The sequence below is a fragment of the Dendropsophus ebraccatus genome, chromosome 13, assembly GCF_027789765.1.
Source record: "Dendropsophus ebraccatus isolate aDenEbr1 chromosome 13, aDenEbr1.pat, whole genome shotgun sequence".
Classification (NCBI taxonomy): Eukaryota; Metazoa; Chordata; class Amphibia; order Anura; family Hylidae; genus Dendropsophus; species Dendropsophus ebraccatus.
Window position 1 is genome coordinate 5619085 of NC_091466.1, and position 60597 is coordinate 5679681.

At 50.7% G+C, this 60597-nt stretch overlaps 1 protein-coding gene and 1 long non-coding RNA gene across 3 annotated transcripts; one reads left to right on the plus strand and one right to left on the minus strand.

Moving 5' to 3' along the window:
- Nucleotides 1–10325: 10325 nt before the first annotated feature.
- LOC138770397 (uncharacterized) lies at nucleotides 10326–17442 on the plus strand. The gene is made up of 2 exons (XR_011359469.1): nucleotides 10326–11630; nucleotides 11686–17442. It is a non-coding gene; the product is annotated as an uncharacterized lncRNA (long non-coding RNA).
- A 5260-nt stretch (nucleotides 17443–22702) lies between these two features.
- On the minus strand, nucleotides 22703–56117 carry DENND4B (DENN domain containing 4B). Of its 2 annotated transcripts, none has more exons than XM_069951187.1 (29): nucleotides 55941–56117; nucleotides 50457–50604; nucleotides 45131–45444; nucleotides 43521–43773; nucleotides 42321–42390; nucleotides 41993–42162; nucleotides 41672–41913; nucleotides 41502–41568; nucleotides 41331–41389; nucleotides 32742–32886; nucleotides 32472–32647; nucleotides 32291–32391; nucleotides 31999–32214; nucleotides 31780–31925; nucleotides 31556–31695; nucleotides 31355–31478; nucleotides 31074–31280; nucleotides 29226–29354; nucleotides 28975–29146; nucleotides 27536–27721; nucleotides 26962–27425; nucleotides 25675–25791; nucleotides 25428–25603; nucleotides 25110–25245; nucleotides 24795–25037; nucleotides 24576–24675; nucleotides 24304–24472; nucleotides 24163–24227; nucleotides 22703–24001 (listed from the first exon to the last, which is right to left on the minus strand). In XM_069951187.1, the coding sequence occupies exons 3-29, from the start codon at nucleotides 45421–45423 to the stop codon at nucleotides 23856–23858; spliced, it is 4512 nt and encodes a 1503-aa protein (XP_069807288.1). In that variant the 5' UTR covers nucleotides 45424–45444; nucleotides 50457–50604; nucleotides 55941–56117; the 3' UTR covers nucleotides 22703–23855. The 2 variants fall into 2 exon arrangements, with proteins under 2 accessions (XP_069807288.1, XP_069807289.1); XM_069951188.1 differs by lacking the exon at nucleotides 55941–56117 and adding an exon at nucleotides 51449–51567.
- Between the last annotated feature and the right edge of the window lie 4480 nt (nucleotides 56118–60597).

Genomic DNA, 60597 nt, shown 5'->3' on the forward strand with positions numbered 1-60597 from the left:
CTGCATCCCCCCATATAGAATAGCCCCCCTGTGCATCCTCCCCTTATAGAATAGCCCCCCTGTGCATCCTCCCCTTATAGAATAGCCCCCCTGTGCATCCTCCCCATATAGAATAGCCCCCCTGTGCATCCTCCCCTTATAGAATAGCCCCCCTGTGCATCTCCCCATATAGAATAGCCCCGCTGGGCATCTCCCCATATAGAATAGCCCCCCCTGTGCATCCTCCCCTCATATAGAATAGCCCCCCTGTGCATCCTCCCCATATAGAATAGCCCCCCTGCATCCCCCCATATAGAATAGCCCCCCTGTGCATCCTCCCCTTATAGAATAGCCCCCCTGTGCATCCTCCCCTTATAGAATAGCCCCCCTGTGCATCCTCCCCATATAGAATAGCCCCCCTGTGCATCCTCCCCTTATAGAATAGCCCCCCTGTGCATCTCCCCATATAGAATAGCCCCGCTGGGCATCTCCCCATATAGAATAGCCCCCCTGTGCATCCTCCCCTTATAGAATAGCCCCCCTGTGCATCCTCCCCATATAGAATAGCCCCCCTGTGCATCCTCCCCTTATAGAATAGCCCCCCTGTGCATCCTCCCCTTATAGAATAGCCCCCCTGTGCATCCTCCCCTTATAGAATAGCCCCCCTGCATCCCCCCATATAGAATAGCCCCCCTGTGCATCCCCCCTATAGAATAGCCCCCCTGTGCATCCCCCCTTATAGAATAGTCCCCCTGTGCATCTCCCCTTATAGAATAGCCCCCCTGTGCATCTCCCCTTATAGAATAGCCCCCCCTGTGCATCTCCCCTTATAGAATAGCCCCCCCTGTGCATCCTCCCATATAGAATAGCCCCCCGTGCATCCCCCCATATAGAATAGCCCCCCGTGCATCCCCCCTTATAGAATAACCCCCCTGTGCATCCCCACTATGTAGAATAGCCCCCCTGTGCAGTCCCCCCCCCCCATATAGAATAGCCCCCCTGTGCAATCCCCCCCATATAGAATAGCCCCCCCCTGTGCATCCTCCCATATAAAATAGCCCCCCTGTGCATCCCCCTGGGCTCCTGGGGGATCACAGAGGCCCGGAAGAGACTGAGGGAATAGCGCGGCGGCCGGCCCACTATTCTCTCAGTCTCAACTACTGCAGAGGGTTGGCCGCGGGTCGCAGCCCACTAAATGGTGAGGAAGACCGGCCCGGGGGGCACATGCCCCCCGGCCCAGCCGCCCCTGGTCTTTCCCTTTCTGCAGGGTAGGCGACTGCCACTGGGGCCCCCCATGAGTCATAGGCCCCCGGGCAGCCGCCTACCCTGCCCAATGGGAAAGATGGCCCTGGACCTCCACCCTGCCGAGACAGTCATCCTGCCTCACTGCTGGGACCTCCACCCTGCCAGGACCTCCACCCTGCCAAGACAGTCATCCTGCCTCACTGCTGGGACCTCCACCCTGCCAGGACCTCCACCCTGCCAGGACCTCCACCCTGCCAAGACAGTCATCCTGCCTCACTGCTGGGACCTCCACCCTGCTAGGACCTCCACCCTGCCAAGACTGTCATCCTGCCTCACTGCTGGGACCTCCACCCCAGGGGCGTAGCTAATGTCTCTTGGGCCCAGGTACAAGAGGTCATTTTGGGCCCCCTTCCTCGACCGAGCGATGCTATTAGTGTATATATATATATACTGGGCTTCCTTCTCTGGAGAGAGGGATATCTGGCTATTCCCGTGTTTTGAGACTCGTAACTGAGGCTCCACGGACCCTTTTTTTGCATATTTAAATTTTGTATGGGGCAATCAACGGAGACTCGTAAATGAGTACTCCATTGGAATTTTTCACTGTTCTCCCTGAGTTCAGTGATTGTTGTGTTTTGTTTGTATATATATATATATATATATATATATATATATATATATATATACAGTAAAACCTTGGTTTCCGAACACCTCGGAGTTCGAACAATTCGGTTTTCGAACTAAATTTCCCCCTGAAGTTTTGCTCGGTATCCGAACAAAACCAGGGGGATAACTGTCAGCTGTACTGATGTTCAGCTGACAGTTAGAGGTGTTCGGAACAGTGAGAGGCGGGAGCGGGCGGCTATTTAAACTTGCCGCCGTGCTCCTGCTCCAATCAGCTGCGGGGGACACCCTGTAAAGAAGTGGGGAATCCCATCATTATGATGGGATTCCCCACTTCTTTACAGGGTGTCCCCCGCAGCTGATTGGAGCAGGAGCACGGCGGCAAGTTTAAATAGCCGCCCGCTCCCGCCTCTCACTGCGGGGACAGGCTGTAAAGAAGCCGTCTCCCAGCGCTGTCCTCCTGTCTCTCCCCACCAGCCCCTCCGCCCCCCCGCCGGCTCCCGCTGCTCCCCGCCGCCTCTGCAGACTCTCTCTTACCCTGCAGAGGCGGCGGTGAGCAGCGAAGCAAGAAGCTGGTGAGCGGGGCTGCGGGCGCGCCGCAGTCTATAGGGGTGTACAGCGCTCCCGGCCGGCGGGGGGGCGGAGGGGCTGGTGGGGAGAGACAGGAGGACAGCGCTGGGAGACGGCTTCTTTACAGCCTGTCCCCGCAGTGAGAGGCGGGAGCGGGCGGCTATTTAAACTTGCCGCCGTGCTCCTGCTCCTCTCAGCTGCCGGGGACACCCTGTAAAGAAGTGGGGAATCCCATCATAATGATGGGATTCCCCACTTCTTTACAGGGTGTCCCCCGCAGCTGATTGGAGCAGGAGCACGGCGGCAAGTTTAAATAGCCGCCCGCTCCTGCCTCTCACTGTTGCGGGGGATGTGGAGTGTTTTTGCACTCTGTGGGCCGGGTGCTCTGCACCTGACCCACGGAGTGTAAAAACCAATTAATCACATTTACATTGTTCCCTATGGGAACTTACAGCTCGGTTTTCAAACTGCTCGTTTATGGAACAGCCTTCCAGAACCAATTATGTTCGAAAACCGAGGTACCACTGTATATATATATATATATATATATATATATATCTCAAGACCGATATTCAGGGCTGTGGAGTCAGTAAGCCGCAGCTCCGACTCCTGAATTTTATCAGGACATACTCTGACTCCCGACTCCTGCTCCTTGATAAATGGCCGGTCATATACCAGGGGAGTTATCTATCACACTGGCTCAGCAGCTTCTCCCTAATGTATTACATGATCCTGGGGCGACTTCTGAGGGAATATATACTGTATATACAGCAGCTTCTCCTGTGTGTGCAGTGGGTGCAGCCAGTCTCCAGCCTCCATGTCCTGAACTACTCACAACTAGACTAGATGGAGCAGGTGGTCTTTTCCTACTGACATCTTCTATGTTTCTAACTAAATATTCACCAGACACACAGAAATACTAACACTGCCAGATAGCTGTAATATAGAGGTCAGCCATAGTGATATACAGGGGGTCACACACAGTGATATAGAGAGGGGTCACACATAGTGATATAGAGAGAGGTCACACACAGTGATATAGAGAGGGGTCAGACATAGTGATATAGAGAGAGGTCACACATAGTGATATAGAGGGGTCACACATAGTGATATAGAGGGGTCACACATAGTGATATAGAGAGGGGTCACACATAGTGATATAGAGAGGGGTCACACATAGTGATATAGAGAGAGGGGTCACACATAGTGATATAGAGAGGGGTCACACATAGTGATATAGAGAGGGGTCACACATAGTGATATAGAGAGGGGTCACACATAGTGATATAGAGAGAGGGGTCACACATAGTGATATACAGGGGGGTCACACATAGTGATATATAGAGAGGGGTCACACATAGTGATATAGAGAGGGGTCACACATAGTGATATAGAGAGGGGTCACACATAGTGATATACAGGGGGGTCACACATAGTGATATAGAGAGAGGGGTCACACATAGTGATATAGAGGGGGGTCACACATAGTGATATAGAGGTCACACATAGTGATATAGAGAGGGGTCACACATAGTGATATAGAGAGGGGTCACACATAGTGATATAGAGAGGGGTCACACATAGTGATATAGAGAGGGGTCACACATAGTGATATAGAGAGGGGTCACACATAGTGATATAGAGAGAGGTCACACATAGTGATATAGAGGGGGGTCACACATAGTGATATAGAGAGGTCACACATAGTGATATAGAGAGGTCACACATAGTGATATAGAGAGGGGTCACACATAGTGATATAGAGAGGGGTCACACATAGTGATATAGAGAGGGGTCACACACAGTGATATAGAGAGGGGTCACACATAGTGATATAGAGAGGGGTCACACATAGTGATATAGAGTGGGGTCACACATAGTGATATAGAGGGGTCGCAATAGCACACACACACAGCTTGCTGCACACACACACACACACACACACACACACACACTTGGCTTGTTGCAGCCATAGCACACACACAGCTGCAGCCATAGAACACTGAAGAAAAACACACAATCTTCTTCCAGAGAGAAAACCCCGCACCAGCATCCAGGAAGAAACCAACACAGATCTCCCCCCGCACAATGGACTCTTCCAGCTCAGAAACAAGCTGCCAAATAGTGACCGACAACCTCTCCCCGACCACCCTTATGTAATAGGGCGAGTGTCCTATTACTGATATATTCCCTGACCACCTTTATGTAATAGGACCAGTGTCCTATTACTGATATATTCCCCGACCACCCTTATGTAATAGGGCCAGTGTCCTATTACTGATATATCCCCCGACCACCCTTATGTAATAGGGCCAGTGTCCTATTACTGATATATTCCTCGACCACCCTTATGTAATAGGGCCAGTGTCCTATTACTAGTATACTCCTCGACCACCCTTATGTAATAGGGCCAGTGTCCTATTACTGATATATTCCTCGACCACCCTTATGTAATAGGGCCAGTGTCCTATTACTGATATATTCCCCCGACCACCCTTATGTAATAGGGCCAGTGTCCTATTACTGATATATTCCCCCGACCACCCTTATGTAATAGGGCCAGTGTCCTATTACTGATATATTCCCCCGACCACCCTTATCTAATAGGGCCAGTGTCCTATTACTGATATATCCCCCGACCACCCTTATCTAATAGGGCCAGTGTCCTATTACTGATATATTCCCCGACCACCCTTATGTAATAGGGCCAGTGTCCTATTACTGATATATCCCCCGACCACCCTTATGTAATAGGGCCAGTGTCCTATTACTGATATATTCCTCGACCAACCTTATGTAATAGGGCCAGTGTCCTATTACTGATATATTCCCCCGACCACCCTTATCTAATAGGGCCAGTGTCCTATTACTGATATATCCCCCGACCACCCTTATCTAATAAGGCCAGTGTCCTATTACTGATATATATTCCCCGACCCCCCTTATGTAATAGGGCCAGTGTCCTATTACTGATATATCCCCCGACCACCCTTATGTAATAGGGCCAGTGTCCTATTACTGATATATTCCCCGACCACCCTTATGTAATAGGGCCAGTGTCCTATTACTGATATATTCCCCGACCACCCTTATGTAATAGGGCCAGTGTCCTATTACTGATATATTCCCCGACCACCCTTATGTAATAGGGCCAGTGTCCTATTACTGATATATTCCTCGACCACCCTTATGTAATAGGGCCAGTGTCCTATTACTGATATATTCCTCGACCACCCTTATGTACTAGGGCCAGTGTCCTATTACTGATATATTCCCCGACCACCCTTATGTAATAGGGCCCGTGTCCTATTACTAGTATACTCCCCGACCACCCTTATGTAATAGGGCCAGTGTCCTATTACTGATATATTCCCCGACCACCCTTATGTAATAGGGCCAGTGTCCTGTTACTGATATATTCCCCGACCACCCTTATGTAATAGGGCCAGTGTCCTATTACTGATATATTCCCCGACCACCCTTATCTAATAGGGCCAGTGTCCTATTACTGATATATTCCCCGACCACCCTTATGTAATAGGGCCAGTGTCCTATTACTGATATATTCCCCGACCACCCTTATGTAATAGGGCCAGTGTCCTATTACTGATATATTCCCCGACCACCCTTATGTAATAGGGACAGTGTCCTATTACTGGTATTTTCCCCGACCACCCTTATGTAATAGGGACAGTGTCCTATTAGAATGTTGCTCCTAATATATATTCATTAGCAAAACTTGTAAAATTCATATCAAAATTCAGTTCTACATTTTTAAAGATTTCTTTTAAAGCTGGAGTCGGAGTTGGTACACTTTTTTCCGACTCCAGCCAAAACTCAAAACTAGCTCCAAATCCGACTCCAGCCAAAACAGCTCCGACTCCACAGCCCTGCCGATATTACCAATAATACCAGTATATAGGAAATATTATCACCATACATATTACCGCCACACTGATACTGACCAAATCCTGTATACCGAGACCAATATTACCAATACCAGTATACAAGGGGCAAATATTACCGCCACACCATGACCACCATATTGTTACTGACCAAATCAAGTACACTAAATCCAATAAAACAAAGTACCAGATTACAAGTAACAAATACCATCACATACTGACTAACACCACCGCTGCTACTGACTAATACTACCACATACTATCACCATCGCTGCTACTAACACAACCGCTGCTACTGATTAACATCCACTGTACAAAGACCAATATCACCTCATCCAGTCATATAGAGGTAGCCTCAGCTCTACACAGGTTCTTTACACCATATACATTACAGTGCAGTTACATCAGGTGACTCACAGGCGACGTCTTCTCTGATCAGAGTTCTTCCCTTTTCATCTTCTTCTTTTTCTGCCCTGGGCCGTTATGAGAATTTATCCGTGCCACGAATCCACCTGACAGACATATTAGGCTCCTCACTCTGGCACCATCCTCATCTTTCTACAAACTGCACATCTGTCTTGTCCCCTTTGTGCCCTCATTAGGTGGGTAGGCTGGCGCTATGTGATCCCCCTTATAGTATATACCCCCTCTGTGTAGTCCACTATAGTACATGCCCTATTGCATACACCCTCTGTATAGTCCACCTTATAGATGCCCCCCTATGTTATCCCCCTTATAGATGCCCCCCCCCATGTTATCTCCCTTAAAGATGCTTCCCCCATGTTATCTTCCTTATAGATGCCACTTATGTTATCCCCCTTATAGAGATGACTCCCCATGTTATGCCCCTTATAGAGATGGCCCCCCATGTTATCCCCTTTTTAGAGATGCCCCCTGGTTATCCCCCCTATGGATGTCCCCTAGTCTGTGCAAAGCAGATTAAAAAAAAACAAAAAAATCAACAGCTCACCTGACAACTCACTCCCCCGTTGTTGCTCTTCTCTCCTGCAGGCTGATACTGGCCCCCAGCTGCCGCGCGGCTCCCCGGCTCTGTCCTGTCCCAGCCCCGTCCCCGGCAGCATACGCACAAGGGAGCTCTGTGTGTGCGCCGAGGCTGTTACTTCCGGAACAGTTGATCGTTTAATAAGACCTGGACCTATTTTGATTGTTGCTCGTTCGCAAATTGTTCGCATTGAATAAGATGTCGTTCGGTCGTTCCCAGTAATGAGAACGCAATAGCGACGACAAGACGACCGCAAGAACGATCAAAAGTAACGATTATCGTTCCATGTAAATGGGTGAACGATTTCAGGTCCTTCACAATAGCGGTCGTTTGGATCGTTTATCATTAACGATTTTGCGAACGATAATCGTCCCGCGGAATAGGGCCCTCAGAGGCATCTGCGTGGGCGGACACTCAGGGGATTGGCTGATGCCAGGCGGAATGTCTGCCAATAAAGGGTGACAATCTACTGTGAGTTTGACAAGCAGTGGTGAGCGCTACTCCAGCAGAGAGAGAAAGCAGCACCCCCCCCCCCCCCCAAGTGTCAGGCCAGGGCTGCACTATGGCTCCTATGAAAACCTGAAGAAGTGACTATAGTCCTAATAGGATAATCCTCTCTCTGTGCTAAGATAACAGTAGATAATAGCCGGGGCCTTCCTGTAGGGTTACACCAGAGATGGCTGCAGGGCCTAAGGTGGCATAGAGTGCAGCGACTGGAGCTCCAGAATGACACTCATTCCTGTAGACGAGAAAAAGCCACACTGCATTACTCCACCCCACCCCCCCAAACACTGAATCACTCTCCCCAATACCACCACTCCCACCCACTGCACCCTCCCCCAACACTGCATCACTCCCATAAACTGCATAACTCCCACCCACTGCACCCCAACACTGCCCCACTCTCCCCGCCCTCCTCAACACTGCACAACTCTCCCCCCAACACTGCATCACTCCCCCCGCCCCCAACACTGCATCACTCCCACCAGCTGCACCCTCCCCCCAACACTGCATCACTCCCCCACCTCCCAACAGTGCATCACTCCTTCACTCTGCCCTCTACCCCCAAAGCTGCATCACTTCCCCTCAACACTACATTACTCCCCCCGCTCCTGTCCTCCCCAACACTCCATCCCTCCCCCGCCCCAACACTGCACCCCTCACCCACCCAACACTGCACCACTTCCCTGCCGCCCGACCCAATATAACAATGCACATTTACTCCAAACCTGAATCCTATCCATGAATGCATTCTGCCCCTCCCTGCACTGATAACCAGACAATCGGTCCCGTGCACACATCTAGTACAGGTTCTGTTCAGTCAATCAGGTCCAAACAATCCAGTGAGCAATATAAAAGGGACTTTAGACCCGTACACATAACACGCAGCCGTAAGGAGGATTGGACCGCTGCCAGTTATCAACCTATCAGGAGGTGTCCCTGTTCTCATTCACTGACAGCAAGCAGAGATGGGAAAAGAAACCCAAAGTGTGCTATAACAATACAGAATATGGCACCAAACAATGGTTAAGCTTAAACAAAGCCAAGCAGACAAGATCATTCAGCAATAGACGCCTGCAGATAACCTCGCCTTCTCTGGTGTCCTCTCCTTTCCTGCAGCTTTCATTCTTGTTTTTATTTTTAGACTCCTCCACTGTTGCGGCATCTTTTGCTTCTCTTGGTCTCACTAATGTTGAAATTTGGACTCCTTGGTGGTAGACCTTCACCTCCCTCTCTGCTTCACTGATGCTTGTAGACCTTTACCTTATGTCTATGCTCCTCCACCAGCCGGGACTGATGCTTGAAGATCTTCACCTCCCTCTCTGCTTCTCCACCAGCCAGGACTGATGCTTGTAGGCCTTGACCCCAGCTCTGCTCCTCCACCAGCCTGGACTGATGCTTGTAGACCTTCACCTCATGTCTCTGCTCCTCCACCAACCAGGACTGATGCTTGTAGACCTTGACCCCAGCTCTGTTTCTCCACCAGCAAGGACTGATGCTTGTAGACCTTCACCTCCCTCTCTGCTTCTGCACCAGCCAGAACTGATGCTTGTAGACCTTCACCCTAGCTCTGCTTCTCCACCACCCAGGACTGATGCTTGTAGACCTTCACCTCATGTCTCTGCTCCTCCACCAGCCGGGACTAACGCTTATAGACCTTGACCCCGGCTCTGCTCCTCCACATGCCAGGACTGATGCTTGTAGACCTTCACCCTGGCTCTGCTTCTCCACCACCCAGGACTTTACTTGTAGACCTTCACCTCATGTCTCTGCTCCTCCACCAGCCGGGACTGATGCTTGTAGACCTTTACCTTATGTCTATGCTCCTCCACCAGCCGGGACTGATGCTTGAAGATCTTCACCTCCCTCTCTGCTTCTCCACCAGCCAGGACTGATGCTTGTAGACCTTGACCCCAGCTCTGCTCCTCCACCAGCCTGGACTGATGCTTGTAGACCTTCACCTCATGTCTCTGCTCCTCCACCAACCAGGACTGATGCTTGTAGACCTTCACCTCATGTCTCTGCTCCTCCACCAACCAGGACTGATGCTTGTAGACCTTCACCCCAGCTCTGTTTCTCCACCAGCAAGGACTGATGCTTGTAGACCTTCACCTCCCTCTCTGCTTCTGCACCAGCCAGAACTGATGCTTGTAGACCTTCACCCTAGCTCTGCTTCTCCACCACCCAACTAGCCAGAATCCTACCCCACACTGACGAGGGGCAAAAACCCCGAAACGGCTGTCTGTGGGTGGAAGCCTGCCTTTGCAAGCCCTTGTCATGATCGCAATACTCGCACCTTGAGTTAGACATTGACAAAAGGGGCCACCCTGTTGTTTCCCTGTCTATGTTCCAATACTCGCAACCGAGTGGGACTTAAGGGGTTATTTATCAGGGTGGTGTGGTGCTCTCCCCATCATGGAGGCACCCCGTTGGCAACAGGCTAGAGATATCTGGCTATCCCGTGTTTTGAGACTCGTAACTGAGGCTCCACGGACTCTTGTTTTGCATATTTAAATTTTTGGGGGCATCAGTGGAGACTCTTGATTGAGTACTTCTGATAAGGCCAGCGATACGATTTTACCTACCTGCACCGTACCTGTATTACTACATATATATATAGGCCTCTTGCTCAGAAGCTCCAGCATATTAGAGAGTCCCTGATAGGGTTAACTTATAGTTGGACCATTTCTTACCTTGGAAAACTTCTGATATGACACTAGAAAGAATGTTTTGTCTCAAGAACTATTTCCCTCAGAGACATGTTTATCAGCGTCCAAGGCCGTTCTCAGAGGAAAGTTGCCTGTCTGTTACAGTGGGAATAATGTGAAAGTATCATTGCACAGAATGTATTGTTCTAACCTTTTTGAATAATAATAATGAATACTAATATAGATGCCATTGCGCATGACTGAATATCTAAATCACTAGCACCGCCTCATCTATGTCTTATTAGCATTTGTTACCACCCTATATTTTATCTGTCTATAAAATGTGATTACCATAATAAAACTTGGGCCATTTTCTCCAGGCTTATAATCATGATACATTGTCTTATCTGTGTCAGTGACGTATAAGTAACGAGCTGGTAATACTGCAGGATTCCAACTCTAGATATAATTAAAAAACCATCCTTTACCTGGGTTTTTGGCTTCTCTCCATAGAGAGAGGTCAACATATAAATTTAACCTTAACATTTGGCGTCCAAACTGGGACTCAGCCTCTTGCAAACTAGAACGCAGACAGACGGGATGTGGTGATTTATCCGTCATCGGACGCGCAGATATAACTGGCCAGGTAAGAAAGACTTTCCCTTCTTACGTACTATCTGCGCCTCAGGGGAACGGATCTAATGAGATTCCCGTCACCTGTGTTCTCTATATGTTTGTAAAGCTGAGTCTAATTGTTAGACAAAGAACTCTGTAACCCAGGATAGGACAAGGTTAAAGTGCTGCATTGCCGTCGCAAACTGTTGTGTGATTGAGATAAGCTGTTGCTGTATTTATGCTGAATTAAGGAAAGGGATTGCCGAACTTATTCACTTCTGCGTCCTTACGGGGAGGCTGTGATTAATGCTTAACCCTTGTAATACAGCATGGCATCGAGAACACCTGCGAGGTCACAGACAGTAGGCACATAACTTTTGGAGTGAACGGGTTCCTGATAAGTGATATCTGTCTCGAGCAGCGGGAACAATACTTGTATTGATCCCATTACTTGTGCTTGTACTGTGGTAGAGAGCAGGTCAGAAGATCTGTGACTTACCCCCTTGCCCCCTAGGAGGAATTAGCAACGAGGGACAGTAGGTTGCTGTAGTGCGTCGCCATAGTGTGTCACTGTGACGGCTGGGCCTATAGCAAGGTTGCTGTAGTGCGTCGCCATAGTGTGTCACTGTGACGGCTGGGCCTATAGCGGCTGTGCTTGTTAAAACCTAAGGTTTAGGTTTCGTTCCCCAATACGCTACCTAGGGATTAGCTGAGCAAGGATGAGACAGTTATTCTCTAAAAAAAAAGGGATCACCAGTCTCCACAAGAAGTTTATGTGAAGCTGATGTGAAGCTAAGAAAGATATAGTTAGCGATGGGCATGTAAAGATGCAGTGCAAGATCTAGAACAGATCTTTAGGAGGCTTGATATGAAGGCAGATACATGCCTTAGCCCCACCAACCTCTGGCTCTCTGACCAACACTTGGGAAACCCCTTACACTCCTGTGCACACTTATTTTTGCCTTGTGGGTAGGTAACCAGACCTACATGTAACATGCAGGGCAAATGGGTCCTTGGAATTTCCAGGAATCTTAGGGGTTAATCGAAGTACTATCCCTAAGGGGGAATCAAGGATTAGAGTTCTAAGAGGGGAGGGTGGGAAGTAGATAGAGAGATGAGAGCCAGAGGGTCAGACAGAAGGAAAACATTTAGGATAATGGGTGGGAAGCACAGGTCCAGCTGGGTGGACATGTCATGTGCCGGTGACCAACAATATCTAGATAAGACAGAATATTGTAGTGTGTGTGGCAGACCCAAGCCACATCATTATGTTACACCATTGTACCCAGTTTATATCTGTATACAAACCCCAGATCCTGCGAAAAGCCAACCTATCTCCAATGGTGGCGTATAGACCCTTTGTTCTGCAGGAATCTTACCCTTGGTCAGCTGTTGAAGTAGTTACTTTGATTTTAAGTGCCCCTTACCTGATAGTAAGACCAATGCCTTTGTGGAGGTGGGCAGCCTAACCTCAAATAGTGTACATTGCCATGTAAGTGTCTAAGTACAAAGCCACGTACTCAGACAAGGAGAACAGTCCAGCTCATTGCTAGATACAGTACTGAGAGAGCTGAAGAGGTTAATTAATGCTGCGTAGTGAAGCAGCATACAAAGTTTTTTTTGTGTGTTATTTGTTATGTTTTGTACAAGGCCATCAACCAGCTCTGAGGGCTGCAGATCACATGCAAGCAGCATTAGGGAAAAAAAAGAATCAGAGCTGTTAGTGTAATGTAATGTAAGCTCCTACATTATACTGTATTTCAGCCAGTCTTACTAAGCTGGTGTTCCCCTTTAGAAGTATGTTACGTGTTAAAAAATGTTGATCATTTTCTGTTGTCCCGACCGTGGAACATTTGCTTATTTGTGTACGCCACTTTTCTGTAATCAGCCCTCAAAGATGGCGACTGAAAGCCAACCACTCCCCATATCATCCACGTCTGTATTATAATTGTGACGTCTCAAAACCATGCCCTAAGCCAACACCCCTATATCCGGTTATCTAGTCCGGAGGCCATTTTAACTCCTGGCATTTCTGTCCTCCGCCCATACTGCTTAGTGTCACTGAGGGGGCGGGCACAGGACTCTCCGATAGAGTCTAACAACTGTTTTGCACATTTATTAATGAATATTATTACCTGATGGTGAAGAAAGTTAGACAAAGGTTTGTTGAAAGGAAAAGTATAGAGACTGTTTGAAGGAGCTGGGTCTATTAGACCTATTAGTGTATAAGATTGTTATACGGAAGTGTCAGTAGGAGGAGTCAGAGAGAAAAAGTACGTTTTATTAGGAATGTCAAGAGAAAAGTGATAATTGGTAAAGATCAAACGCAGAATTTTGTGCACTTATTAAGAACCCAATGGTATAAGGAGCCTGTAGTAACTTATTACTGTAACTTACACATTTATTTAAAAAGTATATATATGTATCCCAATATATATTGTAAGCAGATTTTCTTTAAGTGTGTGTCCCCAACGTATGATATTTCAAAGAAGAAGTAGTTTACTATAGTAAAATATATATACTTCTAAGGAGTAGTAACTTACTACTGTAATATATATTTCTATGTAACTTTATTTAACAAGTCTTTATATATATATATGTGTATATATATATATATATATATATATATATATATATATGTGTATATATGTGTACACATCTATCCTAATAAGTTCTACGCAAATTGTTTTTTTTCCTACTAAGTTATAAGTATGTGTGTCACTGTCCAAGGTTACAGTCTGGTGTATAGGAGCACATCTGATATCTTCTGTAACTTCAAGGATGATTAGAAAAAAAATAAATAAATAAATAAACTTCCAAGAAGTTTTAACTCTTGTATCTATGATTTTACTGCTCACTGCTCAAGGTTAGAAGTGAAGCTCAGAGCGTTCTGCTTACTGATAAGAGCAGCGTATTGAAGGAATATTCATTTCAGCGAATTCATTAAATTTTTTTAATGTTTTTATTTTTAGGGGTAACAGTTTTGTGATGATTATAGCAAACTTAGCTCATGAATATATATATGTACTTTTATCCCTAGTAAAAACCAAACCCATGTCCATGGCTCCAGTCTGCACTCCTTATGCCCCCCCAATATATATATATTTTGTGTTAAGTGCATTGAATCCAGCATCTCTGTTGCCTCTTGATGTAGATTCAAATGGGGGAGGGGATAGAGGTGAATGGAAATGGGAGCAGCCCATTTTGATGGAGTAGCCAATTTTGATGTTTTAAATTTTTTTAAACACCGTACAAATTTTTTATTTTTGAATAAGGATGTTTTTGTTACTTATTGTGTTTGATATTTTAAATTGTGAAAGATGAAAATGTAATTGAAAGCCCAAATATTAATGAAAGTTTAAAAGTTTTCATTGTAGATTATCCCAGACTTTTCAAAGATGGATGACACAAGACGCAAGGATATATGGTGACCGCCATGCAGTGTGACGTTCCACTGCAGAAACCGCTCCTGCTATAAGCTGGAGGTGAGGACAATCACTGAGACATGTAGGATGGTTGAAGGTAACTGTGCAGATGTCTATATGAAGCCCACCATTATGGGTTAATTGGCAAATTAGAGATTTGTTTGGTCCCTGGGCTTACCAAAAACACTTGTAAAAAAAAAAAAAAAAAAAACTGTTCAAAGAAGAAGAAAAGCTGCCATAAGAGCGGCTGACGCAACGTTCACGCAGACAAACCCTGATGCCAAAAAGGGTGATGGATGATGGATAAAGCTGGTGATGCGGTGGTTTCTGTGCTCTTCCTGAGGTAACTGTACAAAGCGTACAAGGGAACGGGGAGATGTTTCCGGTCTCTTCCTGAGGTAACCGTACATAGTGTACAGGTGGAGGGGGAGATGTGGATCTGTTTGTTTTTAAGTCTTTTCCAGAGACAATCAGCAACAAGCTGTGAGACCAGCGGATGGAGAAGAGGTACAGGGTAAAGATGGCATCCAATAACTATTTGCCGACAGCCTTGTATCCCACTGTAAGTTATCTGACAAAACCAGCAGAAGGAAGCCATGTGCAATGTGATGTAGTATCCTCACATTGGGCGGCCCAGGGGACAACAAATATAGCAGAGAGGGTTGTGTACGGCTGTATTATCTACACCTGTCATAACCTACTGTAAGTAACACCATAAAGTGCCTGTCTGCATAGTCTGTCATCTTCCTGCCTGTTTTAGGGAATGTAAGTGGACGTCATCCACCTGCCACAGGTGGCCTATATAGGTATGTCCTTGTCTGTATTGGTGTCTTCTTTACAGGTCAGCCAAAACTATGGGAGACGACAAAGCCAATGTCTGAGGTGATACTAGTGGCCTTAAAAGAAGCGATATAACTGAGGCCAAGAGTCCAAGTGTCTGTAAAGAGGCCTGTCAGTCAGAAGATAGGTTTAAGGATAAAGGATCCATACCAATGCTACTATTACAAAAAGGATCATATGATATATATTATTCTCATAATAAGGTCTTTGAAACCTTAGGTGATGTATGGTTTACACTTTGCTTTTATTTCTATGGTGGTTATTTTATGTGTAATATGTGATGATCTCAGTCAGACAAGAGACAATTCAGTAGGATCCAAATATTATATCGGTAATAAACGCCCAGTCACTTCATATTATTGGTGTATGTATTATACTATATGATTATGTACAGGAAGAGATGTGACCATGCGACCAGTCATTAGTCCTGTGGGATCTAATCATAAAGACGTTTTCTAGGTACAAAATGAAGTAAAAAGACTAAAAAGAAGTGGAAATTTTTAGAATCCGGTACTGAAGATTGTGAATTCACTAATTGGTTATTATAAGTGAATCTAATGGTTACATAGTAGGTCACATTGTGGAGATTTATTGCATTTATCTGTTGTGCTGTTTTTGGTTTATGTATCAATGAATTTTTATTTTTTGCTTTTGCCATGAGATAAGATTTGTTCACATCTTAACTTTTCTTTTTCAGAAATTTTTTAAAGTTAGTTTTTGTGACTTTCCAATACCCACATGATACCAAAGTGGTAGAGTCCTTGTGATAGAGTCACATCTGTTATATACAGTGAAGAACTTATTGTCTGATCACTCAGTGTCACAGGGAGACGTAGGAGTGACAGGAGACTAGTTAGGTTCGGGACGGAGGATTGTCTTACCTTTAAAGCAGTCCTACGGTAAAGGGACCTAGAGAAGGGGGCTACATCTGTAGTCAGGATTAGGGACAAATCTTAGGGACAGGAGTGATGAGACAATAAGGTTTGGTTATTTTGATAAAATCCGGAGAGGTATTTGTCATATATATATGATTGTTTGAGTATTGATAATAAGCTTTTATTTGTCTTGTTGTAACTAAGCTGTATATTGATGTATACTATACAGACTCACCCATTGTTTAGTATTTTCTTTCGGTTATTGCAGATCTTCCTACCTCATCTGCTGTAAGTTTGTTCCGCCATCTATAACTTTCAATAAAACGTATGGTACTATTTTTGTCTATCCTATGGTGATGCCCATAAACTAATGGGAGTCCTTCAGGGTCTCATCCAGGTGGTCTTATGCACAATACTGATCTGTTTTTCAGTAAAAGTGTTCATGTGTATTTTCTCTCGTATAAAACCTCGACAAACAGGAAGAAGCTTCACCCTCATATAAGAGACTAACGTTACTATGCTTTCTTTCTCTTGTCGGTTCTCTTGAATCTGTGCCGCCTGGACATTTCTGGAGGTTGGATGCTGTACTAGTACTTGGAGGATGTTTTCACCTGTGGTCCCTTGATCAACCTGCGGCTGAGGGTGGAGTCCTTAAAACCTCCGGCTACGACCCAACCACCAGTGATGACCCATATCCATGCTTCACGGATGTCAAATGGGGGAATGATAAGGCCAGCGATACGATTTTACCTACCTGCACCGTACCTGTATTACTACATATATATATAGGCCTCTTGCTCAGAAGCTCCAGCATATTAGAGAGTCCCTGATAGGGTTAACTTATAGTTGGACCATTTCTTACCTTGGAAAACTTCTGATATGGACACTAGAAAGAATGTTTTGTCTCAAGAACTATTTCCCTCAGAGACATGTTTATCAGCGTTCAAGGCCATTCTCAGAGGAAAGTTGCCTGTCTGTTACAGTGGGAATAATGTGAAAGTATCATTGCACAGAATGTATTGTTCTAACCTTTTTGAATAATAATAATGAATACTAATATAGGTGCCATTGCGCATGACTGAATATCTAAATCACTAGCACCGCCTCATCTATGTCTTATTAGCATTTGTTACCGCCCTATATTTTATCTGTCTATAAAATGTGATGACCATAATAAAACTTGGGCCATTTTCTCCAGGCTTATAATCATGATACATTGTCTTATCTGTGTCAGTGACGTATAAGTAACGAGCTGGTAATACTGCAGGATTCCAACTCTAGATATAATTAAAAAACCATCCTTTACCTGGGTTTTTGGCTTCTCTCCATAGAGAGAGGTCAACATATAAATTTAACCTTAACAACTTCATTGGAATTTTTTTCGCTGTTCTCCTTGAGTTCAGTGATTACTGTGTTTTGTTGGTTGATTTTTCATTGCCCCAACTAGCCAGAATCCTACCCCACACTGACGAGGGGCAAAAACCCCGAAACGGCTGTCTGTGGGTGGAAGCCTGCCTTTGCAAGCCCTTGTCATGATCGCAATACTCGCACCTTGAGTTAGACATTGACAAAAGGGGCCACCCTGTTGTTTCCCTGTCTATGTTCCAATACTCGCAACCGAGTGGGACTTAAGGGGTTATTTATCAGGGTGGTGTGGTGCTCTCCCCATCATGGAGGCACCCCGTTGGCAACAGGCTAGAGATATCTGGCTATCCCGTGTTTTGAGACTCGTAACTGAGGCTCCACGGACTCTTGTTTTGCATATTTAAATTTTTGGGGGCATCAGTGGAGACTCTTGATTGAGTACTTCATTGGAATTTTTTTCGCTGTTCTCCTTGAGTTCAGTGATTACTGTGTTTTGTTGGTTGATTTTTCATTGCCCCAACTAGCCAGAATCCTACCCCACACTGACGAGGGGCAAAAACCCCGAAACGGCTGTCTGTGGGTGGAAGCCTGCCTTTGCAAGCCCTTGTCATGATCGCAATACTCGCACCTTGAGTTAGACATTGACAAAAGGGGCCACCCTGTTGTTTCCCTGTCTATGTTCCAATACTCGCAACCGAGTGGGACTTAAGGGGTTATTTATCAGGGTGGTGTGGTGCTCTCCCCATCATGGAGGCACCCCGTTGGCAACAGGCTAGAGATATCTGGCTATCCCGTGTTTTGAGACTCGTAACTGAGGCTCCACGGACTCTTGTTTTGCATATTTAAATTTTTGGGGGCATCAGTGGAGACTCTTGATTGAGTACTTCATTGGAATTTTTTTCGCTGTTCTCCTTGAGTTCAGTGATTACTGTGTTTTGTTGGTTGATTTTTCATTGCCCCAACTAGCCAGAATCCTACCCCACACTGACGAGGGGCAAAAACCCCGAAACGGCTGTCTGTGGGTGGAAGCCTGCCTTTGCAAGCCCTTGTCATGATCGCAATACTCGCACCTTGAGTTAGACATTGACAAAAGGGGCCACCCTGTTGTTTCCCTGTCTATGTTCCAATACTCGCAACCGAGTGGGACTTAAGGGGTTATTTATCAGGGTGGTGTGGTGCTCTCCCCATCATGGAGGCACCCCGTTGGCAACAGGCTAGAGATATCTGGCTATCCCGTGTTTTGAGACTCGTAACTGAGGCTCCACGGACTCTTGTTTTGCATATTTAAATTTTTGGGGGCATCAGTGGAGACTCTTGATTGAGTACTTCATTGGAATTTTTTTCGCTGTTCTCCTTGAGTTCAGTGATTACTGTGTTTTGTTGGTTGATTTTTCATTGCCCCAACTAGCCAGAATCCTACCCCACACTGACGAGGGGCAAAAACCCCGAAACGGCTGTCTGTGGGTGGAAGCCTGCCTTTGCAAGCCCTTGTCATGATCGCAATACTCGCACCTTGAGTTAGACATTGACAAAAGGGGCCACCCTGTTGTTTCCCTGTCTATGTTCCAATACTCGCAACCGAGTGGGACTTAAGGGGTTATTTATCAGGGTGGTGTGGTGCTCTCCCCATCATGGAGGCACCCCGTTGGCAACAGGCTAGAGATATCTGGCTATCCCGTGTTTTGAGACTCGTAACTGAGGCTCCACGGACTCTTGTTTTGCATATTTAAATTTTTGGGGGCATCAGTGGAGACTCTTGATTGAGTACTTCATTGGAATTTTTTTCGCTGTTCTCCTTGAGTTCAGTGATTACTGTGTTTTGTTGGTTGATTTTTCATTGCCCCAACTAGCCAGAATCCTACCCCACACTGACGAGGGGCAAAAACCCCGAAACGGCTGTCTGTGGGTGGAAGCCTGCCTTTGCAAGCCCTTGTCATGATCGCAATACTCGCACCTTGAGTTAGACATTGACAAAAGGGGCCACCCTGTTGTTTCCCTGTCTATGTTCCAATACTCGCAACCGAGTGGGACTTAAGGGGTTATTTATCAGGGTGGTGTGGTGCTCTCCCCATCATGGAGGCACCCCGTTGGCAACAGGCTAGAGATATCTGGCTATCCCGTGTTTTGAGACTCGTAACTGAGGCTCCACGGACTCTTGTTTTGCATATTTAAATTTTTGGGGGCATCAGTGGAGACTCTTGATTGAGTACTTCATTGGAATTTTTTTCGCTGTTCTCCTTGAGTTCAGTGATTACTGTGTTTTGTTGGTTGATTTTTCATTGCCCCAACTAGCCAGAATCCTACCCCACACTGACGAGGGGCAAAAACCCCGAAACGGCTGTCTGTGGGTGGAAGCCTACCTTTGCAAGCCCTTGTCATGATCGCAATACTCGCACCTGGAGTTAGACATTGACAAAAGGGGCCACCCTGTTGTTTCCCTGTCTATGTTCCAATACTCGCAACCGAGTGGGACTTAAGGGGTTATTTATCAGGGTGGTGTGGTGCTCTCCCCATCATGGAGGCACCCCGTTGGCAACAGGCTAGAGATATCTGGCTATCCCGTGTTTTGAGACTCGTAACTGAGGCTCCACGGACTCTTGTTTTGCATATTTAAATTTTTGGGGGCATCAGTGGAGACTCTTGATTGAGTACTTCATTGGAATTTTTTTCGCTGTTCTCCTTGAGTTCAGTGATTACTGTGTTTTGTTGGTTGATTTTTCATTGCCCCAACTAGCCAGAATCCTACCCCACACTGACGAGGGGCAAAAACCCCGAAACGGCTGTCTGTGGGTGGAAGCCTGCCTTTGCAAGCCCTTGTCATGATCGCAATACTCGCACCTTGAGTTAGACATTGACAAAAGGGGCCACCCTGTTGTTTCCCTGTCTATGTTCCAATACTCGCAACCGAGTGGGACTTAAGGGGTTATTTATCAGGGTGGTGTGGTGCTCTCCCCATCATGGAGGCACCCCGTTGGCAACAGGCTAGAGATATCTGGCTATCCCGTGTTTTGAGACTCGTAACTGAGGCTCCACGGACTCTTGTTTTGCATATTTAAATTTTTGGGGGCATCAGTGGAGACTCTTGATTGAGTACTTCATTGGAATTTTTTTCGCTGTTCTCCTTGAGTTCAGTGATTACTGTGTTTTGTTGGTTGATTTTTCATTGCCCCAACTAGCCAGAATCCTACCCCACACTGACGAGGGGCAAAAACCCCGAAACGGCTGTCTGTGGGTGGAAGCCTACCTTTGCAAGCCCTTGTCATGATCGCAATACTCGCACCTGGAGTTAGACATTGACAAAAGGGGCCACCCTGTTGTTTCCCTGTCTATGTTCCAATACTCGCAACCGAGTGGGACTTAAGGGGTTATTTATCAGGGTGGTGTGGTGCTCTCCCCATCATGGAGGCACCCCGTTGGCAACAGGCTAGAGATATCTGGCTATCCCGTGTTTTGAGACTCGTAACTGAGGCTCCACGGACTCTTGTTTTGCATATTTAAATTTTTGGGGGCATCAGTGGAGACTCTTGATTGAGTACTTCATTGGAATTTTTTTCGCTGTTCTCCTTGAGTTCAGTGATTACTGTGTTTTGTTGCTCCACCACCCAAGACTGATGCTTGTAGACCTTCACCTCATGTCTCTGCTCCTCCACCAGCCGGGACTAACGCTTATAGACCTTGACCCCGGCTCTGCTCCTCCACATGCCAGGACTGATGCTTGTAGACCTTCACCCTGGCTCTGCTTCTCCACCACCCAGGACTGATGCTTGTAGATCTTCCTCATGTCTCTGCTCCTCCACCAGCCGGGACTGATGCTTGTAGACCTTTACCTTATGTCTATTCTCCTCCACCAGCCGGGACTGATGCTTGAAGATCTTCACCTCCCTCTCTGCTTCTCCACCAGCCAGGACTGATGCTTGTAGACCTTTACCTCCCTCTCTGCTTCTCCACCAGCCAGGACTGATGCTTGTAGACCTTCACCCTAGCTCTGCTTCTCCACCACCCAGGACTGATGCTTGTAGACCTTCACCTCATGTCTTTGCTCCTCCACCAACCGGGACTGATGCTTGTAGACCTTGACCCCAGCTCTGCTCCTCCACCAGCCTGGACTGATGCTTGTAGACCTTCACCTCCCTCTCTGCTTCTCCACCACCCAGGACTGATGCTTGTAGATCTTCACCTCATGTCTCTGCTCCTCCACCAGCCGGGACTGATGCTTGTAGACCTTCACCCTGGCTCTGCTTCTCCACCAGCCAGGACTGATGCTTGTAGACCTTCACCCTGGCTCTGCTTCTCCACCAGCCAGGACTGATGCTTGTAGACCTTCACCCTGGCTCTGCTTCTCCACCAGCCAGGACTGATGCTCGTAGACCTTCACCTCATGTTTCTGCTCCTCCACCAGCCAGGACTGATGCTTATAGACCTTGACCCCGGCTCTGCTTCTCTACCAGCCAGGACTGATGCTCGTAGACTTTTACCTCATGTCTCTGCTCCTCCACCAGCCCAGACTGATGCTTTTAGACATTGACCCCGGCTCTGCTCCTCCACCAGCTAGGACTGATGCTTGTAGATCTTCACCTCCCTCTCTGCTTCTCCACCAGCCAGGACTGATGCTTGTAGACCTTCATCCTAGTTCTGCTTCTCCACCAGCCAGGACTGATGCTTGTAGACCTTCACCTCATGTCTCTGCTCCTCCACCAGCCGGGACTGATGCTTATAGACCTTGACCCCGGCTCTGCTCTTCCACCAGCCAGGACTGATGCTTGTAGACCTTGACCCCGGCTCTGCTCCTAGACATGCCAGGAATGATCCTTGTAGACCTGCACCTGGTGTCCCCACTCCTCCGCCAGCCAGGACTGATGCTTGGTGACCTTTATCTGCACTCTGGTGACCAGCAGATGTACTGCAGGTTAGCTTATTATTTATACACAACACTTAGCCATAGAGAAGATCCTTTCCCTTACACAATCCCTTGGAGGTAGGAGGGTGAACACAAGTATAGAGCTGCGCAACAAATTTACTTATTAATTATAACTAAGGTATTTCTACAGTGATTTGTCATTAACCCTTCATTTAGCCATTGAGGAGATATAAACACCACAAAGCTTCATCAGTGACCAAAGCAAACACTTTTATTCCCAGCACCCTCCTCATATCACAGATGTCTGACCCCTTTCTTTATATATGTATATGGGGCACTATGGGTGACAGTAATGAGGCAGGACAACCTTCCAACATGTACAAAGGGGTTAAAAATTGCAAAAAACATAAAATTATGGCAGCCAATAAAAAATGGTAACATCTATACACCAACAAGGTTAAAAAATGATACATGGAAATTAGAAAAATGCTACAGGTGACGCCAGTGACGCCGCCACAGCTCACAGTCTGATGTGACTTGGGGTCCCAGATATGACCCCCTGCCTTACAACACTACACGGTAAACACATGGACCCCGGGGGGCTGAACACCAGGGGAAATGCCCCAAAAATAAATAAGAAAACATACACATCTGTTAATACTGACAAGGCGGCAGCTTGGGGGCGCGTGATGCCCCTCTCTCATTCCAGTTAAAACAAACAACACAGAGCTGGGTACGAGAACCGGGCTACATAGAGGCATCAGTCTCCGCTCAGGGCTCCAACAATATGGCTGCAGGGACCCCCTAGGGACTGATGATGTGCACGGCTCACATAGGGTTGGACACGGCTTTGGCAACCGGTGGTGGTGACTATAGAATGTAAACGTGGCAGCCGCCATCTTTGGAAGACGAAACCTTGGCTCATGGTGACGAGAAAATAGGCAGCAAAAGTTAGGTCTGTTCCGGTGCCAAAAGAAAGGAAACAAAAGTAAAAGCAATGTCTTTGGCGCCTGTGATTAACCCTTCCTCATCCTAAGCAGCTGAAAACTTCTGGGTCGACATAATGTCAATGTAAACCAAGTGTTAAAACGGTGAAACTGGTGGAACAGAACGGTGTGGCTGAGTATCCCGCTTCCTAGCGTTGGGCGCTGGTTGGCATGCATCTGAAGAGATGCAAGAAGTGCTGGCTCTCGTCGCTCCCCTCAGTCTTATAGTCTCCAGCCGGTGAGAGGGTGGAAAGCGAGGACAGGAGGGGGTGTTTGCACATAACACATCAATGTCGCCCATCCTGGGAGAGAACAGTGCTGCCACCCTCCCCCCTGCTGTATGTGCACAGTCTCTGACTACAACGGAGACTGTGCTCCATATTGCACTTTCTATATATCGGCCGTCAGGGCGAGGCCTAGCATTCCAGTGTTGCACCAAATGTCTTGCGGCAGTCCAGAGCTTTGGGGCTGGGGAGCTGAGCCCGCCGCTTGCGCAGTTCTTCTTTTCCCAGAGAGCTCCCCAGTTTCTTACACGCCGTCCTGTATCTGCTGTCGAATGCAGCTGTGTGGAGAGGGGAGAGAGGGGGGTTAGTATCTGACGGTCTACAGCGATACACCCACCTGTGACAAGACTAAAACTCCCATCCAGCCCTGACAGCTGAACAGTGGTCTATAGGATGATATTCGGTCAGCAGGCTGGGCTGTCATGTGTCTATTACTCACCTACATCCATATGCTCTCTCCCCAGGGCGGCCATTGTCAAAAGCAGCATCTCTCTGTAGATCCCTCTGAAGGAGAACAGAGTGGAGTGAGCAACATACAGAACATTTTCTCAGAGATCCCCTTAAAGATATGATATGCTACCTCTGGATGATCTGCGGAGGGGAGTTCTGCTCCTGCAGGACATTAAGCAGCAGCGAGATTGCTTTATGGACCTCAAAGAGTCCGATAAAATTTAGGATCTTCTCCAGGAACTCCAAGGTGAAGGGGTGGGAGTGGGAGCGCCAGCCGTGCAGGTGGTTTGGGAGGTTTCCTATGTATTACACAGAAGAGACGGATGTTTATGGTGACCTGACCACCAGGTGGCAGAACTAAATTGTGTATGGCTGCGCTCTAAGAAGAACACCTCCACTTACGGTGCAGTTTCCACAGGGCATACATAGGCGGCCATCGGTCAGGATCCTGCTCCAGCACATCCCATAACAAGCGGACTCTGACCTGGGGATTGTCTGTGACCTGTGGGGCGGGAAGATCTGTACAATGAGGTCTCGGCCATGTGTTGCTGCAGTCAGACCCTCACTGATCAGGAATACCCATCAAGACATATCAAATGTTTTGGCCCGGCCTGTGCCCACCTGTACAGATTGCTGGACATGCTGGGAAGCCAATACGAGCTGCAGAAGGTTACTGGGCAGCGCCAGGCGTTGGAAGTACCAGACAAGGTTCCAGTAGATGATAGGATGGTTGTCCACCAGTTCTGGTTGGGACAGGAAGTCGCCACCTTCGTTCTCCAGCAGACTCTCCATCTCCTTGCGGAGGACCAACGGGCAGAGATAGGCAACAGTCACCATCTCCGAGTCCAGGTCATGGGCGCTGTGCTGATGGAGAGAAGAAGAATAGAGAAAACGGAACCCAATAGACTGAGGCAACATTGTGACCCTATACTGTACCTGAACGTCAGGGAAGCCATTGTGAGGAGCACGAGAGCCGTCTTCATCGAGCACCAAACACTGGTAGCGGTCACTTAGTACAGGTCCGTGGCTCCCGGTACCTCCATCTGTGGATGCCTCCGAGGGGCCATCAGTGCTACAAACACAACAGGCCAGGCCCATGAACAAAGGGGACTTATATTTTATTACATCCAACCCTAACACAGGGAAGTCATAGCTCACATATGCAGAATTATGTTCTCTTCCAGTAAGGATTACAACCGACGTGAGGCCCTTGTAAGAACCAGAACCCCCATATCAGGGTATGCCCGCCCTCACCTATGCAGTCTCTGCAGGTCAGTGATCTTGATGTTCAGGAACGGTACAAAGTGTTGTCCGCAAAACGTACATACAGTCTTCAGGTTGGAGTCGTCAGACGTCCAGCCAGCCATGATGTCCTCATCGTAGATTAGGGAGTGACAAGCTGGACACAGGGAGCAGCTGGAGAGCAGGACCTAAGGAGCAGGACAATGCTGGGAGTACTGGGAGCAGCAATGTCGTATACCCTGACAGGCCGAATACTCACCTCCACAGCAGGAGCCTCCTCGCCTCTGTCTAATAGACGCTCAGTTGATTTGTGAATTGCAAAGTTGCAGGTGGAAGTATCCGAAGAGTCGGCTTCACTTCCCAGGGACACCGAGCTCTGAAAGAAAGAGGGAGAAGCCTTGAGGACAGCGCTCTGCAGGTCAGTGCAGGGGGTTATGAATCTCCTCTATCAGGGTGAACCCCAAAAACAGTCAGGGTTCCCCCCACCATAATAAGACACTGTCAGGGTGACCCCCCACCACCATCATGAGACACTGTCAGGGTGACCCCCTACCACCATCATGAGACACTGTCAGGGTGACCCCCCCACCACCATAATAAGACACTGTCAGGGTGACCCCCTACCACCATCATGAGACACTGTCAGGGTGACCCCCCCACCACCATCATAAGACACTGTCAGGGTGCCCCCCACCATCATAAAACACTGTCAGGGTGCCCCCCACCATCATAAGACACTGTCAGGGTGCCCCCCACCATCATAAGACACTGTCAGGGTGCCCCCCACCATCATAAGACACTTTTAGGGTGTTCCCCACCATCATAAGACACTGTCAGTGTGCCCCCCACTTCATAAGACACTTTTAGGATGCCCCCCACCATCATAAGACACTGTCAGGGTGCTCCCCACCATCATAAGACACTGTCAGGGTGCTCCCCACCATCATAAGACACTGTCAGGGTGCCCCCCACCATCATAAGACACTGTCAGGGTGCTCCCCACCATCATAAGACACTGTCAGGGTGCCCCCCACCATCATAAGACACTGTCAGAGTGCTCCCCACCATCATAAGACACTGTCAGGGTGCTCCCCACCATCATAAGACACTGTCAGGGTGCTCCCCACCATCATAAGACACTGTCAGGGTGCCCCCCACCATCATAAGACACTGTCAGAGTGCTCCCCACCATCATAAGACACTGTCAGGGTGCCCCCCACCATCATAAGACACTGTCAGGGTGCCCCCCACCATCATAAGACACTGTCAGGGTGCCCCCCACCATCATAAGACACTGTCAGGGTGCTCCCCACCATCATAAGACACTGTCAGGGTGCCCCCCACCATCATAAGACACTGTCAGGGTGCCCCCCACCATCATAAGACACTTTTAGGGTGCCCCCCACCATCATAAGACACTGTCAGAGTGCTCCCCACCATCATAAGACACTGTCAGGGTGCCCCCCACCATCATAAGACACTGTCAGGGTACCAGGGTCACTGTTATGGAAGCAGCTACATCTGGTAATGTGTGGAGGGGTCTGACCTCGGAGGCAGTGGACTCGGGCCTTCTTTCCCTGTGACCCCTCCAGCCATGATGCTGCTCCAGCATGAGAGAAGACGGTGTGTCAGACATACTCCCGGCCTTCCTGAGCAGTGAGGTCCTGGACGGTTTTCGGGAGGGGGTGAGCAGCTGCTGGATCTTCCCTGCGAGGCTCCGTCTCCGCACCCCATCCCTGGAGCTGCTGCCGCTGCTGCTGCCTCCAGCCTCGTCCCGGTTCTTGCCGGTTAGGGCTTCGGTGGAGCTCTCGGTCAGGACCAGCTCAGAGTCTTCTGATGTGACTGTCCCGCTGCCGGTGCAGTCTGTGACAAAGCTGACATTGGATAAGCTTCCGTTTTCTGAGTGCCCAAGAATAAGTGGGGTCCCACAAGCTCTTCTAAGAGACCCGCTAAGAGATGGGCTGGTGTCCGGCCCCCTGGTCACCCCTTCAGCTTCCATATCCTCTATCACTAAGGAGGAAAATACAGGACATGTCAGGAACGCCTTCATGAAACCTCCCATAATGCATTGTGCCCGATGCGGCCTACATTCCCTCTCTGGCGGAATCCCTGTTACTTACAGTGCGTCACTCCCATCTCCAGCATACGGGCGTCACTCTGGGTACAGCTAACACTCCAGCTCTTCACCAGCTTCCCCGGAGCGGCATCCTCGGGGCCGCGGCTGGTGTGGCCAGCCCATGTGGTCTGTCGCAGCAGGTTCAGTCGTGGAGGCAGGTCCCCCGAGCAGCTATTATGTTTCCAACGTTCTGTAGAACAAGGCGAGAGAGTGAGGAGAAGCCAGACATGTCATCGGTGTATAAGTGTATCTATAGGGTAGTGATGTCACTGCTGTTCATTATACTCTATAACAGGACGAGTGAGAAGACACCTGACAGGGGTCATGGAAGCAGCCGTGTCATCCTAGTCATGTGTGAGGACCACCAATGCCTGAGCAATAATCCTGCACTCCCTTCTGTTTCCCCCATTTGTTTTCATTTCCTTCTATCACCATTGTCTCTATACTTGTCCTGTATGTTCTATCACCATTGTCTCTATACTTGTCCTGTATGTTCTCCTATCACCATTGTCTCTATACTTGTCCTGTATGTTCTCCTATCACCATTGTCTCTATACTTGTCCTGTATGTTCTTCTATCACCATTGTCTCTATACTTGTCCTGTATGTTCTCCTATCACCATTGTCTCTATACTTGTCCTGTATGTTCTCCTATCACCATTGTCTCTATACTTGTCCTGTATGTTCTCCTATCACCATTGTCTCTATACTTGTCCTGTATGTTCTCCTTCTATCACCATTGTCTCTATACTTGTCCTGTATGTTCTCCTTCTATCACCACTGTCTCTATACTTGTCCTGTATGTTCTATCACCATTGTCTCTATACTTGTCCTGTATGTTCTCCTATCACCATTGTCTCTATACTTGTCCTGTATGTTCTCCTATCACCATTGTCTCTATACTTGTCCTGTATGTCCTATCACCATTGTCTCTATACTTGTCCTGTATGTTCTCCTATCACCATTGTCTCTATACTTGTCCTGTATGTTCTCCTATCACCATTGTCTCTATACTTGTCCTGTATGTTCTATCACCATTGTCTCTATACTTGTCCTGTATGTTCTCCTATCACCATTGTCTCTATACTTGTCCTGTATGTTCTCCTATCACCATTGTCTCTATACTTGTCCTGTATGTTCTCCTATCACCATTGTCTCTATACTTGTCCTGTATGTTCTCCTATCACCATTGTCTCTATACTTGTCCTGTATGTTCTCCTATCACCATTGTCTCTATACTTGTCCTGTATGTTCTCCTATCACCATTGTCTCTATACTTGTCCTGTATGTTCTCCTATCACCATTGTCTCTATACTTGTCCTGTATGTTCTCCTATCACCATTGTCTCTATACTTGTCCTGTATGTTCTCCTATCACCATTGTCTCTATACTTGTCCTGTATGTTCTCCTATCACCATTGTCTCTACACAGGGGTGTCCCTTACCTCTTGCCCTGTTTTTTGACATGTCCTCACTTGGCGGAGGAGTCTCAGACCCCTGCTGTTTATAGCGGAGGGGCTGACGGAACTGGGCGGCCCCGAGGACCACGTTTCTTAGTTTTGCCCAGCGAAGCCTTCCACTCTGACTACTGGACGGCCACTTGCTCTCCAGTACAGCCTGTAGATGATACAAAGCAGAGTAAGAGCAACATCTCAGGTGCACCCCTCCCCCATCACACAGTTTCCCTAGAACCCACCTTATTATAATACCCATATGTGATGGCATTTGGGACAATCCCAGCTTTTCTCATCTCCAGCATGACACGCACAGCCAGCACCGGCTCTCCATACTGACCACACAGCTGCATCAGGACACGGTAACAAACCTGAGCCAAGAGATGGAAAAAGAGACTGGACCAAGGAACAGACGAGACCTGACACTACATTATAGGTTACCTATATGAGAAGTGGAACCGCCATAAAGTCTCACTGCACTCATTACATTATAGGTTACCTATATGAGAAGTGGAACCGCCATAAAGTCTCACTGCACTCATTACATTATAGGTGACCTATATGAGAAGTGGCAACGCCATAAAGTCTCACTGCACTCATTACATTATAGGTGACCTATATGAGAAGTGGAACCGCCATAGGGTCTCACTGCACTCATTACATTATAGGTTACCTATATGAGAAGTGGAACCGCCATAAAGTATCACTGCACTAATTACATTATAGGTTACCTATATGAGAAGTGGAACCGCCATAGAGTCTCACTGCACTCATTACATTATAGGTGACCTATATGAGAAGTGGAACCGCTATAGAGTCTCACTGCACTCATTACATTATAGGTTACCTATATGAGAAGTGGAACCGCTATAGAGTCTCACTGCACTCATTACATTATAGGTGACCTATATGAGAAGTGGAACCGCCATAGGGTCTCACTGCACTCATTACATTATAGGTGACCTATATGAGAAGTGGAACCGCCATAGAGTCTCACTGCACTCATTACATTATAGGTTACCTATATGAGTAGTGGCAACGCCATAGAGTCTCACTGCACTCATTACATTATAGGTGACCTATATGAGAAGTGGAACCGCCATAGAGTCTCACTGCACTCATTACATTATAGGTGACCTATATGAGAAGTGGAACCGCTATAGAGTCTCACTGCACTCATTACATTATAGGTGACCTATATGAGAAGTGGAACCGCTATAGAGTCTCACTGCACTCATTACATTATAGGTGACCTATATGAGAAGTGGAACCGCCATAGAGTCTCACTGCACTCATTACATTATAGGTTACCTATATGAGAAGTGGAACCGCTATAGAGTCTCACTGCACTCATTACATTATAGGTGACCTATATGAGAAGTGGAACCGCTATAGAGTCTCACTGCACTCATTACATTATAGGTGACCTATATGAGAAGTGGAACCGCCATAGAGTCTCACTGCACTCATTACATTATAGGTTACCTATATGAGAAGTGGAACCGCTATAGAGTCTCACTGCACTAATTACATTATAGGTTACCTATATGAGAAGTGGCACCACCATGGGGTCTCACTGCACTCATTACATTATAGGTGACCTATATGAGAAGTGGAACCGCTATAGAGTCTCACTGCACTCATTACATTATAGGTGACCTATATGAGAAGTGGAACCGCTATAGAGTCTCACTGAACTCATTACATTATAGGTTACCTATATGAGAAGTGGAACCGCTATAGTCTCACTGCACTCATTACATTATAGGTGACCTATATGAGAAGTGGCACCACCATGGGGTCTCACTGCACTCATTACATAATAGGTTACCTAGATGAGAAATGGCACCACCATGGGGTCTCACTGCACTCATTACATTATAGGTAACCTATGAGAGCAGTTTACGGGGTTTCAGTGCACTCACTGTATTATAAGTGACCTATAATACAAGTGGCACCGCCATGGTTTTTTTTTGCACCCACTAAATTAAAGGTGACTGTTTTTTTTTGCACCCACTAAATTAAAGGTGACTGTATTATAAGTGACCTATAATACAAGTGGCACCGCTATGGGGTCTCACTGCACTCACCTCATCGGGTAACACCACATTCTTGGTCTCCATCTGTTTCAGGGCATCATATGCTGTCTGCAGTGCTCGCACCTTAGAGGCTGTAGCCCTGACAAATGTGGGCAGGTAGATGAACCACAATCCGAAGCAGTGCCCCAGGAGGCATTTAGACCACATCTCTGGCATGGAAGAATAGATATGGGCCACACGTTGTGCAGATTTGATTTCCTGAGACACAGAAGGAGGAAAGTTTGAGAGATAGCAATGAGCCCCATGCAGCTGATGTTTAACCTTTTCCTTACTTGTTTGGTCCGCCGCGGTGCCGGACTGCTGGGGGCGCTGGTTTTTAACTGGCTCTGTGGTGCCAAAAGAAAGTCCTGTGGCAGCTCAAACAGCTCTCTCTGAAGTACAGGGAAGCTTTCATACCTGAGGTGGGAGAAATATAAAGGTGAGCACATATCTCATGAAAGAACCAAGTAAATGGTCCAAAAACAAGGTCTCACTTGTACTGAGCTGGCGGTTCTGTCCCGTTTGGGTCCATGGGTTCTTCAGCTGGCATGATAAACACTGTGTGCTCACTGCGGTGAGACTCATCAAGCTCCACTAAGTGCAGGTCCTCCATCTTTTCCCCATCCACTTGTACCTAGAAAGCAGAGTATAGGATGTCCATGCAGCAGACTAAGGTGGGGGTACAAATATGGTGGACAATGGGGGAAGGGGCACATACCTTCTCTACACAGTTGTCAAAAAACTCTAGTGAGGCATGCCGGTCGCTGACAAAGGAGCAGTCCTCAATAAACTGCGTGAACATCTGCGTCTTCACCATCTGCGAGTAGAACTTCTGGTGAGTGCGCTCTCTGGATTTCTTGAATCCTGCAGTAACAAGTTAGGTCTCATTCACCGCTAACACCGCGGCTTGGGTCACGGCTGCTCCCTGGTCACCTACCCTCCAGGTTGAAGAGGTTGCTCGAGTCCCGCGTCCTCTCTGAAGGCGCCTGCGTGATCGGTAACAGGAAGGAGCGATAGCCTTTGAAGAGACAGGCCATGAAGCGCAGGAAGGAGGCGCGCACGTCCAGCTCTAGCTGCGTCCGGCGTCCATAGATCAGGTCGTAATCTTTCAGCAGAAATTCTAAGGATGCCTCTTCCATGGGTTTATTATACACTGGAGGAAGAAAGGCCAGAAGCTAAGTTTGATGCCAGTGGCGAGGCACCGATGTGGGGGATGGAGGCATCCTTACTCTCGTCCAGCTGCTTGTGCAGGTCGCTCAGGCAGGTCCGCAGGACTTTGCAAGGTCTACGTGGCAGCGTCTGGTACGATGGGATTTTCTTTTCTTCACTCCTGGAGACAGAGCAGTGGCATTCAGTGACTACCTGTCTGTACAGTGTAATGACCCTTCCCCATCCTACAGGAACACTTACTGGAACAGAGTGTTGGTGTCCAGGTCCACGCATAAGACGTCTTGAGGAGGATCATGGAGGTCAAAGTAGCTGGAATGGATCCCCACAATGAATGGTACAGGAGCAGAGAGGACGTCAGAGAGAGAGAGGGGGCACAGGGGGATGTACGGGCACTGCCAGCGAAGCGGAAAGATGATCTGCGGAGACAAGGGGGAAGACCGATGAGGATCTGCATTGCACAGCATGATGTGACTGTAAGGACCAGCGGATGGGACTGTAAGGGCGACTCACTGACACCAAGGCTTCTCCAACGCTGGTAAGCACGTCCGGCCTCTGCGAGTGGATCAGAAGCTTCTGCTCAGTGAGGATGGCCAGGAGTAAGGTGACTGCGTTCTCAGGGCCAAGGTTCTGCAAGAACGTCACATAACTCGCTCCACTGAAAAGTGATGACAGGAGGATATATGTATGACTGTATATACAACCTGACCTATCACACATCACAGGAGGATATATGTATAACTGTATATACAACCTGACCTATCACACGCCACAGGAGGATATATGTATGACTGTATATACAAACTGACCTATCACACATCACAGGAAGATGTATGTATGACTGTATATACAACCTGATCACACATCACAGGAGGATATATGTATGACTGTATATACAAACTGATCACACATCACAGGAGGATATATGTATGACTTGTAGGGAGGCACGAGGCACCATCATAGATGGGAGATATGTCTCACCAAGGATCCTGGCCTTAGTGAGGTGAAAGACAATGATTGCTGGTGTCTGTGGCAATAGGCCACTGGCACATGTCAAAAATTTAGTATGGCTGCAATGCAGCTTAGTCCAGGATGGTTTTTCATGGGAGCATGCCAGAGAGGGTGGGTGGGTGTTTGCTCCCACACTCCAGGTCCAGGTTTTGGTGTGGCCTATGTAAGCCTGGGAGAATCAGCTGTGACTGGGTGTGGGTGCCTCCAGTCTCAGTGTGCAGCTGTGGAGAAGGAGCTGTGTGTGGCTGTGCTGAGGCTACAGGAGACTTCCAGGAGCTGTTTGGTGTCTGGCAGCGCCTGTCTGGGTGAGAGCCCTATGTCAACCAATTGACTGTTTTGCATAACTGCCAATGACTGTTTCCACGTCTTGAATACCCGGGTGTTGGCTGAAGAAAGATGTATGTTTTGTTGTTCTGTTGTGGACAATAAACCACTTAGTTTCCTTTAAACCTGTTGCTGGTCTCATATCAAAAGACTGCGTGTGAGACTGACCCCCACAAATTGGTGCTTCGGATGCGGGCAGATCCCTGCTAGTGGATCGTATGTCCTGGGTTAAGACTGCAGCTCAGATACAGACCCAGGCAGAGACTATGGAGGACATTATCAAACAACTTGTGCAGGCCAACACCCAGCAGCAACAAGCTCATGCTGAAGCTGTACGAGTCCAGCAGGAGACTAACCAGCTCCTCATCAGGCAGATGGCTATAATGAAAGAAGCCATTCAGGTCAAGGAGACCCCACCTCCTACCAGCACGGAGCACGGTTAGCGAGCCCGAAAATCTGTACGAGAAGCCCTGCAAAAGATGAGCCGTTTTTGAGCGGGTCGCTGAAAGGGAGAAGCTGCCAACTGAGTAATGGGCTGAAGTTGTAGCTCCATTCCTTACAGGCGAGCCTCAGAAGGCTTGTTATGAATTGTCTTTGCAGGAGTATGGCAAGCTCAAAGCAGAAATCCTGGCACGTTTGGGCGTAACCGTTGCTGTCCGGGCTCAGAGAGTGCACCACTGGGGCCACAAAAGGGATAAGCCCCCAAGATCCCAAATGTTTGATCTCCAGCATCTTGTCCAAAAATGGCTGCAGCCTGATGTTTGTTCTCCAGCAGAAATGGTTAAACGGGTGGTGATGGACCGGTTTGTGCACACCCTCCCCAAGCCAGTGCAGTGCTGGTTCCCCAGGGAAATTCCCAGAATGCGGATGACTTAGTGGGCTTGGTGGAGAGATATCATGCTGTTATCCAGGCTGATCCAGGACCCCTTCCCTCTCCATACTGGCGTACTGAGTGTCTCTGCAAGCCAAAGGAAGGGTATTCAAACCCCACGCGATGGACGTTGCAAGGCCAAGAGTATGCCTGAGCCAACCAGACAAACCCTTAGAGAGATCATCTGCTGTAGATGCCAGGCCCTAGGTCATAACGCGCCTCAGTGCCCCCTTAGCTCAGAAGCCATGGACTGTTGCGTGGGGCGGCAGACTTCCATGTTTGCCCATGTGGCCTGCAGTGCCATTCCAAATATGGCACCCCTGTCTCTGGACTCCTGGACTCGGGAAGCTTGGTCACCCTTCTGACAGCCCATGTCCCTCATAAATTAATCCCTGGGAAAACTCTAGGGGTCACTTGTATTCATGTGGATACCAAGGTGTACCCCATGGCCAAAGTCCTCCTAAAAACAGATGGTTGTACAGTGTCACACCCTGTGGGAATCATGCAGGGACTGATGCACAAAATGATTGTTGGTCAAGACTGTCCTCTCTTCTGGGGTCTGTGGGAAAGTGTGGTACTGGAAGAAGGTCCCAGGTACCAAACAGCCTCGGGAACACTGGTCATGATGTATTCCCTGCTTTCCCTTTCTCAGTCATGGTAGGGGAGGGGGAGGAGGACTTGACCCTGGAGGAGGTCCCAGACCTAGAGGTGTCCCGAGGAGACTTTGGGACCACCCAAATACAGGATGAAACCCTAAAAGTGCCTTTAATACAATAGTGGTACTTAATGGCTTAACCCAAGAGCTAGGGGCAGATGAAAGGTTTCCCCACTTTGCAATGAATGGTAACCAAAATCCGTGAGGAAGTGGTGGAACAACTTCTAGTTCCTAAACCTTATAGACGGATGGTAATGGACCTGGCCCACAGTCATATGTTGGGAGGACACCGAGGGGCGGATAAGACCATTGAGAGAATTCTGTCCCGGTTCTATTGGCCAGGGTGTTACCGGGAAGTGAGGGATTACTGCCAGTCCTGTCCTGTATGTCCGGTAACCTCCCCGGTCACAAACTTCCGCAGCCCTCTAATACCACTACCCACTATCGAGGTCCCTTTTCAGAGAATTGCTATGGATCTGGTAGGGCCCCTGGTGAAGTCTGCGAGCGGTCACCAATATATTCTGGTTGTCCTAGATTATGCCACCAGGTACCCAGAGGCAATGCCCCTAAGAAATTCCTCCTCCAAAGTCATTGCTAGAGAGTTATGGCACATATTTTCCCGAACAGGGCTGCCGAAGGAAATCCTGACAGACCAGGGGACGCCATTCATGTCAAAGGTAATGCAGGATCTTTGCAAGGTATTAAAGGTCACCCAACTCTGCACCTCTGTATATCACTCACAGACAGACGGCCTTGTGGAGCGTTTCAACAAAACCTTAAAGCGACTCTGTACCCACAATCTGACCCCCCCCCCCAAACCACATGTACCTTCAGATAGCGGCTTTTAATCCAAGATCTGTCCTGGGGTCCGTTCGGCAGGTGATGCAGTTATCGTGGTTTAGTTTGTGTATGCATTAGGCTGGCACAACCTCTCTGTCCCTCCTCAGCATTAGGAATGCGCCAGGCAGATTGCCTCCTATTCCTCACCTGTGAGAACACAGCACATGGGCTGGATCATTAAGACACCTGTGCAATGTTCAAACAGGAGTAAATGTTCCAGTGGCATTCCTAATGGTGAAGAGGGAGGGGAGGAGGGATGGAGGGGTGGTGCAAAGTTAGGGCAAAGATACTCCCGTTTGGCACGGGGCTGCAAGTTTAAAAGTTGTTTTTTATGAGAATAACTGCATCACCTGGCAAACGGACCACAGGACAGATCTGGGATTAAAAGCAGCTATCCGAAGGTACAAGTGGTTTGAGGGGGGGGGGGGGGAGGGGGGGTCAGAATATGGGTACAGAGTCGCTTTAAAGGCCATGTAGAAAAAAAGTAGTTGAGAAGGATGGACGAGACTGGAATTACCTAGTCTTCTGTTTGCTATCAGAGAGGTCCCCCAAGCTTCTACAGGTTTCTCACCTTTTGAGTTGCTATATGGCAGACTACAAATCCGAACTGCAAGATCGGATAGCTGGGAGGCGTGGCCTGAGCGGAGATGTAAGCAGTCGCAAGGCCCCGAGCTCCTGCCGCCCAACCTGTAAAACATCCAAAACAGCCCTTGTTACCTGCCACAAATTGTGCCACCCGGTCTCTGAAGTGCCCAGGACGGTACCAGATCTCCTTACAGCCACGGTGTACACCAAACAGACATCACAAACAGATGCCACAAAAACAAGATGGCATCTCGGCATCTGAATGGCTGCGTGACGTGGCGGCAAGACTTGGCAAATATGCCCATGTACCCTCTGAAGACAACCCTGAAGAGCAGCCTGAGGTTAGTCACAGCGACATTGAGCAGGATAATATCTCTCCAGGGACACAGCAAGTCCAGAAAGTCATGTGGAGGAGGCGGAAGAAGGAGGGAGTAGAGCAGCTACCTGAGATCCTGCCCCAGTCACTGAGCCCACCATGTGTACACTGCTGCTCAACAACTCACTGGGCTCACTGAGGGAAGAGATGTTGTTGATTAGACAGGACTTGAGAGTGACTAATGAACGTATCAAGGCTGTGGAAAGTAGAGTGAGTGACATAGAAGATCAAATGCCTCCAGTCACCAGAGATCTAAAAAGAGTTATAAATAATGTCTCCCTGCTTATTGCCAAAACTGATGATTTGGAGAATAGACTCCGCAGGAGTAATGTCAGGCTCGTAGGAGTCCCTGAACGTGCTGAAGGAATGGATGCAGTGGCATTTTCTGAGACCTGGTTCAAAGAGAAAATTGCCAAAGACAGACTGTCACCATTGTTTGCAATAGAAAGGGCGCACAGAGCCGCCACCAGGAGCGCCGCCTCGACCAGTCCTGATCAAAATTTTGCATTTCCATGATAGGGATGTCATTTTGAGGGTGGCCAGGGATTGTTGAGACCTGATTATTAATGGAGGGAAAATCTCTATCTTTCCGCATTTTTCTGCAGAAGTCCAACTTCGCTGTGCCCAGTTCATGGATATCAAAAAGTGATTGTGTGCACTCAACGTGATGTACTCTAAGCTGTATCCTGCTAAACTCTAAGTGGTGGCACTGGGATCAGTGCATATGTTCGACACTCCGAAGCAGGATACAAGGAATCGCTAATTCCCGCTAACTGCTAGCTACTAGCTTGAGCTGTAACCCTTACCGGGGCGCTCACTGTTTGGGTTCTGATATGTTGAATTCCTATGTTCTTTGTTTTATACTGTGTACTGTATGTTGGGCTGATTCTTATCTCCTACAGTAGTGGGTGGTGGGAGAGCGGGAGGAAGAATCTGTTTTTCTTTTCCCCTGTTTTCCTGCTTCTACTGTGTACTGCTTGCTATAGTGCGATTTCACACTGGGAATGAACCTCAGGTGCCTCACAGTCTCCAAAAAAAGAGACACTGCCTACACATTTTGTTTTTTGTTTAGTTAGTTGTTAAGATGTTTTACCGCATTCTACCACTAGAGGTCATAATGCACCATGCTATGATTATTGTCCATTGTTTTTCCCTGGACTAGGGTTAATATTACCACAGTAGGGACATGGCTTATAAAGTGCATAGAACTGCATGGAACGTAGGGGGACTGGGGGACGCCAATAAGCGGTGTGCTATTTTTAGTGCCCTAAAGGATTACCATCCTGGAATTATTTGCTGATCTGAAATCCATCTCTCTCGTGACACAGTGTCCATACTCAGACGCAAATGGCCTTCCCATGCCTATCATTCCGTGCACACTACGTACTCTCAGGGTGTGTCTATTTTGATCCACAATAAATTGCCATTTATCTGCCATTCTTCCTTTGTGGATACAGAGGGCAGATATGTATGTATTCATTGCATGATCTATAGAGTGTCTTTTATATTGGTTGCACTGTATATCCCCCCCCCCTTATAACAAGAGCGGATAGCTCAGGTTCTTCCCATTGTCAGAGAACACCTCCTACAGGCACAAGAGGCACAAGCTAGAGTATATACTAGGTCAGCCAGGGTGAGACAGTTCAGTCCAGGGAAGCAGGTTCTAGCACTAGTACCCACGGTAGAAAGCAAGTTCCTGGCAAAGTGGCAAGGGCCGTATGAGATAGTTGGGAAGGAAGCTGGGGGAAGTCAACTATCGGGTACACCAGCCAGGTAGGAGGAAACCCTATCACAGGGGTACTCAACAACTTTTAGTGAAGGTCCGCTTACCGGGGTCTATTGTCAGGTGAAGGTCCGAGCTGAACATCAGTAGGAAACGTGTTTTGTTACTTTTCACAAACGTTCAACTATTTACATACAGAAGTGATGCTTATTAGCAGGAAAACTGGCATTTTTTTCGCTCTCACCAGCACTTTGATATTAGGTACAAAGGGGGTGACTGCCCTAGTACTATATAGCCCCCTTGTGCGCTCTCACCCCCAGTAGTATATAGCCCCCTGTGTACTCTCCCCCTGTAGTATATAGCCCCCCTGTGCGCTCTCCCCCCAGTGGTATATAGCCCCCTGTGTACTCTCCCCTTGTAGTATATAGCCCCCTTGTGCGCTCTCACCCCCAGTAGTATATAGCCCCCTGTGTACTCTCCCCCTGTAGTATATAGCCCCCCTGTGCGCTCTCCCCCAGTGGTATATAGCCCCCTGTGTACTCTCCCCTTGTAGTATATAGCCCCCTGTGCGCTCTCCCCCTCCATACAGCCCCCCTGTGCGCTCTCCCCCTCCATACAGCCCCCCTGTGCGCTCTCCCCTCCATACAGCCCCCCTGTGCGCTCTCCCCCTCCATACAGCCCCCCTGTGCACTCTCCCCCTCCATACAGCCCCCCTGTGCGCTCTCCCCCTCCCAAAAACATCAGTGCAGGCAACTGTTGCCGCAAAATAGGGACTTATTTACTGATGCACCAGGGCTAACAGATGTGGTGGAACACGAAATCATTACAGAACCTCATGTGAGGGTAAATTTAAAGCCATACAGGATTCCCGAGGCCCGTAGGCAAATTGTGGCAGGGGAAGTGCAGAGAACGTTAAACCTAGGGGTTATTGAGGAATCTAAAAGCGGCTGGTCCAGTCCCATTGTGCTTGTCCCTAAACCCAATGGAGAGCGGCGCTTCTGAAATGATTATCGCAAACTAAATGAAGTGTCTAAGGTGGATGCTTACCGCAGGCCTCGGGTAGATGAGCTTATTGAGAGGCTAGGTCCGGCTCATTACATCACTACCCTAGACCTAACAGAAGGATATTGGAGATCCCATTGTCTAATGAGGCTAGAGAAAAGACGGCCTTCTCTACACCTGAGGGTTCTTTCCAATATGTTAGAATGCCATTTGGTTTGCAAGGGGCCCCCGCCACATTTCAGAGGGCCACGGATTGGGTCCTACGTCCCCACAGAAAATATGCCGCTGCTTACTTGGATGATATAGTAATATTTAGTCACGATTGGGATAGTCACCTAGGTAAAGTTCAAACCATCCTGAACTCATTAAGGAAGTCCGGTTTTACCATTAATCTAAGTAAGTGTGCCATGGGGATGGAAGAGGCCCGATACCTGGGGTACATTGTGGGAAGAGGGGAAATAAAATAGAGGCGCTTCAAAACTGGCCCCGCCCACTTAACAAAAAACAGATCAGGGCATTCCGAGGAATTGTGGGGTATTATAGAAGATTCATCCCCAAGTTTGCAGAGATAGCGGTTCCCCTAACTGACCTAACAAAAGGGGGGAAGTCAGCCATGGTTAAGTGGTCTCCAGAGGCTGAAAAGGCCTTCCAGAATCTTAAGTCGGCCCTCTGTAAACAGCCGGCGTCGGTCGCCCTCTGTAAACAGCCGGCGTCGGTCGCCCTCTGTAAACAGCCGGTTCTGGTAGCCCCAGAATTCGAAAGAGAATTTGTCATCCAGGTTGATGCATCAGATGTAGGTCTAGGGGCTGTGTTATCCCAAGTGATAAACGGAGAAGAACATCCGGTGAGTTATTTGAGCAGGAAGCTGTCCCCCGCAGAACAGGACTACTCAATTATTGAGAAAGAGTGCCTAGCCATCAAGTGGGCCCTAGATTCCCTGCGATACTATTTGTTAGGGCGCAAGTTTAGGCTGGTGTCACCTGCTGGTTCCTGGCACTACAGGACTTCAATTTCAGGGTAATGCTGCCGTTTTGTCAAGGGTACATTGCATGGTTGCTAAAGGTGCCCAGAACCCGGGCATTGGGTAGGGGGGGGTATCTGAGAAGGCGCAAGGCATCGTCATAGGTGGGAGATATGTCTCACCAAGGATCCTGGCCTTAGTGAGGTGAAAGACAATGATTGCTGGTGTCTGTGGCAATAGGCCACAGGCACGTTTAAAATTTAGTATGGCTGCAATGCAGCTTAGTCCAGGACGGTCTTTCATGGGTGGGTGGGTGTTTGCTACCACACTCCAGGTCCAGGTTTTGGTGTGGCCTATGTAAGCCTGGGAGAATCAGCTGTGACTGGGTGTGGGTGCCTCCAGTCTCAGTGTGCAGCTGGGGAGAAGGAGCTGTGTGTGGCTGTGCTGAGGCTACAGGAGACTTCCAGGAGCTGTTTGGTGTCTGGCAGCGCCTGTCTGGGTGAGAGCCCTATGTCAACCAATTGACTGTTTTGCATAACTGCCAATGACTGTTTCCACGTCTTCAATACCCGGGTGTTGGCTGAAGAAAGATGTATGTTTTGTTGTTCTGTTGTGGACAATAAACCATTTAGTTTTCTTTAAACCTGTTGCTGGTCTCATATCAAAAGACTGCTTGTGAGACTGACCCCCACAGACTGTATATACAACCTGATCACACGAGGATAGAGATATATATATACCATTGCACACTGACCTGAGGGGCAGAGGGGAGGACACGGGCTGGCATAGGAGAACGTTGTCGTATGGAGACATCTGCATAGGGAAGATGAGTGTTAGATGGTGGCACACACACCAGAATATAGGAATCCTACTGAAACAAACACAATATATGACACGTCCTGTGGTAACAATGAGGGGCGCCCACCTGGATCAGGATGCGGGGTCTCTGCGGGGAGGGGAAGGGAACATTGAACATGAAGTTTGAGATGTGTCTGTGAAAAGAAGAGACATGAGATGTAAATCCTCCCAAAACCTGCAGTATTCTATGTTAGGTGAGTGACGGCAGCCATGTTGACTACTGTCTGGAGGACTCACTTCTCTATGGGAAGCACATGGGGTCCGGAGATCGAGTATCGATAGATAAAAGTCAGAAACTTCTGAAACACGTCAAAGAAAGGCCATCGGGACAGGACACAGATGCTCTTCTTGGTCTGGACGGACTTACTGCTCACCGGACGCTTGTCCACCACGCTGAGGAGGCCGAGCCGCTGGCACTGCTTCTCGGTCAGCTCCTCTCGGGGGTACTGCTCATAGAACTGAATGGCAGCACCATAAACCTGTGAGAAGGAGAAGTCATCGTCTCAAAGCCGCTCCTGTAAGTGACGCTCATCACCTACGTGGTCAGGAATCCCTCACCTTGTCTCCGGAAGCATCGGTCAGGACGAAGGTGGAGAAGATGGGCAGGTGGTACTTGGTGTTCAAGGACCAGCTCTCAATGGTGGCTCCCATCGGCAGACAGAAGATCGAAACCATTTCCGGAAAAGGGAACAATTCATTGTCCGTCTCAGGAAATCGGCTGATCACTCCTAGTGAAAAGAAAGGGTTACACCAAAGGGCATGGGCTTCAAAGGAGCCGTATAAGAGGAGAAGAGACGCCCCAATCCCAGACCCCCCGCTGAGTACTCCGACCACTGCAATGGATGGTCACTGGGGCCACAATCCACCAGGTATAGGGTGGACTAACCTGCTTCATAGACCAGGCTGTGCATCTTGGCCATCGCTTTCTTGTAGCAGAGGAACAAGGCCGGACCGAACTGAGCGGAAGAGAAGAGCAAAGATTACCTTTACTATACATACACCAATCCAGAGAGGAGACAACACCTACTGTACATACACCAATCCAGAAAGGAGACAACACCAACTGTACATACACCAATACAGAAAGAAGACAACACATACTGTACATACACCAATACAGAGAGAAGACAACACATACTGTACATACACCAATACAGAGAGAAGACAACACATACTGTACATAAACCAATACAAAGAAAAGACAACACCTACTGTACATACACCAATCCAGAGAGGAGACAACACCTACTGTACAAACACCAATCCAGAGAGGAGACAACACCTACTGTACAAACACCAATCCAGAGAGGAGACAACACCTACTGTACATACACCAATCCAGAGAGAAGACAACACCAACTGTACATACACCAATCCAGAGGGGAGACAAAACCTACTGTACATACACCAATTTAGGGAGGAGACAACACCTACTGTACATACACCAATCCAAAGAGATCACACCTACTGTACATACACCAATCCAGAGAGGAGGCAACACCTACTGTACATAAACCAATCCAGAGAGGAGACAACACCTACTGTACATACACAAATCCAGAGAGGAGACAACACCTACTGTACATACACCAATTTAGGGAGGAGACAACACCAACTGTACATACACCAATCCAGAGAGGACACAACACCTACTGTACATACACCAATCCAAAGAGATCACACCTACTTTACATACACCAATCCAAAGACAGAAGTGGGTAGTGGGTACACAGTATGGTGGGTATAGGGGGAGAGGATAGTGGGTACACGGTATGGTGGGTATAAGGGGAGAGGATAGTAGGTGCACGGTATGGTGGGTATAGCGGCAGGGGATATCGGATACACGGAATAGTGGGAATAGGAGGAGAGGATAGCCTGTACGGTGTGTGGGTACAGAGGGAGGGGATAGCGTAAACACGGTATGGTCGGAATAGGGGTTGGGGATAGCGGCACAAGGTATGGTGGGCACAGTGGAAGGTAATAGTGTGTACAAGGTACGGTGAGTATAGGGGAAGGCGATAGCAGGTACTCAGTACAATGGGTATAGTGGGAGGGGTAGAAGACAATTATCGGTTAGACGTCTCACCATGCTGGTGTTGAGGTTTCGGTCCACCCTGCAGAAGGTGTGCGGGGTGCTGTCCCCTTTGCTGGGATTGATGATACAGATGTCCATCACACCCAGGGTGTTCAGCCCCAGTGATTCAGGTGCTCGCTTGTAGGTGAGGAAGGTCTTGGGGTGGCCGGGGACACCAGAGCTCAGGTTGGCAGAGTGACTGTATGGCGTGGTGTCAATGACCTGGAAGCCGGGGCGCAGAGTTTCCTTCCCCTCATAATGGACACTGGCAAGAGAAGAAGAATAGGAGACCCCTCATTTGCCATCACTAACATGGTGAAACATGTGCTGCCCCAGGCCCGCTCCTAACCCTGTACCACATGTGCTGCCCCAGGCCCCCTCCTCACCCTGTACCACATGTGCTGCCCCAGGCACCCTGTACCACATGTGCTGCCCCAGGCCCGCTCCTAACCCTGTACCACATGTGCTGCCCCAGGCCCCCTCCTCACCCTGTACCACATGTGCTGCCCCAGGCCCGCTCCTCACCCTGTACCACATGTGCTGCCCCAGGCCCGCTCCTTACCCTGTACCACATGTGCTGCTCCAGGCCCCCTCCTCACCTGTACCACATGTGCTGCCCCAGGCCCCCTCCTCACCCTGTACCACATGTGCTGCCCCAGGCACCCTGTACCACATGTGCTGCTCCAGGCCCGCTCCTAACCCTGTACCACATGTGCTGCCCCAGGCCCCCTCCTCACCCTGTACCACATGTGCTGCCCCAGGCCCGCTCCTCACCCTGTACCACATGTGCTGCCCCAGGCCCGCTCCTCACCCTGTACCACATGTGCTGCCCCAGGCCCGCTCCTCACCCTGTACCACATGTGCTGTCCCAGGCCCGCTCCTCACCCTGTACCACATGTGCTGTCCCAGGCCCGCTCCTCACCCTGTACCACATGTGCTGCCCCAGGCCCGCTCCTCACCCTGTACCACATGTGCTGCCCCAGGCCCCCTCCTCACCCTGTACCACATGTGCTGCCCCTGGCCCGCTCCTCACCCTGTACCACATGTGCTGCCCCAGGCCCCCTCCTCACCCTGTACCACATGTGCTGCCCCAGGCCCCCTCCTCACCCTGTACCACATGTGCTGCCCCTGGCCCGCTCCTCACCCTGTACCACATGTGCTGCCCCTGGCCCGCTCCTCACCCTGTACCACATGTGCTGCCCCAGGCCTGCTCCTCACCCTGTACCACATGTGCTGCCACAGGCACCCAGTACCACATGTGCTGCCCCAGGCCCCCTCCTCACCCTGTACCACATATGCTGCCCCAGGCCCGCTCCTCACCCTGTACCACATGTGCTGCCCCAGGCCCGCTCCTCACCCTGTACCACATGTGCTGCCCCAGGCCCCCTCCTCACCCTGTACCACATGTGCTGTCCCAGGCCCCCTCCTCACCCTGTACCACATGTGCTGCCCCAGGCCCCCTCCTCACCCTGTACCACATGTGCTGTCCCTGGCCCTCTCCCTGGCCCTCTCCTTACCCTGTACCACATGTGGTAGCCCGCTCCTTACCCTGTACCACATGTGCTGCCCCAGGCCCGTTCCTTACCCTGTACCACATGTGCTGCCCCAGGCCCGTTCCTTACCCCAGCTCTGTGATGGGCGTCTTGTCACGGCCCCGGCGGTAGCACAGATACATCTGCTGGTTGTTGATGAAACTGGAGCTAAGGTCGGCCGAGTGGCCCCCTGGGGTCTTCTCGATGCAAGTAAATCCATGAGGTACCTCCTCGGACTGGGACCGGATGATGACGGCCACATCGGTCACCGGTTCTGCTGGCCGCGTCGGTCTCTGGCGGCTCTCTTCCTCCAAGGGTCGGGATATCGGGGTCAATCCTGCGACCACAAAGTAATCCACCAGCTTTGGGGGTCCCTCCTCCATTATGAATGCATTTCAAAGACGCTGCAAAAATGTAAGGGAGGGGGGAATAAAGTCCATGACAAAGACAGACCCGTCCCACAAGGGCACCCCAACACAGCGAAAGCGGGGGATCCCACAGAATGGAGATCAGCAGGTGAGGCCGCCCCTCATCTCCCCCTCTATTACAGCCGCCCCTCATCTCCCCCTCTATTACAGCCGCCCCTCATCTCCCCCTCTATTACAGCTGCCCCTCATCTCCCCCTCTATTACAGCCGCCCCTCATCTCCCCCTCTATTACAGCCACCCCTCATCTCCCCCTCTATTACAGCCGCCCCTCATCTCCCCCTCTATTACAGCCGCCCCTCATCTATCTCTGTATAACAGCCGCCCCTCATCTATCTCTGTATAACAGCCGCCCCTCATCTATCTCTGTATAACAGCCGCCCCTCATCTATCTCTGTATAACAGCCGCCCCTCATCTATCTCTGTATTACAGCCGCCCCTCATCTCCCCCTCTATTACAGCCGCCCCTCATCTATCTCTGTATTACAGCCGCCCCTCATCTCCCTCTCTATTACAGCCGCCCCTCAGCTCCCTCTCTATTACAGCCGCCCCTCATCTATCTCTGTATTACAGCCGCCCCTCATCTCCCTCTCTATTACAGCCGCCCCTCATCTATCTCTGTATTACAGCCGCCCCTTATCTATCTCTGTATAACAGCCGCCCCTCATCTCTGTATTACAGCCGCCCCTCATCTATCTCTGTATTAGAGCCGCCCCTCATCTCCCCCTCTATTACAGCCGCCCCTCATCTATCTCTGTATTGCAGCTGCCCTTCATCTCCCCCTCTATTACAGCCGCCCCTCATCTATCTCTGTATTGCAGCTGCCCTTCATCTCCCCCTCTATTACAGCCGCCCCTCATCTCCCCTCTATTACAGCCGCCCCTCATCTCCCCCTCTATTACAGCCGCCCCTCATCTATCTCTGTATTACAGCCGCCCCTCATCTCCCCCTCTATTACAGCCGCCCCTCATCTCCCCCTCTATTACAGCCGCCCCTCATCTCCCCTCTATTACAGCCGCCCCTCATCTCCCCCTCTATTACAGCCACCCCTCATCTATCTCTGTATAACAGCCGCCCCTCATCTATCTCTGTATTACAGCCGCCCCTCATCTATCTCTGTATTACAGCCGCCCCTCATCTATCTCTGTATTGCAGCTGCCCTTCATCTCCCCCTCTATTACAGCCGCCCCTCATCTCCCCCTCTATTACAGCCGCCCCTCATCTCCCCTCTATTACAGCCGCCCCTCATCTCCCCCTCTATTACAGCCGCCCCTCATCTATCTCTGTATAACAGCCGCCCCTCATCTATCTCTGTATTACAGCCGCCCCTCATCTATCTCTGTATTACAGCCGCCCCTCATCTATCTCTGTATAACAGCCGCCCCTCATCTATCTCTGTATAACAGCCGCCCCTCATCTATCTCTGTATTACAGCCGCCCCTCATCTCCCCCTCTATTACAGCCGCCCCTCATCTCCCTCTCTATTACAGCCGCCCCTCAGCTCCCTTTCTATTACAGCCGCCCCTCATCTATCTCTGTATTACAGCCGCCCCTCATCTCCCTCTCTATTACAGCCGCCCCTCATCTATCTCTGTATTACAGCCGCCCCTTATCTATCTCTGTATAACAGCCGCCCCTCATCTCTGTATTACAGCCGCCCCTCATCTATCTCTGTATTAGAGCCGCCCCTCATCTATCTCTGTATTACAGCCGCCCCTCATGTCCCCCTCTATTACAGCCGCCCCTCATGTCCCCCTCTATTACAGCCGCCCCTCATCTCCCCCTCTATTACAGCCGCCCCTCATCTCCCCCTCTATTACAGCCGCCCCTCATCTCCCCTCTATTACAGCCGCCCCTCATCTATCTCTGTATTGCAGCTGCCCTTCATCTCCCCCTCTATTACAGCCGCCCCTCATCTATCTCTGTATTGCAGCTGCCCTTCATCTCCCCTCTATTACAGCCGCCCCTCATCTCCCCCTCTATTACAGCCGCCCCTCATCTCCCCTCTATTACAGCCGCCCCTCATCTCCCCCTCTATTACAGCCGCCCCTCAGCTCCCCTCTATTACAGCCGCCCCTTCATCTCCCCCTCTATGACAGCCGCCCCTCATCTCCCCTCTATTACAGCCCCCCTCATCTCCCCCTCTATTTACAGCCACCCCTCATCTATCTCTGTATAACAGCCGCCCCTCTCTATCTCTGTATTACAGCCGCCCCTCAATCTATCTCTGTATTACAAGCCGCCCCTCAATCTATCTCTGTATTACAGCCGCCCCTCATCTATCTCTGTTATACAGCGCCCCTCATCTCCCCCTCTATTACAGCCGCCCCTCATCTCCCCCTCTATACAGCAGCCCCTCATCTATCTCTGTATTACAGCCGCCCCTCATCTAATCTCTGTATTACAGCCGCCCTTATCTATCTCTGTATAACAGCCGCCCCCTCATCTCTGTATTACAGCCGCCCCTCATCTATCTCTGTATTAGAGCCGCCCCTCCATCTTCCCCCTCTTATTACAGCCGCCCCTCATCTATCTCTGTATTGCAGCTGCCCTTCATCTCCCCTCTATTACAGCCGCCCCCTCATCTATCTCTGTATTGCAGCTGCCCTTCATCTCCCCCTCTATTACAGCCGCCCCTCATCTCCCCCTCTATTACAGCCGCCACCTCATCTCCCCTCTATTACAGCCGCCCCTCATCTCCCCCTCTATTACAGGCCGCCCCTCATCTATCTCTGGTATTACAGCCGCCCCTCATCTCCCCCTCTATTACAGCCGCCCCTCATCTCCCCCTCTATTACAGCCACCCCTCATCTCCCCCTCTATTACAGCCACCCCTCATCTATCTCTGTATAACAGCCGCCCCTCATCTATCTCTGTATTACAGCCGCCCCTCATCTATCTCTGTATTACAGCCGCCCCTCATCTATCTCTGTATTACAGCCGCCCCTCATCTATCTCTGTATTACAGCCGCCCCTCATCTATCTCTGTATTACAGCCGCCCCTCATCTCCCCCTCTATTACAGCCGCCCCTTATCTATCTCTGTATAACAGCCGCCCCTCATCTCTGTATTACAGCCGCCCCTCATCTATCTCTGTATTAGAGCCGCCCCTCATCTATCTCTGTATTACAGCCGCCCCTCATCTCCCCCTCTATTACAGCCGCCCCTCATGTCCCCCTCTATTACAGCCGCCCCTCATCTCCCCCTCTATTACAGCCGCCCCTCATCTCCCCTCTATTACAGCCGCCCCTCATCTCCCCCTCTATTACAGCCGCCCCTCATCTCCCCTCTATTACAGCCGCCCCTCATCTCCCCCTCTATTACAGCCGCCCCTCATCTATCTCTGTATTGCAGCTGCCCTTCATCTCCCCCTCTATTACAGCCGCCCCTCATCTATCTCTGTATTGCAGCTGCCCTTCATCTCCCCCTCTATTACAGCCGCCCCTCATCTCCCCCTCTATTACAGCCGCCCCTCATCTCCCCTCTATTACAGCCGCCCCTCATCTCCCCCTCTATTACAGCCGCCCCTCATCTATCTCTGTATTACAGCCGCCCCTCATCTCCCCCTCTATTACAGCCGCCCCTCATCTCCCCCTCTATTACAGCCACCCCTCATCTCCCCCTCTATTACAGCCACCCCTCATCTATCTCTGTATAACAGCCGCCCCTCATCTATCTCTGTATTACAGCCGCCCCTCATCTATCTCTGTATTACAGCCGCCCCTCATCTATCTCTGTATTACAGCCGCCCCTCATCTATCTCTGTATTACAGCCGCCCCTCATCTCCCCCTCTATTACAGCCGCCCCTCATCTCCCCCTCTATTACAGCAGCCCCTCATCTATCTCTGTATTACAGCCGCCCCTCATCTATCTCTGTATTACAGCCGCCCCTCATCTATACCTCTATTACAGCCGCCCCTCATCTCCCCCTCTATTACAGCCGCCCCTCATCTCCCCCTCTATTACAGCCGCCCCTCATCTCCCCCTCTATTACAGCCGCCCCTCATCTCCCCTCTATTACAGCCGCCCCTCATCTCCCCCTCTATTACAGCCGCCCCTCATCTCCCCCTCTATTACAGCCGCCCCTCATCTATCTCTGTATTACAGCTGCCCCTCATCTATCTCTGTATTACAGCCGCCCCTCATCTATCTCTGTATTACAGCCGCCCCTCATCTCCCCTCTATTACAGCCGCCCCTCATCTCCCCCTCTATTACAGCCGCCCCTCATCTCCCCCTCTATTACAGCCGCCCCTCATCTATCTCTGTATTACAGCCGCCCCTCATCTCCCCCTCTATTACAGCCGCCCCTCATCTATCTCTGTATTACAGCCGCCCCTCATCTATCACTGTATTACAGCCGCCCCTCATCTCCCCCTCTATTACAGCCGCCGCTCATCTCCCCTCTATTACAGCCGCCCCTCATCTATCTCTGTATTACAGCTGCCCCTCATCTATCTCTGTATTACAGCCGCCCCTCATCTATCTCTGTATTACAGCCGCCCCTCATCTATCTCTGTATTACAGCCGCCCCTCATCTATCTCTGTATTACAGCCGCCCCTCATCTATCTCTGTATTACAGCCGCCCCTCATCTCCCCCTCTATTACAGCCGCCCCTCATCTATCTCTGTATTACAGCCGCCCCTCATCTCCCCCTCTATTACAGCTGCCCCTCATCTATCTCTGTATTACAGCTGCCCCTCATCTCCCCCTCTATTACAGCTGACCCTCATCTATCTCTGTATTACAGCCGCCCCTCATCTATCTCTGTATTACAGCCGCCCCTCATCTATCTCTGTATTACAGCCGCCCCTCATTTCCCCCTCTATTACAGCCGCCCCTCATCTATCTCTGTATTACAGCTGCCCCCCCTTATTGATGTGATACTCCACCACTTACGCCAGGATAACATAGCAGAGCTGGGGCCCCCGTTATACAGAGATCCCCCACCAGACCCGCTCACAATATAAAAGGCAGAGGAAGAGACTCACCCAGAGAGGTCCCGACCGCTCATCACTTCCTCCCGGATGGTGGCTGTGTGGAGTTCTGCATTATGGTGGGTGCGGCGGGTCAGAGCTGGCGATGGAGCGGTGACAGCGCAGGAACCATCAGTGACAGCCAAAGGACGGGACGCTGTGGCTGTGAGAGAAAGAGAGAGTGAAAACAGGAAGAGCAGCAGGAACCCTCCGCACGGGCACTTCCTGACCTCGCACGCTGCACAATCACCCCGCACAGGGGAATGCTGGGAAAGTGTCCCCACACACAGAGGCCTTCAGGAGCTGCCAACCACAGGCGCTGCCAGGCAGGGAGCACCACACAGCCCCACATTGTCTGTGCCCGACTGCAGCTGCCAGTCTATGTGTATGGGAAAAGAACGGGGGGAAGGGGCAGGCAACTGGAATAGAATCTTTATCACCCAGCAGGCACACACAGCGGTGGAGGAGTTATAACTCAGCGGGCACACATAGGGGTGGAGGGGATATAGCCCAGCGGGCACACACAGGGGTGGAAAGGTTATAACCCAGCGGCCACACACAGCGGTGGAGGAGTTATAACCCAGGGGGCACACACAGGGGTGGAAAGGTTATAACCCAGCGGGTACACAGCGGTGGAGAAGTTACCCGGTGGGCACACACAGAGGTGGAAAGGTTATAACCCAGCAGGTACACACAGGGCTGGAAAGGTTATAACCCAGGGGGCACACACAGGGGTGGAAAGGTTATAACCCAGTGGGCACACAGTGATGGTGGGGATATAACCCAGCAGGTACACACAGGGGTGAAGGGGTTATAACCCAGTGGGCACACACAGAGGTGGAAAGGTTATAACCCAGCAGGTACACACAGGGGTGAAGGGGTTATAACTCAGCGGGCACACACAGCGGTGGAGAAGTTACCCGGTGGGCACACACAGGGGTGGAAAGGTAAAAACCCAGGGGGCACACACACAGGTGGAGGGGCTACAAGGTACCGCTGGCACCTACAGGCATGCAGACATTTTCTAGAGATGTAGTGATAGTAGAGAGCGGCATGAATGGCAGCGGCACCTGTCCTGTCCTGGAGGCCTTCTAGGATCCGAGTCCTTAAAATAACCCAGAGGTTATAAATACCCCGAGAGGCAAATCACCATCAACATCTAAGCGGCTGCCCAGAGTCAGGGGGGGGGGCAACCAGGGACAGGCACAGGAACGCAACCTGCCCCCCAACCCCTTGCATCACTGCCCCCCCAACACCCTGCTTCACTGCCCCGAGGATAGGACTGCCCCCCAACACCTCGCATCACTGCACCCCGAGGATGGGACTGCCCCAACACCATGCATTACTGCCCCCCCCCCCGAGGATAGGACTGCACCCCAACACCCTGCTTCACTTCCCCCCGAGGATAGGACTGCCCCCCACACCTCGCATCACTGCACCCAGAGGATAGGACTGCCCCCCAACACCATGCATCACTGCACCTGAGGATAGGACTGCCCCCCAACACCATGCATCACTGCACCCCGAGGATAGGACTGCCCCCCAACACCATGCATCACTGCACCCCGAGGATAGGACTGCCCCAACACCATGCATTACTGCCCCCCCCCCCCCCCCCGAGGATAAGACTGCACCCCAACACCCTGCTTCACTGCCCCCGAAGACAGGACTGCCCCCCAACACCTCGCATCACTGCACCCCGAGGATGGGACTGCCCCAACACCATGCATTACTGCCCCCCCCCCCCCCGAGGATAGGACTGCACCCCAACACCCTGCTTCACTGCCCCCGAGGATAGGACTGCCCCCCAACACTATGCATCACTGCACCCCGAGGATAGGACTGCCCCCCAACACTATGCATCACTGCACCCCGAGGATAGGACTGCCCCCAACACCTCGCATCACTGCCCCTGAGGATAGGACTGCCCCCCAACACCATGCATCACTACACCCCGAGGATAGGACTGCCCCCCAACACCTCGCATCACTGCCCCGAGGATAGGACTGCCCCCCAACACCTCGCATCACTGCCCCGAGGATAGGACTGCCCCCAACACCTCTCATCACTGCACCCCGAGGATAGGACTGCCCCCCAACACCTCACATCACTGCCCCCCGAGGATAGGACTGGCCCCCCAACACCATGCATCACTGCCCCGAGGATAGGACCTGCCCCCAACACTCTCATCACTGCACCCCGAGGATAGGACTGCCCCCCAACACCTCACATCACTGCCCCCCGAGGATAGGACTGGCCCCCCAACACCATGCATCACTGCCCGAGGATAGGACTTGCCCCCCAACAACTCTCATCACTGCACCCCGAGGATAGGACTGCCCCCCAACACCTCGCATCACTGCACCCCGAGGATGGGACTGCCCCAACACCATGCATTACTGCCCCCCCCCCCCGAGGATAGGACTGCACCCCAACACCCTGCTTCACTTCCCCCCGAGGATAGGACTGCCCCCCAACACCTCGCATCACTGCACCCAGAGGATAGGACTGCCCCCCAACACCATGCATCACTGCACCTGAGGATAGGACTGCCCCCCAACACCATGCATCACTGCACCCCGAGGATAGGACTGCCCCCCAACACCATGCATCACTGCACCCCGAGGATAGGACTGCCCCAACACCATGCATTACTGGCCCCCCCCCCCCCCCCGAGGATAAGACTGCACCCCAACACCCTGCTTCACTGCCCCCGAAGACAGGACTGCCCCCCAACACCTCGCATCACTGCACCCCGAGGATAGGACTGCCCCCCAACACCTCGCATCACTGCACCCCGAGGATGGGACTGCCCCAACACCATGCATTACTGCCCCCCCCCCCGAGGATAGGACTGCACCCCAACACCCTGCTTCACTGCCCCCCGAGGATAGGACTGCCCCCCAACACTATGCATCACTGCACCCCGAGGATAGGACTGCCCCCCAACACTATGCATCACTGCACCCCGAGGATAGGACTGCCCCCCAACACCTCGCATCACTGCCCCTGAGGATAGGACTGCCCCCCAACACCATGCATCACTACACCCCGAGGATAGGACTGCCCCCCAACACCTCGCATCACTGCCCCGAGGATAGGACTGCCCCACAACACCTCGCATCACTGCCCCGAGGATAGGACTGCCCCCCAACACCTCTCATCACTGCACCCCGAGGATAGGACTGCCCCCCAACACCTCACATCACTGCCCCCCGAGGATAGGACTGCCCCCCCAACACCATGCATCACTGCCCCGAGGATAGGACTGCCCCCCAACAACTCTCATCACTGCACCCCGAGGATAGGACTGCCCCCCAACACCTCACATCACTGCACCCCGAGGATAGGACTGCCCCCCCAACACCATGCATCACTGCCCCGAGGATAGGACTGCCCCCCAACAACTCTCATCACTGCACCCCCGAGGATAGACTGCCCCCCAACACCTCACATCACTGCCCCCGAGGATAGGACTGCCCCCCAACACCTCACATCACTGCCCCCCGAGGATAGGACTGCCCCCCCCAACACCATGCATCACTGCCCCGAGGATAGGACTGCCCCCCAACAACTCTCATCACTGCACCCCGAGGATAGGACTGCCCCCCAACACCTCGCATCACTGCCCCTGAGGATAGGACTGCCCCCCAACACCATGCATCACTACACCCCGAGGATAGGACTGCCCCCCACAACCTCGCATCACTGCCCCGAGGATAGGACTGCCCCCCAACACCTCTCATCACTGCACCCCGAGATAGGACTGCCCCCCAACACCTCACATCACTGCCCCCCGAGGATAGGACTGCCCCCCAACACCATGCATCACTGCCCCGAGGATAGGACTGCCCCCCAACAACTCTCATCACTGCACCCCGAGGATAGGACTGCCCCCCAACACCTCACATCACTGCCCCCCGAGGATAGGACTGCCCCCCAACACCTCACATCACTGCCCCCCGAGGATAGGACTGCCCCCCAACACCTCGCATCACTGCACCCTGAGGATAGGACTGCCCCCCAACACCTCACTGCACCCTGAGGATAGGACTGCCCCCCAACACCTCACTGCACCCTGAGGATAGGACTGCCCCCCCACCCCCGAGGTTATGACTGTGCACCCCCCGTAGCCAAAAATCTCTCTTCTTCTTTACCCCAACCTCTATCCCCCCTACCCCGCCCTCTATATCCCCCCTGTACCCCGCTCTCTATATCCCCCCCCCCTGTACCCCGGCCTCTATAACACCCCCCCCTGTACCCCGCCTCTATATCCCCCCCTGTACCCCGCTCTCTATATCCCCCCCTGTACCCCGCTCTCTATATCCCCCCCCCCCCGTACCCCGGCCTCTATATCCCCCCCTGTACCCCGCTCTCTATATCCCCCCCTGTACCCCGGCCTCTATATCCCCCCCTGTACCCCGCTCTCTATATCCCCCCCCCCCGTACCCCGGCCTCTATATCCCCCCCTGTACCCTGCTCTCTATATCCCCCCCTGTACCCCGGCCTCTATATCCCCCCCCTGTACCCCAGCCTCTATATCCCCGATACCCGGCCTCTATATCCCCCCCCTGTACCCCGCTCTCTATATCCCCCCCCCCTGTACCCCGGCCCTCTATAACACCCCCCCCTGTACCCCGCCTCTATATCCCCCCCTGTACCCCGCTCTCTATATCCCCCCCTGTACCCCGCTCTCTATATCCCCCCCCCCCGTACCCCGGCCTCTATATCCCCCCCTGTACCCCGCTCTCTATATCCCCCCCTGTACCCCGGCCTCTATATCCCCCCCCCCGTACCCCGGCCTCTATATCCCCCCCCCCCGTACCCCGGCCTCTATATCCCCCCCTGTACCCTGCTCTCTATATCCCCCCCTGTACCCCGGCCTCTATATCCCCCCCTGTACCCCAGCCTCTATATCCCCGATACCCGGCCTCTATATCCCCCCCCTGTACCCCGGCCTCTATATCCCCCCCCCTGTACCCCAGCCTCTATATCCCTCCCCCCTGTACCCCAGCCTCTATATCCCCCGTACCCCGGCCTCTATATCCCCCCCCCCCTCGTACCCCAGCCTCTATATCCCCCCCCCCCCCGTACCCCGGCCTCTATATCCCCCCCCCCCGTACCCCGCCTCTATATCCCCCCCCCCGTACCCCGGCCTCTATATCCCCCCCCCCCGTACCCCGGCCTCTATATCCCCCCCCCCCGTACCCCGGCCTCTATATCCCCCCCCTGTACCCCGGCCTCTATATCCCCCCCCCCGTACCCCGGCCTCTATATCCCCCCCCCCGTACCCCGGCCTCTATATCCCCCGTACCCCGGCCTCTATATCCTCCCCCCGTACCCCGGCCTCTATATCCCCCCCCCCCGTACCCCGGCCTCTATATCCCCCGTACCCCGGCCTCTATATCCTCCCCCCGTACCCCGGCCTCTATATCCCCCCCCGTACCCCGGCCTCTATATCCCCCCCCGTACCCCGGCCTCCATATCCCCCCCCCGTACCCCGGCCTCCCGTCTCTTCACATTCCCGGCTCCTCCGGGTGACAGTCGCTGTCTTCGTTGCTGTCACTCAGACCACCATAGAGCTGTCATAATAAAGTAGAGGGGCTGCAGATCACCAGAGAGATGACAGCCGAGGACAGGACTGCCCAGTTACCATAGAGAGTGGAGGACTACAGTAGAAGTATAATGGTGGAGGCGGAATGCTATCGCTGGGTGACGTCAAAGATCACGTGATGATGCCCAGGTCACATGACCATCTGCCTCTTTTTCTACAGACGTATACACCACATTAACCCCTCACTCTCCTGCTTACACATCTACACTGACTTATCAGCACATTAACCCCTCACTCTCCTCTCCTGTATACCTAGCTATAGGCTGCACCAGGTGGGATGGGACCCTGTGTTACCTAGATATAGGCTGCACCAGGTGGGATGTGACCCTTACCTAGATATAGGCTGCACCAGGTGGGATGTGACCCTTACCTAGATATAGGCTGCACCAGGTGGGATGTGACCCCGTGTTACCTAGATATAGGCTTCACCAGGTGGGATGTGACTGTGTTACCTAGATATAGGCTGCACCAGGTGGGATGTGACTGTGTTACCTAGATATAGGCTGCACCAGGTGGGATGTGACTGTGTTACCTAGATATAGGCTGCACCAGGTGGGATGTGACCCTGTGTTACCTATATATAGGCGGCACCAGGTGGGATGTGACCCTGTGTTACCTAGATATAGGCGGCACCAGGTGGGATGTGACTGTGTTACCTAGATATAGGCTGCACCAGGTGGGATGTGACTGTTACCTAGATATAGGCTGCACCAGGTGGGATGTGACCCTGTGTTACCTAGCTATAGGCTGCACCAGGTGGGATGTGACCCTGTGTTACCTAGATATAGGCTGCACCAGGTGGGATGTGACCCTGTGTTACCTAGATATAGGCTGCACCAGTGGGGATGTGACCCTGTGTTACCTAGATATAGGCTGCACGAGGTGGGATGTGACCCTGTGTTACCTAGATATAGGCTTCACCAGGTGGGATGTGACCCTGTGTTACCTAGATATAGGCTGCACCAGGTGGGATGTGACCCTGTGTTACCTAGATATAGGCTTCACCAGGTGGGATGTGACCCTGTGTTACCTAGATATAGGCTGCACCAGGTGGGATGTGACTGTGTTACCTAGATATAGGCTGCACCAGGTGGGATGTGACCCTGTGTTACCTAGATATAGGCTGCACCAGGTGGGATGTGACCCTGTGTTACCTAGATATAGGCTGCACCAGGTGGGATGTGACCCTGTGTTACCTAGATATAGGCTGCACCAGGTGGGATGTGACCCTGTGTTACCTAGATATAGGCTGCACCAGGTGGGATGTGACCCTTACCTAGATATAGGCTGCACCAGGTGGGATGTGACCCGGTGTTACCTAGATATAGGCTGCACCAGGTGGGATGTGACTGTTACCTAGATATAGGCTGCACCAGGTGGGATGTGACTGTTACCTAGATATAGGCTGCACCAGGTGGGATGTGACTGTGTTACCTAGATATAGGCTGCACCAGGTGGGATGTGACCCTGTGTTACCTAGATATGGGCTGCACCAGGTGGGATGTGACCCTTACCTAGATATAGGCTGCACCAGGTGGGATGTGACCCTGTGTTACCTAGATATAGGCTGCACCAGGTGGGATGTGACCCTGTGTTACCTAGATATAGGCTGCACCAGGTGGGATGTGACTGTTACCTAGATATAGGCTGCACCAGGTGGGATGTGACCCTGTGTTACCTAGATATAGGCTGCACCAGGTGGGATGTGACCCTGTGTTACCTAGATATAGGCTGCACCAGGTGGGATGTGACCCTGTGTTACCTAGATATAGGCTGCACCAGGTGGGATGTGACCCTGTGTTACCTAGATATAGGCTGCACCAGGTGGGATGTGACCCGGTGTTACCTAGATATAGGCTGCACCAAGTGGGATGTGACCCTGTGTTACCTAGATATAGGCTGCACCAGGGGGATGTGACCCTTACCTAGATATAGGCTGCACCAGGTGGGATGTGACTGTGTTACCTAGATATAGGCTGCACCAGGTGGGATGTGACCCTGTGTTACCTAGATATAGGCTGCACCAGGTGGGATGTGACCCTGTGTTACCTAGATATAGGCTGCACCAGGTGGATGTGACTGTGTTATCCTAGATATAGGCTGCACCAGGTGGGATGGGACCCTGTGTTACCTAGATATAGGCTGCACCAGGTGGGATGTGACCCCTGTGTTACCTAGATATAGGCTGCACCAGGTGGGATGTGACCCTGTGTTACCTAGATATAGGCTGCACCAGGTGGGATGTGACCCTGTGTTACCTAGATATAGGCTGCACCAGGTGGGATGTGACCCTTACCTAGATATAGGCTGCACCAGGTGGGATGTGACCCCGTGTTACCTAGATATAGGCTGCACCAAGTGGGATGTGACCCTGTGTTACCTAGATATAGGCTGCACCAGGTGGGATGTGACCCTTACCTAGATATAGGCTGCACCAGGTGGGATGTGACTGTGTGATATAGGCTGCACCAGGTGGGATGTGACCCTGTGTTACCTTGATATAGGCTGCACCAGGTGGGATGTGACCCTTACCTAGATATAGGCTGCACCAGGTGGGATGTGACTGTTACCTAGATATAGGCTGCACCAGGTGGGATGTGACCCTGTGTTACCTAGATATAGGCTGCACCAGGTGGGAGTGGACCCTGTGTTACCTAGATAGAGGCTGCACCAGGTGGGATGTGACCCTGTGTTACCTAGATATAGGCTGCACCAGGTGGGGATGTGACCCTGTGTTACTAGATATAGGCCTGCACCAGGTGGGATGTGACCCTTACCTAGATATAGGCTGCACCAGGTGGGGATGTGACCCTTGTTACCTAGATATAGGCTGCACCAGGTGGGATGTGACCCTTACCTAGATATAGGCTGCACCATGTGGGATGTGACCCTGTGTTACCTAGATATAGGCTGCACCAGGTGGGATGTGACTGTGTTACCTAGATATAGGCTGCAACAGGTGGGATGTGACCCTGTGTTACCTAGATATAGGGCTGCAACAGGTGGGATGTGACCCTGTGTTACCTAGATATAGGCTGCACCAGGTGGGATGTGACCCTGTGTTACCTAGATATAGGCTGCACCAGGTGGGATGTGACCCTGTGTTACCTAGATATAGGCTGCACCAGGTGGGATGTGACCCTGTGTTACCTAGATATAGGCTGCAACCAGGTGGGATTGACCCTGTGTTACCTAGATATAGGCTGCACCAGGTGGGATGTGACTGTTACCTAGATATAGGCTGCACCAGGTGGGATGTGACTGTGTTACACTAGATATAGGCTGCACCATGTGGGATGTGACCCTGTGTTACCTAGATATAGGCTGCACCAGGTGGGATGTGACCCTGTGTTACCTAGATATAGGCTGCACCAGGTGGGATGTGACCCTGTGTTACCTAGATATAGGCTGCACCAGGTGGATGTGACCCTGTGTTACCTAGATATAGGCTGCACCAGGTGGGATGTGACTGTGTTACCTAGATATAGGCTGCACCAGTGGGATTGTGACCCTGTGTTACCTAGATATAGGCTGCACCAGGGGGATGTGACCCCTGTTTACCTAGATATAGGCTGCACCAGGTGGGATGTGACCCCGTGTTACCTAGATATAGGCTGCACCAGGTGGGGATGTGACCCCGTGTTACCTAGGATATAGGCTGCACCAGTGGGGATGTGACTGTGTTACCTACATATAGGCTGCACCAGGTGGGGATGTGACTGTGTTTACCATAGATAGGCTGCACCAGGTGGATGTGACCCCGTGTTACCTAGAGATAGGCTGCACCAGGTGGGATTTGACTGTGTTACCTAGATATAGGCGGCACCAGGTGGGATGTGACCCTGTGTTACCTAGATATAGGCTGCACCAGGTGGGAGTGTGACTGTGTACCTAGATATAGGCGGCACCAGGTGGGATGTGACCCGGTGTTACCTAGATATAGGCTGCACCAGGTGGGATGTGACCCTGTGTTACCTAGATATAGGCTGCACCAGGTGGGATGTGACCCTGTGTTACCTAGATATAGGCTGCACCAGGTGGGATGTGACCCTGTGTTACCTAGATGTAGGCTGCACCAGGTGGGATGTGACCATTACCTAGATATAGGCTGCACCAGGTGGGATGTGACTGTTACCTAGATATAGGCTGCACCAGGTGGGATGTGACCCTTACCTAGATATAGGCTTCACCAGGTGGGATGTGGCCCTGTGTTACCTAGATATAGGCTGCACCAGGTGGGATGTGACCCCGTGTTACCTAGATATAGGCTGCACCAGGTGGGATGTGACCCTTACCTAGATATAGGCTGCACCAGGTGGGATGTGACCCCGTGTTACCTAGATATAGGCTGCACCAGGTGGGATGTGACCCTTACCTAGATATAGGCTGCACCAGGTGGGATGTGACTGTTACCTAGATATAGGCTTCACCAGGTGGGATGTGACCCTTACCTAGATATAGGCTGCACCAGGTGGGATGTGGCTGTGTTACCTAGATATAGGCTGCACCAGGTGGGATGTGACTGTGTTACCTAGATATAGG

Bases quoted from the DNA above. Each gene is read 5' to 3' on its own strand.
- DENND4B (XM_069951187.1), bottom strand. From the start codon at position 45,423: ATGGAGGAGGGACCCCCAAAGCTGGTGGATTACTTTGTGGTCGCAGGA. The intron at 41,914-41,992 runs GTGAGGGATTCC...TCCTTCTCACAG, and splicing joins CCGATGCTTCCGGAGACAAG to GTTTATGGTGCTGCCATTCA. The intron at 27,426-27,535 runs GTAAGTAACAGG...TTTCCTCCTTAG, and splicing joins GGAGATGGGAGTGACGCACT to TGATAGAGGATATGGAAGCT.